Source organism: Arachis stenosperma, chromosome 1 (genome assembly GCF_014773155.1).
Source record: "Arachis stenosperma cultivar V10309 chromosome 1, arast.V10309.gnm1.PFL2, whole genome shotgun sequence".
NCBI classification, from domain to species: Eukaryota; Viridiplantae; Streptophyta; class Magnoliopsida; order Fabales; family Fabaceae; genus Arachis; species Arachis stenosperma.
The window spans coordinates 107,147,539-107,219,627 of NC_080377.1; the positions used below are offsets into that span (position 1 = coordinate 107,147,539).

Below are 72,089 nucleotides of genomic sequence, written 5' to 3' on the forward strand. Positions count from 1 at the left end.
AAAACCCTAGTTTTCAGCACTCTCTCTCCTCATTTGTTACACACACAAGCTGAAATGGTGGAGAGGAAGGGAAGAACATTCTCTCAACTTCTCTCTCTCACTCGATCTTCAAATCACCATAACTTTTGATCTAGAGCTCCGATTGCCGCCCCGTTTGCGGCCACGCGTTCACCGCGGAGAGCTCTACAAAACCCATATAATCAATTTTGAGGTAAGCCACACCTTGCTGTTCGAAATCTCAGCCCCTATTTTCGAGTTTCATGGGTTAAATGTTGAGATTTTGGGTTCTTTGATGTTATAGGACCCAACTCTCTTGAAGGAGAAGGTTAATCTTGTCTCCTTGGACCTTGGGTGAGGTAAGGTTCTCAACCCTAGTGTATTTTGTTGTTTTATGATGCTTGGGTTTTGAGATGTTGTGTATGGGTATGATGATTGTGGCTTAGGTTGTGTATATGTGAATATTGGAGTTTGATTGGTGACTTTGAAAAGCTTGGAAAAGGTTTGGTGGTGAAAAATCTGCTCTTGGAGGTGTTGAGGCCTTGTGAGCTTGAGGATAAGTGGTTTAGAAGTGCTCCGGTGGAGCTTGGGAAATTCGGCTAAGGTATGGTTTCGGTTTCCCGTATCTAATATGTAATGTGGTAGGAAATACTTAGGCTAGAGGCCCTAAGATAGGCATTGAATGGTTGATGTTGTTGAATGATTGAGATATATGATGTGGTCATATATGTGATGATGAGTATTGATGCCTTGATAGTATGATGTATGAGAAATATGCATGTTGAGATATATGCTTAATGATTGGTTATGGTTGAATTATGGGTGAACCATGTTGATGGTGAGTATGATGTTGATTGTGTACATTAATGGTTTATTGGAATTGGTGTTGTTGAAACTTGGCATGAGGAATAGTATATGATATGTCAATATGTTTGGGTTTGAGCCACTTGGGTGAAGTGGGCTAAAATGATGAGATAGTGATTGTGTATTTTGTGGTAATGTGTCAATGTGTGAGTTGAGGAGGCTTGATGTTGAATTTGATACATTTTGAATTGATTGATTTCAAAGAAAGGGGATGAAATTGGCATATTTTGATTGACTTTGAAAGGAGTTGAAAATGGTTTGTTTTGAAAATGGCATATTGTGGTTTTGTATGAAAATATGGTTTTTTTTGGGCATACTTTGACGGGACATAACTTGGACTACGGATCCTCGTTTTGTATCAAACCTGTTTAGAAATGAAATTGGATCCGGGATGTCCATACCGTTCGAAGAACGGGTGAAAAACGATTTAAAATGAGGAAGTTATGTCCGTTGGAAGATTGGGGTTCAAATCTGTAAATTCTGCAGCTTTTAACTTAGAAAATTTTTAGCAGAATGAACCCTTGCGCGTGGGCGCACCTGGCGCGTGCGCGCCGATCTTCCGAGAAGTGCCATCCACGCGTATGCGTGATGTGCGCGGGCGCGCCGATTGTGCTGCACCCAATGCCCGGTCATTTTCCCGAGAGTTATGCCAGAACCGTGCCTGTGTTGTGCCTGGGGCACGAGAACACCCGCGCGTACGCGAGGTTGACGCGTGCGCGTCGATGGGCAAGTTTGGAATCCACGCGTTAGCGTGCATGACGCTTGCGCGTCGATGAGTTTTTGAGGCCATCCACGCGTGCGCGTGGAGTGCGCGTACGCGTGGCCCTGTTTTCATCCCAAAGTTGATTTTTGAGTTTTAAAAAGCCAAATCTCATACTTCTAAGCCTCCGATCTCACCATTCATGTCTTAAATCATCCTACTATGCCTAGCTATTAGTAAGGGGCTAGTGAATGTGATAACTTGCAAGTGAAGCAAGGGAAAAATGTATGATCAATGAGGATCAAGATGATTATGTGAGATGCGGAGGATGGTGGTGGAAGTGTTTGTTATGCCATGGGCCGAAAGGCTATAATTGTTAATGAAATGGCTGGTTATGGATTTAACCATGAGCCGGAATAGCTGTGTATGCTATGAATATTGGCTGGTTCTGGATTGAACCGTGAGCCGGAATGGCTGGTATGGATGTTGATCCATGGATGAGAATTCATGCATGTTGATGCTGAATTATTGATAATTGTGAAATTGCACTTCCACTATCTGAGTACGAGTTTCCTTGGGTAGTAGCAGTGGCTAGCCACCACGTGCTCCAGGTTGAGACTCGAAGCTCTGTTAACCCTATGTTGTAAGTGTGGCCGGGCACTGTGAAAGGCCCGGATGAGCTCGAACCCCCATAAATATTCACCAGTGAGGGTGAAGGATATGGATCATGTTTATGATCACGTTTATAACGAGTATAACTCGAGTTTGGGGATGCACGACAGAGGGACAGTCCAATGGTTAGCGACCAGGACTTGTCGGGTTGGCTCTATAACCGACAAGATGATATCATCGGCCACTAGGGACAGGCATTCATCATATGCATACTATGTGAATTGTTTGAGATTGCCTATTTGACTGCATATTACTTGCTAATTGTCTAAATGTCTTAACTGCTACTATTTGTATATTCTTTGTTTGATATATCTGTGTTTGCTATATTATACTCCTGCTGGTGGTTGGGAGGTTTGAAGGAATTGGAAAGGGAAGTATTAGTTAGACTGAAGAATCTTTAGTCAGATGCCCTTATATGGTTTAGCTTGTTTATAAGCTTGATATTATTTGGAGGAAGTTCTAGGATTGCCTTTGGCTTTCCTCTATTATTATGTATTATATATGTGGAAGCTGTTACCATGCTGGGGACCTCTGGTTCTCACCCATGCGGATTTTGTGGTTTTCAGATGCAGGACGTGAGGTTTCCCGCTGAGGCATGCTGGAGACTTCTATACTTGCGAAGATCCTTTGTTCTCGGGGCTATTTTTGGTTTATATGTTTTGTTTAGATACTTTTATCTCCATTAAATAATACAAACTGTGATGACTCCTTTTATGGGAGAATTTTGGAGAATAGGTTTATGTATTTGTGTCCCTTTGGGTTTCCTTGGGGTTTTCCTTATTTTATCATATGTATATATTGCTATGCTCGGACCGGTTATCTTCGCAGCCGGATCTTGAGTCTTGATATTCCTGTTTTTGACACTCTCTTGTATATATATAATCTCGCGTTGGTTTATCCTTGTGCGTTACGTTATCGATCGGAGTGTTGCGCTTTTGAGTTGCGGTTTTTGTTTACCACTTTTTCTACAAAGGCTCCTAGTTATAATCAATCATTCATACTACTATACGTACTAAATTTTTATTTTAGAGGTCGTAATACCTTGCCATCTCTGAATTATGACTTAAGCATAAGGCTAAGTATGGTAGGGTGTTACATATTGAAAATTTGATGTATTAGGTAATGAGTATTAATTTGTGGTTTATGCATTTAAATTGTGAAATTGGGCCGGAGGCCGTAAATTTTGGGCCGGGGGCCGGAAAGAGGTAAGGGAGGTATGTTGATGTGTGCATTGTATGATGACACAAGTGATTGGATGAATTTCATATAATGAATATATGAATGATTGGGTTGGTTATTGAATAATGAGGTTTGAGAAGTTGAAGTGTGAAAATCGGTAATTTTGGGTGAAATTGTATAGATGAAGTATGTTTGATTTTGGTTGATATATATTATGTGGTCATATATGTGAGTATGATTATTGATGCCTTGATGGTAAGATAATGCATAAGAGATATGTATGTTGTGACATATGCTTGTGGAACGATTAAGGTTGATTTGGGGGTGAAACCACGTGATAGTGAGTATGATATTGGTTATGTATAATGATGGTTGATTGGAAATAGTATTGTTGGAAATTGGAATGAGGAAGGATGTATGACATGTTGATATGTTTGTAATTTAGCCATTTGTTTGAAATGGGTAAAGATGGTTATATGGCGGTTTTGTGAATTGTGGTAAGGTGTTAGTGTATGAGTTGAGGAGGCTTGATGTTTATTTTGGTATATTTTGATTGGTTTCAAAAAGGGTTGAAATTGGCATGTTTTGGTTGATTTTGAAAAGAGTTGAAAATGGCTTGTTTTGAAAATGGCACTTTGTGGTTTTATATGAAAACATAGTTTTTGGGCATACTTTGACGGGACATAACTTGGACTACGGATCTCTGTTTTGTGCCAAATCTATTTAGAAATGAAATTGGATCCGGGATGTCCATGCCGTTCGAAGAACGGGTGAAAAACGATTTAAAATGAGGAAGTTATGTCCGTCGGAAGATTGGGGGTTGAATTTGTGAATTCTGCAGCTTTTAACTTAGAAATTTTTTAGCAGAATGACCCTCCACGCGTAGGCGCACTTGGCGCGTATGCGTCGTTCTTCGAGAAGGCACCATCCACGCGAGCGCGTGGTGTGCGCGTGCGCGTCGATGCGCTGCACCCAATGCCCAGCCATTTTCCCGAGAATTGTGCCAGAGTTGTGCCAGTTTTGTGCCTGGGGCGCAAATGCACCCACGCGTACGCGTGGCTGACGCTTACGCGTCGTCTGGCTGTGTTTCAATCTGCGCGTTCGCGTGTATGACGCATACGCGTCGATGAGCTTTGTGGGCATCCACGCGTGCGCGTGGAGTACGCGTACGCGTGGCCCTGCCTTTATGCCAAAGTTGATTTTTGAGTTCTAAAAGCCAAATCTCATACTTCTAAGCCTCCGATCTCACCCCTTATGTATTAAATCATTATGATATGCTTAGTAATGAGAAAGGAACCAGGGGATGTGGTAACTTGCGAGTGAAGCAAGGGGAAAAGTTATGATCAATGGTGATCAACGATGATTATATGAGATATGGAGGATGACGGTAGGAGTACCGTGTATGCCATGAGCCGAAGGGCTATATCTATTGATAAATGGCTGGTTCTTGATTGAACCATGAGCCGGATGGCTGAGTTATTGCCGGGTCACGGCAAAGCCATTATTGATTATGGCTGAGTATAAATGCATATATGATTAATGAATGAATGTGTTGAATGGATAATAATGGAAAATGTTGAAATGTGATGTGTAACCCCGGGTAGTAGGCAGTGGCGTTGTCCACTTGCTCCGGGTATGAGACGGAAAAGGATGTTTATGATAAATGAGTTAATTATAGAGTTTTGAATGAATGTAATTCTGATACCTGGGTAGTAGTAAGGGTTGGGGTTCGTCCCACTTGCTCTAGGTTAATGTTTGAGATTTGAAAACAATGAGGATTGATAATTTGAATTGAGATTGAATGAATATATGCTTAAGATACCTGGGCAGTAGCAAGGGTTGTGGTTCGTCCCGCTTGCTCCGGGTCAATGCTTAAGATACCTGGGCAGTAGCAAGGGTTGTAGTTCGTCCCGCTTGCTCCGGGTTAATGCTTGAGATACCTGGGCAGTAGCAAGGGTTGTGGTTCGTCCCACTTGCTCCAGGTCAGAGATTGTGACGCCTGGGTAGTAGCGGTAGTAGTGGTGAATCCACTCGCTCCAGGTTGAGCTGTTAAACACCCGCCTGGGTAGTAGCCGCAGTAGTGGTTGTTCCACTGGCTCTGGGCTGAGCGGGTAGTAGCAAGGGGGTTGTAGCTCAAACCTACTTGCTCCGCAAGGGGTGTTTCTGTCCATGGTTAGCTACCAGGACGTGTCGGGTTGGCTATATAACCGACAGATGATATCATCAGCCATAGGGCAGGCATACATCATTTGCATATGTTTGAATTGTTTGGGTTTGCCTATTTGTTTTGGATTTCTATATCATATATGCTATGTTACCTGATTACATGCTACTTGTTCTACTTGTACCTTATTTGTGTATTACTTGTCTGTATTGCTTGTGTTTGTACAACTGAGAGATCCCTCATGATGGTGTTGGTGGATGTTGGGGGCTGTTCTTGATGAGATGAATTGATAATGCGATTGCATAATGATGATGATTTTTGAATGAGATCATTTGAGCCCCCTGGGTAGACGCAGTGATGTGATTTCACTAGCTCCAGGCGAGGGTATGATGTATTGATATAGAGTTGCTGAGGCAGAACAACTGGTAATGGTTTTGCTTATGATTCTGAGTCTGATTCGTGAAAGAATCAGCGAATTGGAAAACATGTGTAATATGAACTAGATTTAGTATCCCCTTACGTCAGATGCCTATTTATGGATTAGTGAGAATCTAGGCTGGATACTTGGTGAAAAGGAGTTTAGGATGCTTAGTGAGTTTTTATTGCAGTGCATTGTATTTATTTGGCACTTTTACCGTACTGGGAACCCATGGGCCCGGGGTTCTCATTTCGTATATACCTCTTGTTTTTCAGATACAGGTTCAGGTGCTCAGAAGTGAGCTGCGGTTCGTCTGAGAGACGGCGAAGATATTTATTTTCTCTACTTTGTGTTTTGCTTAGAATCTCTCCACCTTTGTTCTGAAAAGATTATATTATGTATTGAACTCTTTTGGAACTTGCCTATAGAGGCTCTTATGTTTCCTTTGGGAGAGATTAGGATATATTGTTGTCAACTACTTTCATACTGTACCCTAGCCGGCCTAAACTTCGCGGGTCGCGACTAGTGGCTATTTACTTATGTTATATATATCTATCTGTTATCTGTCTCTTAATCTCCTTTATGCCTTGTCCGTATATCGCTTTCGGCTTCACGTTTTAACTTTTCGTTGTCGAAACGTGAGTGATACGTCTTCGCGATTTTATTTCTACTCTTTTCAGGCTTCTCGATTAATACTCCTTTCGAAATTACCTATATTTATATATTAAAAATCCACCTGAGAGTCGTACCACCGTAATATCATTGACTTATGACTCGAGCATAAGGATTTGAATATTAGGGTGTTACACATATAAATTGCTAGTAAAATGGATTTTGGCGGCAATAGTAATGGCCACTAAAACTGAATAACATTGCAATTTTATAATTACTTTTGGTGGCCATATAAATTGCCAAGAAAATGACCGCTAAATTTATACTTTTTGCAGCTATTAAAAAAGTCTTTATCGGCAAATGTTATAATTGCCACTAAAATCTTTTAGCGACAAAGCATACGACGACTAATGTCTAATTGCAGGTAAATATATTAGCAGCTATTTTTATTGCCGCTAAAAGCCTAAAAGTAAAATAAATAGCAACTAAAAGTGATTTTTCTTGTCGTGATAGAGGACAAAAATAAAAATATAGAAATAAAATATGGGTAAAATTATCAAAATAATCAGTGTCTCAATATTAATTTTTGTATCTCAACTTATTAGAGGTACACTGAATACATGTAATTTGTGTCAATCTGTGTACCAGTGTATCATTCAAAATTGTATGTCTCAACAATCAAACAAAAGACGTGTCAGTGTGTCTCTGTCTTGTATAGACACACCCACTAACCAAACACTACCTTAAGGCCTGTCCATTTTATATTGTCCAATTAAACACATAACAAACATGTCAACGAGCTAACGTGTCAAGTCAGAAGCCTAACGCGGGAGTTTTTTTATTTTGAGAAGTCGCGTTGTCATTTTTAAAATTATTAAAAGATAAAACTATTTTCTATCACCCGGCAATTTTGTTTTCTTCTTTTTATTCGTGTGGCCTGCATTGAAGTAATGCCTTCTCTCATTCAAACACGCTAGTGCTCAATTAGGCCATAATTCAAACATGCTTATACTTCTTATTATTATCTTTAATCTATTCAATTAGGCCATAATTCTTGTTCAATAATCTAATAGAGCAAACTAGAGCAAGGCAAAAACTACAGTCATTGCTAGCTTGTTAACATTATAGGATTGATGAGAATTCACTCAAAACCAATGAGCCTTGAATTAGTCAAATTACTTTCTCATATTATCCTGTTCTGGTTGTACTTAATCTAATAATTATGATCTAATCTGTTAATTGTAATTTAAATAAACTGATATTGCTTTTGAACACTATATATAATTCAGAGATGACATAGCTTCAAGCCTTTTAATGGATTAGCTTAATGTGCACATAGTATACACTATACAGAATTACAACGTGACTTTCTCCCTATCCTCAGCTAGTTACAATTTGGTGGGTTGAAACATTTATATACAGCAGATGCAGGCTGCTTGTAAGTAGGAATGTCGTTTGTGTCGACGAATCGGACTTCGCCAGGTGCAAAAGACAAATCCCTGTGCCTGAAATTCAAGAGAGCAAGAAAAAGAACCAGAATGTTAAATACAAAACCAATTAACAATCTTAAAACTAAGATCATAGGAGTTTGGATAATTCTGTTTACCTTCTAAGATCAAGTCCTATCAATCCAGCCTGAAGGATTGTCAAGTTGTCCGAATCAGGCGAGACTATGACAACTGTGTCCCCAGAGTACTGAGTTTCAAGAATTGACATGAGTTGTGTTACACGAACAAAGACATCTGCAACACTCTCATTTGGTGTTCCATCATCAACTGGAGGAGGTTTGTTGTTTGGTGATACACTATCTGATGCATATATCTGCCGCATTCCCACACTTGAATTAACATCATTCCACTACTAAGTTATATAAAAAAAAAATGCTTACTCAAATGTGCTTCACATTCAAATTCAAGACAAAATAATCTATTTTGCTCTATGGGGAGGGGAAAAAATTCCTACTTCTGAAACGGATTCCAGGTTTTTTCCTTCATAGGCACCTAATCCACGAGCATCCAGAAAGCTGTACTCTGGGACTATGAAACTGAAATCAAACAAATTGACATGTATGCTCAGTTTTGAGGAATTGGTACGTATTTTTAGGAAAAAATGTTATGTGCATACTAAGATTTAACTACCAAATTAGTTATTAATAAATATATTGTTTAATTCATTTTTTGTATGTATGTTATATTTTTTTTATGAGATATATTTTGTATTCTAACATATATTCCATATATCATGAAACTATCTTATTCAAGAGCATAAGCTTATAAAAGGAACACATAAATAGTTATATTCATAATATACTCCCACGTAAGAGTCGTTTTTTTAGGTTTACACAATTTTTTTGTTTTAATTTTTTTTTTATTTGTCTTGTATTATTTTTTTGGTTTTTTGAAATATAAGAATGGTTGAATTCTAAACATTTAAGTCATAAAAACTTTAATATTATATAATTGGCTGATTTTCTGCACCATTGTTTCAGGAATCACGTAAAACACATACATGAATTTGATTTTACTGTGAACGTTGTGAACACAGAAGAAATAATAATACAATCATTGTGCTTGTACTAAGTTTTCTTGAGATTTAAGTAATATAATATTCTTAAAGTTGCCTATAAAAAATAATTCTAACATCTATAAAAAAGTGAGTGTGTAATGATATTATGACCTGCGAGTAACGGCATTGAGAGAAGCAATGATCTCAGCAGTCTGGTAAGCTCTCTGAGTTATAGCTGGCCATATCCAACAGCTCTTGTCACAAGCTCCCATTTCTTTCAAGTCCAAAGCTGCTCTTACTGCCTGCTTCTTCCCTCTCTCCGATAAGCCGCTGTCCACGGAGGTCTTCGCCACCGGATTCGTGTTGATCACTCCCATGCTCTCGAACTCAGACTCCCCTGCCCTCACCAGAAAATACCTTCCAATGCAAACACAACAACACAATTAAACTTTATTACCTTCAAAAGCTCTTAAATGATGATAAATGATGAATTTGAGGGGAACACCGTACCGGTTGGTGAGGCGAGGAGGGGGCATCTGGAAAAGGCCGCGCGCAGTGGCTGGCGGGTCTAGAACGGGCAGCAGCGGGGTTGTGAAAGTGAGGGAGATGGTGGTGAGAAGGTGGCGGCGATGGAGGTGGAAGTGGAGGTGGTTGGGAGGAAGAGATGAGGGTTGGTGTGGGGATGAGAGGCCGAGGGGTTGAGTGGTGTGGTGGTTTGTTGAGAGCATCTTATGATTTTGACGGCAGTTACATTTTAATGGCCAAGCTTAGTTTTACAGCCTTATCTATCTATGATTCTGTGCATCTCATCACACACCAGTTAGATACCACCATCCACCATCCCCAACCACACTCAAAACTTGAAAGCCGCAACGGCAGTGATTGTTGGATCGAGATTCTATAAATAAAAAATAAAAAAAATAGCAAGAAAAAAAAAAGAACTTTTTCTTTTTAATATTGTATTACTAGAGGGAAAATCCTTCATCATGAACCAAACTGTGAGTTTTTTAATTTTGATATGGGGAAGGTGTAGGTGATTTTCAATGTTATGGGGGTTTGGGGTGTTTGACGGAGATGTGACGGCGTTGTGCAAGAAATCGGTGGCACCGAGGGGGGGGGAAGAAATCGGTGGGACCGATTTCTAGGAAGGGGAGGTGCTCAAATCGGTGGCACCGATTGGTGACCCCTTGCCAGATGTCGCGCATGCAGCGTGGCCCGTGACCCCTTATCTGTATTTCACCCACCGGATACACCCCTATCTCTTTCACTCTCCAACACTCTCTCTTTCACTTTCAACTTTCCCTTTCTACTTGTTCTCAACCCCACACTTCACCATTGTTGGACCACCATATCTCAGCAGAAAAATTAAATAAAAATGCCAAAAAAAAGAAAAACCAAGGAAGTAAATCAACCGGAGCTTCATATTGTTAATTATCTTGGAGATCCAAATCATGTAAGTTTTTTTTTTAATAATTTTATTTAATGATAATAATAGTGATAATTTTAGATTTTATTAACAGTATATATCAACACTAAGTAGAAATTAGAAATTAAACATATATGTATGTATTTTATTATTAGGTGGTTAGAAATAGAAATAAAAATAGGAATAAACCTTGTATGTATGTATGTATGGAGATGAATATTTGTTTGTTTCTACTGGTGATGAAGATGAAGCCCTGGTAATGTATATTATTTAAAAAAAAGAAAAAAGAAATGTTTAAAAAAATAATACATGAAAGAAAAAAAAAGTAAGATCTGTACATATTAAATTGAAATAGAATGATATTGATATATTGTTGTTGTTATTATCAGTATTAGTAATCGAATTTAATTAATTATTACGATTAAGAATGAAAATTTTATTAATTATTTTATTGATCGTTAATTATTATGATTAATAATAAAATTAGTATATATACTGTTTGAATAATAATAATAATAAAAAATTAGTATGTTGTTTGGTTTATATAAATAATAATAATAATAATTATAATAATAATAGAAAAATTAGTATGTATGCTATTTGAATAATAATAATAATAATAATAATAATAATAATAATAATAATAATAATAATAATAATAATAATAATAATAAAAAATTAGTATGCTATTTTTTTATATAAATAATAATAATAATAACAATAATAATAATCATAATAGAGAAATTAGTATGTATGCTGTTTGAATAATAATAATAATAATAATAATAATAATAATAATAATAATAATAATCGGAAGTTAGTATGCTATTTTTTATATAAATAATAATAATAATAATAATAATAACAATGATAATAATCAGAAATTATTATGCTGTTTTTTTATTTGAATAATAATAATAATAACAATAATAATAATAATCATAATAATAGAAAAATTAGTATGCATGCTGTTTGAATAATAATAATAATAATAATAATAATAATAATAATAATAATAATAATAATAAATTAGTATGCTGTTTTTTTATATGAATAATAATAATAATAACAATAAGCGGTATTAATCATAATAATAGAGGACTTAGTAGTATGCTGTTTGAATAATAATAATAATAATAATAATAATAATACTAATAATAATAAAAGATTAGTATGTTGTTTTTTTATATGAATAATAATAATGGACATGTTTTGAATTGCAATTATGTTGGGAATTAGTTTTAATGGACATGTTAAGCATAACTGTGTTTTTGAATAATATAGTTATATTATATTTGTTCTTACACTGGAAAATGTGGTATTGTAGGCGTCAAGGATGTTGATGTGCGATCATTTACACCTGCCGGATCCATATAACCAAATTGTTGAGGCACAGTTACGCGAGACTGGGTTTTATTATGTATCCCAAATTGGAGTCATTAAAGGCTAGTCAGCAATGATTAATGCTCTGATTGAGAGATGGCGGCCCGAGACTCATACTTTTCATTTTCTGGTTGGTGAGTGTGCCGTGACCTTGGAAGATGTGGCGGTAATTCTCGGTCTGCCAACAAATGGTCTTCCGGTTACAGGTCCGACCATGAGTAGCTTTGAGGCGTTGGAAGCCGAGTGCTTGCACCAATTTGGAATTGCACCCAGCAAAAGTGACTGTAGAGGGAGCTTTATAAAATTAACGTGGTTTAGGGGTGTGAGAGATCGTATAGTGTTGAATGATGATGTGCACATACAGATGTATGTAAAGTGTCACATAATGTTGTTACTTGGGAAAGTTCTGTTTGCAGATAAGTCGGGTGCAGGGGTACACTGGAAATTTTTACCGTTGCTCCGCAACTTCGGTGGGATCATACAGTTTAGTTGGGGTTCGGCATGCCTGGCACACTTGTATAGATCATTGTGTAGGACAACTCGTGTCGACTGCAAGGAGATGGACGGTCCACTGACGCTGTTGGTCAGTTGGGCTTGGATTCGGCTACCATTTCTAGCGCCGATTCCTAGCAATCCCCGAGTGTTTCCAATTGCAAACAGGTAATTTTGATTAAAGTATGCATTGAAAGAATTGATAAAAATTGTATTCTGTTTATGGTAAGATAAGTTAACAAATGGATTGTCCGTCTGCAGGTGGCATAACTGGGACCGTCAAAACTATGCCTACCGATATAAAACGCTTGCCCACTACAGGAGGTTGTTGGATGATCTAGAAGAAGGACAGGTATTGTGTAAAATACAAGTACCTTATGTAACTTCTTAGGTGAAGTAATTGTTGTGTAATCATCTTACTGGGAGATTTGTCCAGTTTGTTTGGCAGGCTTATGGCATTGGATACATCGACCCAGACGTAATTCCCTTAGCCATCCGTCATAATTCGGTGGTGTGGAGTGCCACAGTGCCACTTATATCTTTTGAATGCATCGAGTGGCATGCAACTGATAGAGTAAGGAGGCAATTTAGATTGACACAGGGTGTTCCTAGTGAAGTGCAGGATCTAGGTGCATCACATGGGGAAGTTCTTACTGGGCCTAAGAATCAAGATTGGGCCAATACCCACTCGCGTTGGGTGATGCAGTGGACCAATCGATATAGTTGCATTCTATCTGAAGACTTGGAGCATTTACATTATCCGTTAGAAATTTACGTGCATTGGTACCGAGAGGCATATGGTGACCACTTGCAATTGTCGAACCTTGTTTTTGAAGAGAATCCAGAAGGTCCTCCACCACCACCACCACCACCGGCACCAGAACCGGAACCGGAACCGGTGGCCGTACCTCCACCACCACCACCACCGGTACCGCCACATCAGGGGGTTGAGTATTTTGCACCATATGTTCCTTACACGCAGCCGTCTGATTATTACTCAGCGTCAATCCCGTCACACCAACAGTTTTGGGGTGGTCCACATTTTGAGTATGGAGAGCAACCTTCATTCAGTCAGCTGCTTGGTTTGATGGCATCGGGGTCGCACCAGTCACATTCAGGTAGTTATATTGACATTCCCACCGACCATCAAGCACATTTGGGTGGTATTACTCCAGCTAGGAGGTCATTGGATTTGGGATGTCGGGGTCGCACTTCATCTGATAATTCTGGTGCCAGAATGTCTGTTGACTCGAGCAGAAGCAATGATCCGGCGGGAGGGATCATACAAAGTGGAAATCCTAGACGTATTCCGATGACTCTGATTCATGAGAGTCATAGAGCCGTTCATCAGGATGAGGTTGAGGACGAGTCTGAGGATGAGGGTGATGATGAGGATGAGTCTGATGATGAGGGTGATGACGCTGATGAGTCTGAGGATGAGGGTGGTGATGATGATGACGATCCTGCTGACGAGGATACAGCACCTAGTGCAGGTATATCAGGAATGTTAGTAATGATTTGTATTTATATTTGTATTTGTATTTGTATTTATTTTTGTATTTGTATTTGTATTTGTATTTGTATTTGTATTTGTATTTGTATTTATTTTTGTATTTGTATTTATATTTATATTTGTATTTGTATTCCACAATGAACTTGTATTTGTATTTTTTGTGTTTTCATAGGTACGGCCACAAGTGAAAAAGGTAAAGGTTACAACCTTAGAGCTAATCCTCCACGTTGGAGTGCAAATCGGTATACACCATCCGCCTTTAACAGGATTGCAAAGAAGTGCAGAAAGTTATGCAAAGATATGAAGTGGTCACCGAGGAAGTGAAGTTGTAACTAGTTAATTATTGAGAATGTTAACTAGGTTCTTACTACTATTTAAGAAATAATGTGTACTATTTACTTATTGAGTATGTTAACTAGGTTGTTATTGTTGACTATGTTAATTTGGTTATTAGTATCTTCTTATTGAGTATGTAAACTACATTGTTATTGTTGACACCGTTAATTTCGTTATTAGTATTTACTTATTGATTATGTTAACTAGGTTGTTATTGTTGACTATGTTAATTTCGTTATTAGTATTTGCTTATTAAGTATGTTAACTAGGTTGTTATTGTTGACTATGTTAACTAGTATTTACTTATTGAGTATTTACTTATTGAGTATGTTACGTAGATTGTTATTACTTCTTGCGTATCTTCTATCCTGGATGTTAATCAGGTTTGAAATGAATATAAGCACTGGTTGGTCAATTCAAATGTCAATGTCTTACATAAATGTAAATCCAAACGAAATGTAAAAAAAGGTAACTACTACTATTCGGTTGGACCTGCACTCGGTCCACCACTTTGACGACATCTACTGCGACTATGGCCTTCGGCACCGCATTGCTTGCACCACCTCGGGCGACGCAACATACGAGTGTCCATCTCATTCAAGAAGCGGGTCATCTTCGGCCGGCCCTTGGCTACCCGTCTGAGGAACGGGTTTCCAACAAATCTAGGTCCATGATAAGCAGGCCACGTTGCCGGATTTCCCAGTGGTCGAAACCTAGCCCTGTATACTCTTCGAATTTGGTCCATCTTGTAAACGTCATTAACGTACACTTTCCAATCCAACCTCTGATTTGCACAACACGCAAACACGTGCCTACACGGAATTCGGTCAACCTGAAATTCTCCACAGTCACACCGATAGTGGCGCAGGTCAACTGCATACTCAACCCCACTAGGCATCTCGCGTACTTCGAAGACTTCATTTTCTCTATCAAAACAGCTAACCTGTATGTTACCTGATGCTCGTTGATTTGCATTCAGCTTGGTTGTCACCATCTCAGAGAATACAAGTCCAGCACTGATTCGGGCTTCAGCCTCAGCTCTTTTCCTAGTGAACAACTCATTCAGTCTGTAAAATGTCGCCTTAACAAGTGCAGTGACTGGGAGATTGCGTGCACCCTTTAAGACGGAGTTGATACATTCCACAAGATTGGTGGTCATATGACCCCATCGGTAACCACCATCAAATGCCAAAGCATACTGCTCACGAGGGATCCGATCAAGCCAATTGGTGTAAGCCTCACCCCGTTCCTTTAATCGTTCATAGCGCATCTGGTACTCCCTGGTCGTCCTCGAGTATCCTATGAAAAACATTCAGTCAACTATGAACACCATTCTATTTGATCGTGCTTACAATAAATTAAAAGTTCATTGTATACAAACTTACCAATGTTGACGATAAGCTTCTGCAGGTAAGGTGCTTTGAACTTCCTCAAGAAGTTGGACTCAATATGCCGGATACAAAACATATGGAAAGCTCTTGGAGGAGACCACGCCCCATTACTTCGTTCAATAGCTAACCTAATCGAATCGTGTCGATCGGAGATTAGTCCGACACCATCACGGGTCACCACATGTTGACGCAGGTTGCTCAGAAAAAAGTGCCATGCATTAGAAGTCTCTCCCTCCACGATGGCAAATGCAATAGGCACGATGTTGTTATTACCATCTTGTGACACTGCAACCAATAAACAACCCTTGTATTTTCCATACAAATGAGTCCCGTCCACCTGCACCACTGGCTTGCAGTGTCTGAAGGCCCTTATACAGGGGTAATAACTCCAGAAGACTCTATGTAGAACACGTATATCAGGAACCAAATCATCCCCCTGGTAAGCTGGCATTGTTTCAAAGTGAACCACTGCTGATGGCTCTTTGTGGCACATGGCCTCAAACCATATCGGCAAAGCTTCATACAATGCTTCCTAACTTCCAAAAATTGATTCGACCGCCTGCTGCTTTGCTAACCAAGCCTTGCGATAACTGATGGTGTAGTTAAACTTTGACTGGATATCAGCAATTACTGATTTCACCTTTATAGACGGGTCAACCTCTACCAACGGCTTTATTGCTTCTGCAACTGTCTTGGAATCCAGCTTCGAATGGTCTTGAGAAATAGTAGACCTGGTACAAGTATGACTTCCATTGTACCTCCTTATCTCCCAACAGTACTTCTTCTGCATTTTGGTTACCCTGATCAACCAGTCACAACCATTCCCATATTCTATACATTTGGCATAGAATGTCGTCGGTTTCGACTCATATACCCGATAGTCCACACCTCTCCGGATGGTATAATCTTTCATTGCCTTGATTACTGCCTCCCTTGAGCTGAATTCCATCCCCACTGTGAATTCACCATCCGCCACAACTGGAGGGGCTACATACATCAAAAGTAATAAATGCTTCATTATGTACTCAGTAAGAAGTCCTTCATTACAACTCAATTAATAAACATACTTTACTAGGTAAGATCGTTAGAGTCTTATTTTTCGCTATTCTATCTACGTAAACAACAATTAAAGATCATTCACAACAAAGAACTATTAATTAATAAAAAAATCAAACGCTATGCTCACAAATGCCTAGTCACATATCACATACATTACTCATCTGACTTATCGATCTGCTACTTCAGAGATTCACGTAGCTACCTAGGTTTACGCACCTGGATTCATATATTGCGGAAACTCCGGTGCGTGCATAGCCCCCAAATCCAACGACCGCATGAAAGAAGGCTCTTGAAACGGATGCGGGTTTGCTAGTGCATTTGCAACTTCCGCCACATCTGCGTTCATGGCGCCAACAGCTGCTTCTTCGTCCTCACCTGGACCGACGATCTCATAGTTACTTTCAAATTCATCTTCGCTTTCACTATTATAATCTTCCAATTCAATGTTACGGTCCGCTTCAGATTGCTCAAACTCAATATATAACTCGATGCACGATATTCGATGGCGATTTTCCATGTACATTGAAAACATTTCCTGCATACTCGCTTCGTCCATCACATACTTGGTCTGAAATTGAACAAATCCGCCAAACACAGGTAAAGGATACCTGTACAAAATACACGATATTCTCCTACATCTTTGCGTGCCTATCTTCTCACAAATCACACCTTTCAACTCCTCAAATGACAATGTGAACGGAATAACAACATCTAATGGATTTTCACACACAAATTGAACTCCCTCATATGTTTGTAATAAGATCTGTCCGTAATAATAAATCTTCAATACAACTCTATCATCCATAACACTATCTATTCTCAGCCTCACAGAAATTTTTTTTACAAAAATGAAAGAGAAGAATCAGAGAGGAGAAGAGAAGAGAGGAGAAGAGGATGAACATTAGCGGACGAGGAAGAAATGAAGCTTCTGTTTTACCACCATCCGCTTTTTGTGTCGACTGAGGGCAAATCGGAGGGACCGACCGCTGCACACCCAAATCGGTGGCTCCGATTGGTGCACCCCGGATTAAAATAATATTAGAGCACCAAGAAATCGGTGGCACCGATTTCATACCCAACAGCCTCCCCCTTCCTCAAATCGGTCCCACCGATTTCACCTCTCACTCACACAAATCGGTGGTACCGATTTCTCCTACTTCAAATCGGTGCCACCGATTTCTTCCCCCAAAATTCCAAAAATGCAACGCCGTCATAACAGTGTAAATCACCCATAAGCATCATATTCCAGCATAACTCACACCCCAATATCATATCTAAAAAAGTTAGCCCCAAACTGTGTATTAAACACAACTATGGTTATTTACAAAACGTCAGTGACGTATTGATGTTTTGTGTTTTTTCAATTAAAATAATAATTTTTTAACAAAACGTCAGTGACGTTTTGTGTTTTAATAATTAAAATAATATTTTTTATTACAAAACGTCAGTAACGTTTTGTTTTTTTATGATTAAAAAATTTTTTTTATTACAAAATATCAGTGACATTTTGTGCTACTACCACAACTGTGTAGAACACTAAAATGATCAAATATTTTTATATTTCACATTAAAATTATTCGTATATAAAAATTTTAGCCGAAAAAAAGGTTGGAACTAATTACACACCTTTACTAATAAGTAATAAGTAATAACAGATCATTTACATTATCTTACCAAAATACCCTTGATGTTGTCTGATTTTGAAAAAGTGCGACACCGCTAATTGATTATAATAATAAAAATATGCATACTTTAATCATAGGTTGGGCAGATTAGTTTTTGCAGGAAATCGGATGAATTGATACCGGAGTTTTGATTGTTATCTAGTCTATAATGTGGAATTTGAAGAGAACACTTCATCTTTCAGTTTGCTTCATTGCATACGCACCAGAGGCATGAATGAAGCATGTGGAATGCCATTTTGATTGTAGAGACCTTAAAGGTTCTTTGTTCAACGAGAATTTATGGCTTACAATTTTTGTTCCTCAAAAATATTTCAACAAAAAAGATTCTCTTTTATGTAATGAAAATTACATTTGAGATAGCTCTGTTGATTCATGAAACTAGTATATAAGATTTGTCCGGAAAGAACAAAAATGCAGAAGAAATCATTCTAGACTTCTTGTTCTTAACCATGATTTTTTTTAAAAATTATCCACTATTGATAGAATTATTACTAGTAATATTGTTGTAATTGATATTCTTTTATTGAAAAGGACAGTAATGGTTTATAGTTTCAGCTTTCAAGGCCTAAGAGGAATTAAGGAGACATAGAAGAACACTAATATCATAGATTATAATGCTAAATTGTCAATACTTGGTTCGCTTCTAGTGCCCAAATCTAGTTAGAGAAGTGGCTGCCACTTTCATTTTCATGTCAAGATTTCAATTCTTTGATGGATAAAATACACCCACACTATCTTATAATTCAATTCTGCTAAGTTACCAACAAGAATTTTACTAATTTCTACGGACTCTTGTTTATAATTGTATTTGATAAAAATGTTTTTATGAATGTGTTTAATAAAAATATATATTTTTTTTAATTGTATCTAATAAAAATATCTTTATAGATATATATCTTAAATATATCTCTTTATATATGTGTTTAAAATATAATAATTAATCATTATTGACAATAGATGATATCCTATACTTTTCCTTTATAATTAAAGTAACACTGACTTCCTATTATTCTCTTTGAAATAATTGTCGCTTACTACTACACTTGCCCCTTATTATTAAAGTCAATAAGTAAGGGCTAGACTTTTTCAAAGACGAACAAAAATAAGGATATTTTAATAAGATAATATAAATGGTCTGTTATTAGTAATTTAAGGGTGTGTAATTAGTTTCATCAAAAAAATATATGTTAACTAAAATTAATTACTAAATTTAATTATCAGAATAAAATATACATTAAAATATAAAATATATATTAAAAATAAATTAAACTACACATATATTTATGATAACTAATTTTAGTGATTAATTTTAATATATAAATAATATTTTTTATTACGATAATGCTAAGAAAATAAAAAAATTTCGAAACGTACCTTAATTATTATAATAATTAATTAATACTAATTAAGACAAATTTTAATTATTTTTTTATTAATTCTTTTTAGTTATCAAACATTTCTATTTTGCTAAGCAAGAGATGTAAGAATATAAAATAAGGGCTTAATATTGAATCACATTTATTTTTTATAATCATTCAGATTGTTAATGCAAATGATAGTTATTTTTACTGATATTATATATCATATTGTCATGCTTCTAGCTGCGTCATTCTGATAACTAAAATATTACGATGACTTCTATATATTTATTAATAGAGTAGGAGCCTTTGGCTCAAACTATATTGCTGTTTTCTTTGAAAAATTGAAAATACTTTTTCATTTCAATCTAGCGTGCATATATAACCCAATTCAATTCACAATTCTCATATATATACATATACATACAAAACTTCTTATACAGGTAACTTACAAATATACATATATGCATATCATTATAACTCCTATCCCTCTTACAAAATAATAATAAAGGTGAGAAAAAACTATAATTGTATATACAATAATATAGAAAACAATCAGATGCTCGAAAAGAAACTCCTTAAACCCTTCGTCCATCCTGAAAAGCGAAACTTGTAGGGGGTGAGAACATCGTCCTCGCTGGTTCTTAATAAGAAGTATTTAGGAATTGTCATAAGAGGATACATATAAAAAAACTGATTTCAATTGCAGTGATTATTATCATTTGTCTTATGAATAAATCCAAACATCAACATATAAATAAATCCAAACATCTAACTGCATATTTTAAATTTTATAAAAAGTTACATTCTCGATGAATCACATAACATTCAATATATACCAAAGGATCAATCAATCCAAACTCACCAATCACGGCCTTTGGTCCAAACATGACCAATCACGGCCTCCGACCCAACATAAACACAACCTCGGCCTTCGGCCCAAAATATAAATAGTCACGACCTCTATCCCAAAGCTTAATCAAACCACTACTCCAACCACCATAGTTCGAACCAAACAGTCACAATCACAAGTAATAAATTTTAAACAGAAGAGCAATTACAGCAAGTACGGCAATTAGCAATTACAATAAAATATTCACATAGGCAAACCAAATACAATAAGCACACCCAAACAATGTCACATAGATGCATTTGATGCATGCCTGTCCTACGGGCCATAAGCTCACGTGTCAATTAAACTATCAGAATCCGACACATTCGGTAGTTAATTCGGACATGGTCTCTCAACACAAAAAGAATCCTCAACCTTCCAGGAGGGAATCCTCAACCTTCCAGTCAGAGAGAGACTGTGATGTAACGGTAAGAAATTCTCAACCCGACCAGTTCATACCACAGCCAGAAATTGAATCAAAGGGAATCCTCAACCTTTTCCATTCAATTTTTTAATGTAACAAGTGAGAAAATTCTCAATTCCGCTTGCCCACCGCAACAAGAGAGAAAATCATCAATCTCAGAATCCTTAATCTCAACTTACCTATACGCGAGAGGGACAAAATTGTTGTCCTCACCATATCAATCCAAAACTCAATTGAATCCAACATAGTCAAACATAACCAAAATTAAAATCAACAATACAAAATTAAACTAAAGGGAATCCTTGACCTTCTATCCAACTTTCCGGTGCGACAAGCGAGGGAATCCCCAACCTCAACCTTGTCCACCGCATAGGGAATCATCAACCTCAACTTGTCTATCGCAGCAAGAGAGAGAATCCTCAATCTCAACTTACCCAGTTACTTCAATAGCAATATACGTTCAGTTCACCGCACGCCAAGAATCACTTTTCTTCAAATTATTTTTTTTTTTAAACCAAAACCACTTTTATTAACTAAACTCCATGGCAGCATCTTGAGACTTTAGGGGGACGACAACTAATCTCAATCTTTAAAATCAGTAAAATCCTTAAATCATAACTTCTTAATTTGAATCAATCAAATAAACTCATTTTTGAGTCAATGAAATTTTCAAAATCGATTCCAAATTTCAGTCCCAAGTTTTAATTATTTCCAAAAGAAAACTCAGAAATTATTTGTTTCATCAATTAAATTCAATAGCTCTTAAAAACACTAAAAACTCCTAAAAATTAACTTTAAAACCATTTCTTTAATCAAACTTACGAAGTTTTTACAAGAGTCATTGAACATAATCATTTTCATTCTTAAACAAATACATTAAATCAACTAAAACATCCTAAAAACATAGTTCTTTCCTTAATTAATCCAAATCAAATAAAATAATTCTTCAATTAATCCTTTAATTAAAAGTAATCAAATAAAACTCGTTCTCAAATTTACTAACTTTCCAAAAAACTTAAAAATCATCTCTCTTTACTAATCAAAATTCAATTACTTTGAATTCACTAAAACTCTTCAAAATGTGGTTCTTTAATCAAACTCAAAACATAATTCTTTTCGTAATAAAACGAACTCAAAATATATTTTTTTCATAATAAATCAAACTCAAAATATAATTTTTTAATCAAAATCAAAACAAAATAAGTTTATTATTATTATTATTATTCACTTTCGTGCAAGCTTATAAAAATTTCGACAACACCTCCCCTATAACTCGGACTTTACCATCGTTCAAGGGTTCCATCCAAACATCTCTCAACCATTTCCAGTATCAAATCATTTCCAAATACCAAAGCATTTCCAAAATCAAACCAAATTTTAATATTAAATCTCTTTCAAAATTCAACCAATTACAATATTAAATCTTTTCAAAATCAACTCATTTCCAAAATCAAACCAAATTTTAATATTAAATCTCTTCTAGTAAATCAAGAAAAACCAATTCAACATCAGTCAACTAATCAAAATATTCAACTTTCTCAATCAATCAATTAATCAATCAAACAAACAATTTCATTCATCCAAAATAACTCAGTTTAATCCATAATACTTACATAATCACCAAAAGTATATTTTTGTATCAATATCGATTTATAACAATTCTTGAAAATAAAATAAATTTAAAAAAATGTCCCTACCTCGATTGCAACTTAACTACGCGACAAAATCCATAAAACTTTGATTTCGTAGCGGCAGTGTCAAATCCGACCATCCACGCAGTAGAAGTAGTCATCAAACGCACCATGCAAAAATTGAAACTCAACCCTATGACATCAACGTTGAGAAATCCTTAATAACTAATAATAGAATGATAACGGTAAGGGTTTTCGGAGTAGAGACACTTACTGTACTCAAAAGGAACCAAGAATAGAGCAGCCACAGCTCCAGCAGTTGACTCTGGTGACTTCAGCGCTGCTCCCGACAACCAGGCACGGTAGCACAGCAAGAACAAAACCAAAAAGGAGTGGCGGAAACCCCCAAGCAACTCTGGTGAGCTCCATCCACGGCAGTTTGGACCACAGCGACCTAGGCAACAGTAATGCCGGGCTCTGGCAGTTCCGCAAGCGGACAAGACGATGAGCACGGCGGCGATGGACCTTCAGTGGCAGCGAGACAGCAACAACTGTGGCGGATTCGTCGTGACTGGCCCGAAATAAGGGCTCTCTTCTCCTCGGCGGCGTCGTCTCCATCGATGGCGACGACAATGGCAACTTAGTGGCCTCTTCTCTATTGATAGGGTCGAGGTACGGTGGCGCAAGTAGTGCCTCTTTCTTCGTCGCGTGCTTCCTTCTCCCTCTATCTTCCTCTCTTTGTTCAATCTCTTTTTCTCACACTCTCTCTCTCTCTCTCTCTCTCTCTCTCTCTGGTGTGCAGCGGCATCCTGTTTCTCCCTTCTTTCTTCAGCAGCAACGGCAACGACGCTCCTAACCCCACCGGTGCCATCCTCTTCTTCTCTTTCACGGTGGGTTGTGTTGTGTGTGGTGTACGCCATGTGTGTGGGTTGGTGAGGGGGTGTTGATTGGGGGTGTGTGTGGTGGCTAGGGTTAGAGGAGAGTGGAGTGTGTGTATTAAAATTAGGGTTTGTGTATGAAATTGGAACTTAGGTTAACTAATAATTTTAATAAAATTTGAAGGGTAGGGCAATGATTTTAAAACTAAATTAAATACAAAATAATTATCTTTGAAATACCACTTTATTATTAACTTGAAAATTATTTTTAAATAAATACTCTAATTTAATAATCAGAAATAATCAAATTAATTTCTTTTAAAATCATAAAATAAAATTTAAAATCTAATTATTCAAATTAAAGCATATAAAATTCTTATTATTTTTCAATTACTAAAGCTTTAATTCAATAATAAGAAAATATCCAATTAATATAAAAATCTCTAAAAATATATGCTCGAAAATCCGAAGTCTTATATCCTACCCCACTTATAAAAGCTTTCGTCCTAAAAAATTAACGTAATACACAAAACATTACATAGTCTCAACACTTTACTTTTAAACATCTTATGGAAAAGCAAAAAGTCTCAGCATATAGATATATACATACAGTTTCAATTAACAGGATATCCATGTGGCATAAAACATATATAAGAGAAAAAAGTGTGGTGCGAAGCAGAAGCTACGAGGTAGACTTGATGCAAAAGGTTATATGGTTCACAAATGTGATGGTAGGATAGTGTGGCGAAGGATCACAAAACAGGCTGACGTTGAAACAATGTGATTAACATTCGCAAACTGATCTCATACCAATTTCAGAAATTCAACTTTCCAAACTTCAACCTGACGTATATTCACCATTCCAATCCTTTAACAAACAGATCATCCGTAAATTATCAACCTCATCAAACACTTTGCAATACATTACTGGTCACAAAGCCCACATCAACAACACTCTTTTACGTGAAACAAGGCTCCACAACTTTCTAACGTTGCACACTTACAAGCTTTACCTTCTGTGTCCACCAAACGTGTCATAAAGGACTAATGTATCGCTTGCTATGCCTAAAGGCTGCACGTGACACCAAACGAATCTCGAGTTTACTCCAAAGGATACTAGACCTTAGAAAAGAAAGAAAAGCGACAAGGACAGCGTTCACAAGAGTTTAAGGGAATAGTTGAAATCACAAGTAAACATGGATGCACAAGCAATGAAGAGTGCTGAAAAGAGAATTGACTGACAACATTAAGGGTAACTCTTGAATCAAAGGAATTCGATTGGACTAATGAGATGAAAAATAATGTGGTATTTTGAAACGAATTCAAGCTGAATCAAAGAAGTATGAGGTTTACGAAAAAAGAATATCTAACACCCAAGACAAAGCTCACAAATTCAAGAGTTTGATTAAGAATACTTTTGAATACATTTTTTATAAGGAAAAACTTAAGAAAAAATCATTTCATGGTCTAAAAGAAAAGATAAGCAACAAACATCCTTCAAAAGAATAACACAAGCATGAATGTGCCATTATTTCAAAATAAATTCAAGTTGAAATAAATTATGCAAAGTTTGAAAAAGAAAAGATTAATTTGGCTAAGGATAAAATATATTTTCTCAAATATTTTGAAAGATATTTAGATGCACGACTAAACAAAAGTATGCATGAAAATGGCGATCTAGTTGGAAGAAAATTTGAGATAATTAAAGTTTTTCTCATAAAAAGGAATAGAGGATGCATTACAAACAAATATATTTAAACCATATACAAAAAAAATTCAAAGTGTAAGGTAAAAGAGTGTAGGCTAAGTTAAAAGTGATTTTATTAAAAAACTTCAAGAGATGGTTATGTCGCACCAAAATAAATTCAAATCACAGCAAAGAGATGCACAGCTCAAGCAAAGGAATGCAAAATCAATGTGCAAGAATAAACCAAAACTTCTTTAAAAATATTTAAAACAAAAGTCAGATAGAACACTTAAAATCGCAACCCTATATAGATATTCAAGAGGATTGAGATATGCAAAAGGAAAATCAATTCACAAAGCATAACAATTCAAACAAGTTTTCAGCTAATTCAAAGGAATACAATACTCTCAAGGAAGGACAATTCAATCAGCAGCAAAATCTTAAAGATTTCAATGATCACTTTGATGTATCAAACAAGTTCAAAGCACATCAAAGGGTACACGTGTCAAGAAAAAGAGTTTAAACAACACAAGGCAGATATCCAAAGAATTTAAGCAGACGTATGCAGTCAGCATCAAACAAGTATGCATATGCACAAGGAACAGGGTTAGAGAATAATCAGTTTACTTCCAACAAAGAAATCTCAAACAGGAATTTCAAGGCAAACCATGAAATAACAAGATAAGTGAAGAACTGAAGATTGATGGTTTAGAAGTTATAGTAAACTCTCGTTGTAAGTATAGTTACTAAACCAAGCAATCAACTTTTCTTACAAACGTTTTGGTTGTCACAAGTAACAAACCCCTTTAAAATTGATAACTGAGTATTTAAACCTCGGGTCGTCTTCTCAAGGAATTGCAGGGAGGTATGTTCTTATTATTGGTTATGAGTTTTGTAAATTGGGGTTTTGAAAGTGAGGAACAAGTAAATTAAATGACAAATAAAATAAATAATTAACTATAAAATAAACTCTTGGCAAGATATGAAAATTCAGAAAGTCCTATCCCAATTACTCCTATGAGAATGGAAGTTAATCCCATTTAGTTAACCTTTGCGTAAGCAAGGGAAAGTCAAGTGAACCAATTGGTTAGATTTCCCAAGTCCTAGCCAACTCTTAAGGAAAGACTAGAGTTATGGAATTCCAGTTAATTAGCCGACATAACAATCAATCATGAATAGTTGATAACTCAAGAGCTTCCAGTTAATCAATTAAAGCCAATAACATAAAAAGCTAAATAAGAATCTTAGATCTGAAATACCTCAAAATCATGAATTAATAAAGATATTAAATGTAACATGGACAGTTGTAGCCAAATAAAGAAGTTGAGTTGAACATAGAAATCCATAAACTAAATTGAGGAAATAAATAAAAGGAACATTGAACCTGATATGAAGATGAAATAATCCTGAAGTGAAAAGAAATCCTAATCCTAAGATAAATTCTAATCCTAATCCTAATCCTAAGAGAGAGAAGAGAGCCTCTCTCACTAAAAACTACATCTAAAACTAAAATTATGAATTATGAAAGCATGATCATGAATGGATGCATTCCCCCACTTTATAGCTTCTAATCTTGTATTTTCTGGGCCGAGAACTGGGTCAGAAACAGCCCAGAAATTGCTGTTTATGAATTTAGCCACGTTGATTTTCGCAGATGTGATGCGTCCGCGTGGATCACGCGTTCGCATCACTAGCGGTATGGTCACTATGACAAATTATATATCAAATCGAAGCCCCGGACATTAGCTTTCCAACGCAAGTAGAACCGCATCATTTGGATCTTTGTAGCTCAAGTTATGGTCGTTTTAGTGCGAGAGGGTCAGGCTGACAGCTTTGCAGTTCCTTCAACTTCTTGTATTCCTTCCACTTTTGCATACTTCCTTTCCATCCTCTAAGCCATTCCTGCCCTGTAATTCCTGAAATCACTTAACACACATATCAAGGCATCTAATGATAATAAGAGAGGATTAAATAAAAGGAAATAAAAGCCAAAGAAGCATGTTTTCAATCATAGCACAGAATCAGGAAGGAAAATATAAAACATGCAAATCATATGAATAAGTGGGTAAAGAGTTGATAAAAACCACTCAATTGAGGACAAGATAAACCATAAAATAGTGGTTTATCAATAAGTAACTGCGTAAACTCAAGAAGAAACCTCTATCATTTTGCAAACCCGGTGATATTCATTACTTATTACTCCTATCTTGTCTATGATAACCCATTAGTATTCTCATATACAAAAGTCATTAGTGTTAAGTTGGCCAAACTTAATACCATAAAGTATGCAATGATAGACTAACAACATTAATCAGAAGACAATCATGTGCATAAAGTTCTAACTCTCATTATCAAGACAAGATCTATAACATGACAGACACTTAGAGTATGCAATTGAAGCATAGTCAGTCCATTTCTCGGGCTCTACAGGAAAGACTGCCCTGATACCATATTGTAATACCCTTATTATATGATTGTTACGCTTCTGGCTGTGATACTCTGATAGCTAGAATATTACGACGACTTCTATATATTTAATAATAAAATAAGAGCCTTTGACTCGAAATCGCATCATTTTTTTCTTTGAAAAACTGAAAATACTTTTTCATTTTAATCAAGCATGCATATATAACCCAATTCAATTCACAATCCTCATATATTTACATATACATACAAAACTTCTTATACAAGTAACTTACAAATATATATACATACATATCATTACAAATCCCATCCCTTATACAAATATAATAATAAAGGAAAAGAAAAACTATAACTGTATATACAATAATATAGAAAACAATTAGATACTCGAAAGAAACTCCATAAACCCTTCGTCTATCCTGAAAAACGAAATTTGTAGGGGGTGAGAACATCGTCCTCGTTGGTTCTCAGTGAAGGGATTTTAAGAATTGTCATAACAGGATACGTATAAAGAAAACTGATTTCAATTAAGTGATTATTGTTCATCTTATGAATCTATCTAAACATCAACATATAAATAAATTCGAAAATCCAACTGCATATCTTAAATTTTATAAAAAGTTACATTCTCAATGAATCACATAACATTCAATATATACCAAAAGATCGATCAATCCAAAGTCACCAATCATGGCCTCTGGCCCAAACATGACCAATCACGGCCTCTGGCCCAACATAAACAGAACATTGGCCTCCGGCCCAAAATATAAACAGTCACGGCCTCTGACCCAAAGCATAATCAAAACATCACTCCAACTACCATAGTCCAAAACAAATAGTCACAATCACAAGTAATAAAGTTCAAACACAATCAAGAGCAATTACAGCAAGTATGGCAATTAGCTAATACACAGAAATATTCATATAGGCAAAGCAAATACAATATGTACACCCAAATAATATCACATAGATGTATATGATACATGCTATTCCTACTAGCCATGAGCTCATGTGTCGGTTAAATTGCCAGAATCTGACACATGTGGTAGCTAATGATGAGTGGATATTTTATACGTTTTTTGACATCATTTTCATGTAGTCTTTAGCATGTTCTTTTTAGTTTTTATTAAGTTTTTATAGGTTTTAGTGTTAAATTCACATTTTTGGATTCTACTATGAGTTTTTGTATTTTTGTACAATTTTATATATTTTCTGGCTAAAATTGAGGAGCTGGAGCAGAAGTCTGATTCAAAGACAGAGAAAGCACTGCAGATGTTGTCTGGATCTGACCTACCTGCACTCGGAAGAGCTTTTCTAGATTTACAGAAGTCCAAATAAAGCGCTCTTAATGGCTATGGAAAGCTTACTTCTAAAACTTTCCAGAAATATATAACAGTTCATACTTTGCTTCAGATTAGAAGGACTAAAACTGGCGTCCAACGCTAAAACTGGCGTCCAACGCCAGTTTCCTACCCTCTTCCAGCCGTATAGTGCCCAAAAGTAGAGACCATCATCCAAACTCCTAAAGAGGATCCCCTAACCAGCATTTAATGCCCAATGAGTCCCCTAGCACGTGGATCTCATAAAAGCTCAGCCAAAACACTCACCAAGTGGGCCCGAGAAGTGGATTTTAGCACTAAATAGAGTATTTTACCTTTACTAGTCATCTGTTTAGTATTTAAAGTGTATTTTACATAATCTACAGACAACACGCATACTTTACAACCATAATTTTGAATTCATCATTGCATCTTTACTTCAGTATGAGTTTCTAAACCTTCTAGGTTGACGGGAGGAGCCCTGCTGAGTCCTATGAATTAATAAAAGTATTATTGTTTCTTTTTCAATCCGGGTTTGATCTATTTCTAAGATGTATATCCGTTCTTCAACGTGGTGAATAGGATGATCGAGTAATCAGCTCTGTTCATCACACTAAGACGAACATGCCTGACAAACACCCGCGTCTACTTGGGTTTGTGTGAATACGTGACTGGAAAGCACAAGCCAACAGCTATGTTTATACATCTCTCAGACGGTTCCATGACTTTGTTGGGAAATTTTTGAGACACTAGTTCAGCCAATTTCTGGGGAGATTAGGGTCTCCATGGTATAGGCTAGAATCCAAAGAAGCAGCGTTCTCTGATCTGGAAGATTCGACCTTGTCTGTGGCGCTTTGAGTATGATCGCCAGGAGAATGAACTGCTAAAGCTTCACCCTTTGTCAGATTAGATGACCACGGCCAATGGCGTTCAATCTATAGCAGAGGAGATTAATGACCACGGCCCATGGCATTGGTCACATACAATCTGCCATAGAAGAGATTACTCATAAGCAAAGAAGGCAGTAATACCAAAATTAATTCAGAAAGACACGGCAACTCCAACCCTCAACTCTATCCTTAATTATAACCATTTTACTGATTTCTATTCCAATACTCCTTTAATGAAAATTTGACAACTCTTCCAACAACCTTTTGATCTGCCTGACTAAGACTTGCAAAATAACCATAGCTTGCTTCAAACCACAATCCTCGTGGGATCGATCCTGACTAACTCAGGTATTACTTGGACGACCCAGTGCACTTGCTGGTACAGCTGTATGAGAGTGTGGGGATTTGTGCACCATGTTTTTGGCGCCATTGCCGGAGATTATTGAGTTTGGACAAACTGATGGATTGTCTTGCTCCTTAGATCAGGTAATTTATTTTATTTTATTTTATTTATTTGAGTCTTTTAATTTTTGTCTTCTTCATCTTCAATTTTCGAAAAAAATTTAAAAGCCTTTTCAAAAATATTTTTCTTTTCTTTGTTTAATCTTTGTTCTTGATTTGGGTCTTTTTGTTTTTGTTCTTGGTAATTATTGTTCCTTTGAGTCTTTCTTTCTAAAAATTTTTCAAAAATATTTTCTTTGGTTAAATCTTGTGTCAAATATTTAAGTTTGGTGTTTTCTTTTAATTTTTGAAAATTGTGTTTTGGTTTTCTAAAAATTTTAAGTTTGGTGTTCATTTTATGTTCTTGTGTTCTTTGAGTCTTTGAATCTTGTTCTTTGTGTTCTTGTTAGTTTTCAAGGTGTTCTCGTGTTTTATTTGTGTTTTGATCTTAAATTTTTTTAAGTTTGGTGTTCCTTCTAAATTTTTTAAAATAAGGAGCATTAGATCTAAAAATTTTAAGTCTTGTGTCTTTTACTTGTTTTTCTCTTTCATCATTAAATTCAAAAAAATATCTTTTCTATTCTTATTTCTCATTAATTTTCGAAAATTTCAAAATAGAAATTCAGATTTTAATTTCAAAATTTTTATCTTATCTTATCTTAGTTGTCAAATTTCAAAAATCAAATCTTTTCAAAATAAAAATCATATCTTTTTCAAAAATCTTATCTTATCTTTTTAAAATTTCAAACTTTAAAATTAAATCTTTTTCAAAATCAGAATTCAAATCTTATTTTTTTAAAAATCTTTTTTCAAATCTTTTCAATTTCATATCTTATCTTTTCTAACTTCAAATTTTAAAATCAAATCTTTTTCAAAACTTTTTAATTTCTTATCTTATCTTTTTTTATTTCAAATTTTAATTTCAAATCTTTTCTTATCTTATCTCTTATTTTATTTTAAAATTCAAATCTTTTCTTAATTAATATCTTATCTTCTCTCTTCTCTTTTTCTAAACTTCCTAACTAACTTCTTCTCTCTAATTTTCAAAAATTCTCTTCCTATTTTCTCTCTTCTATTTTCGAAATTTAACAATTAAAATTTTAAATTCTTTTTAATTAATTAATCTTAAATTAGTATTAAATAAATAAATAAAATACAAACAATAAAAATATTTTAATTCTTATTCATCTCTCCTATCCCTATTTGTTTTTCCTCTTCTTCTACCTTTCTTCATTATGAACCCAAGAGGGAATGAAGAGTTCAGAAGAACTTTGGGATCCTATACAAATTCCAATGCTGACTTCTATGAAAAAAGTATTAGCATACCCCAAATCAGAGCAAGTAGCTTTGAATTAAATCCTCAACTCATTACCATAGTGCAGCAAACCTACAGTTTTCTGGACTTTCACAAGAAAAACCTATAAAATTCTTAGCGATCTCTTAAAAATTGCTAACACTGTACACCATGAGGGAGTAGACCAAGATGTCTACAGATTATTGCTCTTTTCTTTTGTTGTAAAGGATCAAGCAAAGAGGTGGCTGGTTGGATAACCAGCCCAGATCTAGTTTGAAAACTTAGACACAGTTAGTAGACAAGTTTTTAAATCATTACTTTCCCCCAAGGAAGATGACCCAGTTGAGACTGGACATCCAATGTTTCAAACAAGGAGATAATGAATCTCTTTATGATGCCTGGGGAAGGTATAAGAGGATGCTAAAGAAATGTCCCACTGAAATATTTTCAGAATAGATACAATTGGATATCTTCTATTATGGACTTTCAGACATGGCTAAAATGTCTTTGGACCACTCTGCTGGTGGTTCCATACACATGAGAAAGACCATTGGAGAGGCTCAAGAGCTTATTGAGACAGTTGCCACTAATCAACATCTGTACTTAGCCACTGAGACCTCTATAAAAGGAGAGGTGGTGCACGAAATTGTGATCATCAATGGCGCCATCAACATGGTACACTCAATTGCAATCTCAACTCTTTATCACAACTTCGCACAACTAACCAGCAAGTGCACTGGGTCGTCCAAGTAATAAACCTTACGCGAGTAAGGGTCGATCCCACGGAGATTGTTGCTATGAAGCAAGCTATGGTCACCTTGTAAATCTTAGTCAGGCAGATTCAAATGGTTATAGATGATATATGAATAAAGCATAAGATAAAGATAGGGATACTTATGTAATTCATTGGTGAGAATTTTAGATAAGCGTATGGAGATGCTTTGTCCCTTCCGTCTCTCTGCTTTCCTACTGTCTTCATCCAATCCTTCTTACTCCTTTCCATGGCAAGCTGTATGTTGGGCATCACCATTGTCAGTGGCTACAGTCCCGTCCTCTCAGTGAAAATGTTCAACGCACCCTGTCACGGCACGGCTAATCATCTGTCGGTTCTCAATCAGGTTGGAATAGAATCCAGTGATTCTTTTGCGTCTGTCACTAACGCCCAGCATTCAGGAGTTTGAAGCTCGTCACAGTCATTCAATCATTGAATCCTACTCAGAATACCACATACAAGGTTTAGACCTTCCAGATTCTCTTGAATGCCACCATCAATTCTAGCTTATACCACGAAGATTCCGATTAAGGGATCCAAGAGATATCCACTCAATCTAAGGTAGAACGGAGGTGGTTGTCAGGCACACGTTCATAGGTGAGAATGATGATGAGTGTCACGGATCATCAAATTCATCAAGTTGAAGAACAAGTGATATCTTAGAACAAGAACAAGCTGAATTGAATAGAAGAACAATAGTAATTGCATTAATACTCGAGGTACAGCAGAGCTCCACACCTTAATCTATGGTGTGTAGAAACTCCACCGTTGAAAATACATAAGAACAAGGTCTAGGCATGGCCGAATGGCCAACCCCCATGATCTAAGAACTAGACGTCCAAAGATGATCCTAAGATTGAAAATGATCAAAAGATGAAAATACAATAGTAAAAGGTCCTATTTGTAGAGAACTAGTAGCCTATGGTTTACAGAAATGAGTAAATGACATAAAAATCCACTTCCGGGCCCACTTGGTGTGTGCTTGGGCTGAGCATTGAAGCTTTCATGTGTAGAGACTTTTCTTGGAGTTAAACGCCAGCTTCTATGCCAGTTTGGGCGTTTAACTCCCATTCTTGTGCTAGTTTCGGCGTTTAACGCCAGACATTCTTGAGCTGATTTGGAACGCCAGTTTGGACCATCAAATCTCGGGCAAAGTATGGACTATTATACATTGCTGGAAAGCCCAGGATGTCTACTTTCCAACGCTGTTGAGAGCGCGCCAATTGGGCTTCTGTAGCTCCAGAAAATCCACTTCGAGTGCAGGGAGGTCAGAATCCAACAGCATCTGCAGTCCTTTTCAGCCTCTGAATCAGATTTTTGCTCAGGTCCCTCAATTTCAACCAGAAAATACCTGAAATCACAGAAAAACACACAAACTCATAGTAAAGTCTAGAAAATTGAATTTTAACTAAAAACTAATAAAAATATACTAAAAACTAACTAAAACATACTAAAAACATACTAAAAATAATGCCAAAAAGCGTATAAATTATCCGCTCATCACAACACCAAACTTAAATTGTTGCTTGTTCCCAAGCAACTAAAAACCAAATAAGATAAAAAGAAGAGAATATGCAATGAATTCCAAAAACATCTATGAAGATCAGTATTAATTAGATGAGCGGGGCTTTTAGCTTTTTGCCTCTGAACAATTTTGGCATCTCACTCTATCCTTTGAAATTCAGAATGATTGGCTTCTATAGGAACTCAGAATCCAGATAGTGTTATTGATTCTCCTAGTTAAGTATGATGATTCTTGAACACAGCTACTTTATGAGTCTTGGCCGTGGCCCAAAGCACTCTGTCTTCCAGTATTACCACCAGATACATACATGCCACAGACACATAATTGGGTGAACCTTTTCAGATTGTGACTCAGCTTTGCTAGAGTCCCCAATTAGAGGTGTCCAGGGTTCTTAAGCACACTCTTTTTGCCTTGGATCACAACTTTATTTCTTTCTTTTTCTTTTTCTCTTTTTTTTGTTTTTCTCTCTCTTTTTTTTTTTGAATATTCACTGCTTTTTCTTGCTTCAAGAATCATTTTTATGATTTTTCAGATCCTCAGTAACATGTCTCCGTTTTCATCATTCTTTCAAGAGCCAACCATTCATGAACAACAAATTCAAAAGACATATGCACTGTTTAACCATACATTCAGAAAACAAAAGTATTGCCACCACATCAAAATAATTAATCTGTTATAAAATTCAAAATTCATGCAATTCTTCTCTTTTTCAATTAAGAACATTTTTCATTCAAGAAAGGTGATGGATTCATAGGACATTCATAACTTTAAGGCATAGACACTAAGACACTAATGATCACAAGACACAAACATATGTAAACATAAGCATAATTTTCGAAAAACAGGAAAATAAGGAACAAGGAGATTAAAGAACGTGTCCACCTTAGTGACGGCGGCTTGTTCTTCCTCTTGAAGATCTTATAAAGTGCTTGAGCTCCTCAATGTCTCTTCCTTGCCTTTGTTGCTCCTCTCTCATGATTCTTTGATCTTCTCTAATTTCATGGAGGAGGATGGAATGTTCTTGGTGCTCCACCCTTAGTTGTCCCATGTTGGAACTCAATTCTCCTAGGGAGGTGTTGATTTGCTCCCAATAGTTTTGAGAAGGAAAGTGCATCCCTTGAGGCATCTCAGGGATTTCATGATGAGGAATTTCCTCATGCTTATGTCTATAAGTGGGATCTCCTGTTTGCATTGAGCTCCTTCCACACAGATATCCATGAGGACTTGGTCCAACCTTTGATTAAAGTTGACCTTTTTTGAGTTTGAAAAGGGACCTTGGGGATCACCTTCTTCTTGGCCACAACTTCATAGAAGTGGTCTTGATGCACCCTTGAGATGAATCTCTCCATCTCCCATGGCTCGGAGGTGGAAGCTTTTGCCTTCCCTTTCCTCTTTCTAGAGGTTTCTCCGGCCTTGGATGCCATAAATGGTTATGAAAAAAAAAAGCAATGCTTTTACCACACCAAACTTAGAAGGTTTGCTCGTCCTCGAGCAAAAGAAGAAAGAAGAGAGTAGAAGAAGAAGAAATGAAGGAGATGGAGATGGCTTTGTTATTCGACCAAAGGGCGAAGTAATGTTTAGTTTATGGGAAAATGAGGGGGTGAAGATGGGTTTATATAGGGGTGGAGAGAGGGGTAGGGTTCGGCTATGGGAGGGTGGGTGTGATTTTATGAAGGATGGATGTGAGTGGTGAAGAGAATAGTGGGATTTGATAGGTAAATGGTTTTTGGGGAAGAGGTGTTGAGGTGATTGGTGAATGGGTGAAGAAGAGAGAGAGTGGTGGGGTAGGTGGGGATTCTGTGGGGTCCACAGATCCTGAGGTGTCAAGAAAAAGTCATCCATGCACCAAGTGGTGAGCAAAAAATGCTCTCTGTGCCAATTCTAGCGTTAAACGCCGGGCTAGTGCCCATTTCTGGCGTTTAACGCCAGCTTCTTGCCCTTTCCTGGTGTTTAACGCCAGTCTGGTGCCCCTTTCTGGCGTTAAACGCCCAGAATGGTGCCAGACTGGGCGTTAAACGCCCATTTGCTGCCCTTACTGGCGTTTAAATGCCAGCAAGGTCTTCCTCCAGGGTGTGTTGTTTTTCTTTCTGTTTTTCATTTTGTTTTTGCTTTTTCAATTGATTTTGTGACTTCTCATGATCATCAACCTACAGAAAACATAAAATAACAAAGGAAAATAGATAATTATAACATTGGGTTGCCTCCCAACAAGCGCTTCTTTAATGTCAGTAGCTTGACAGAGGGCTCTCATGGAGCCTCACAGATATTCAGAGCAATGTTGGAACCTCCCAACACCAAACTTAGAGTTTGAATGTGGGGGTTCAACACCAAACTTAGAATTTGGTTGTGGCTTCCCAACACCAAACTTAGAGTTTGACTGTGGGGGCTCTGTTTGACTCTGTTTTGAGAGAAGCTCTTCATGCTTCCTCTCCATGGTGACAGAGGGATATCGTTGAGCCTTAAACACAAAGGATTCTTCATTCACTTGAATGATCAATTCTCCTCTGTCCACATCAATCACAGCCTTTGCTGTGGCTAGGAAGGGTCTGCCAAGGATGATGGATTCATCCATGCACTTCTCAGTCTCTAGGACTATGAAATCAGCAGGGATGTAATGGTCTTCAATCTTTACCAGAACATCCTCTACAAGCCCATAAGCTTGTTTTCTTGAATTGTCTGCCATCTCTAGTGAGATTCTTGCAGCTTGTACCTCAAAGATCCCTAGCTTCTCCATTACAGAGAGAGGCATGAGGTTTATGCTTGACCCTAGGTCACACATAGCCTTCTTAAAGGTCATGGTGCCTATGGTACAAGGTATTGAAAACTTCTCAGGATCCTGTCTCTTTTGAGGTAATCTCTGCCTAGACAGGTCATCCAGTTCTTTGGTGAGCAAAGGGGGTTCATCCTCCCAAGTCTCATTACCAAATAACTTGTCATTTAGCTTCATGATTGCTCCAAGGTATTTAGCAACTTTCTCTTCAGTGACATATTCATCCTCTTCAGAGGAAGAATACTCATCAGAGCTCATGAATGGCAGAAGTAAATCCAATAGGATCTCTATGGTCTCAGTGTGAGCCTCAGATTCCCATGGTTCCTCATTAGGGAACTCATTGGAGGCCAGTGGGCGTCCATTGAGGTCTTCCTCAGTGGCGTTCACTGCCTCTTCCTCCTCTCCTAGTTCGGCCATGTAGGTCATGTTAATGGCCTTGCATTCTCCTTTTGGATTCTCTTCTGTATTGCTTGGAAGAGTACTAGGAGGGTGTTCAGTAAATTTCTTGCTCAGCTGACCCACTTGTGCCTCCAAATTCCTAATGGAGGACCTTGTTTCAGTCATGAAACTTTGAGTGGTTTTGATTAGATCAGAGACCATGGTTGCTAAGTCAGAGTGGCTCTGCTTAGAATTCTCTGTCTGTTGCTGAGAAGATGATGGAAAAGGCTTGCCATTGCTAAACCTGTTTCTTCCACCATTATTGTTGTTGAAACCTTGTTGAGGTCTCTATTGATCCTTCCATGAGAGATTTGGATGATTTCTCCATGAAGAATTATAGGTGTTTCCATTGAAGGGTTCTCAGGATCATAAGCTTCTTCTTCAGATGAAGCATCCTTAGTACTGCCTGGTGCAGCTTGCATCCCAGACAGACTTTGAGAAATCATATTGACTTGTTGAGTCAATATTTTGTTCTGAGCCAATATGGCATTTAGAGTATCAATCTCAAGAACTCTCTTTTTCTGATTTGTCCCATTGTTCACAGGATTCATTTCAGAAGTGTACATGAATTGGTTATTTACAACCATTTCAATGAGTTCTTGAGCTTCTGCAGGCGTCTTCTTCAGATGAAGAAATCCTCCAGCAGAACTATCCAATGACATCTTGGACAGTTCAGACAGACCATCATAGAAGATACCTATGATGCTCCATTCAGAAAGCATATCAGAAGGACACTTTCTGATCAATTATTTGTATCTTTCCCAAGCTTTATAGAGGGATTCACCTTCCTTCTGTCTGAAGGTTTGGACTTCCACTCTAAGCTTACTCAATTTTTGAGGTGGAAATAACTTTGCCAAGAAGGCATTGACTAGCTTTCCCCAAGAGTTCAGGCTTTTTTTAGGTTGTGAGTCCAACCATATTCTAGCTCTGTCTCTTACAGCATAAGGGAATAGCATAAGTCTGTAGACCTCAGGGTCAACCCCATTAGTCTTGACAGTGTCACAGATTTGCAAGAACTCAGCTAAAAACTGATGAGGATCTTCCAATGGAAGTCCATGGAACTTGCAATTCTGTTACATTAGAGAAACTAATTGAGGCTTAAGCTCAAAGTTGTTTGCTCCAATGGCAGGGATAGAGATGCTTCTCCCATAGAAGTCAGGAGTAGGTGCAGCAAAGTCACCCAGCACCTTCCTTGCATTGTTGGCATTGTTGTTGTTTTCGGCTGCCATGGGTTCTTCTTCTTTGAAGATTTCTGTTAGATCCTCTATAGAGAGTTGTGCTTTAGCTTCTCTTAGCTTTCGCTTCAAGGTCCTTTCAGGTTCAGGGTCAGCCTCAATAAGAATGCTTTTGTCTTTGCTCCTGCTCATATGAAAGAGAAGAGAACAAGAAAATAGGGAATCCTCTATGTCACAGTATAGAGATTCCTTGAGGTGTCAGAGGAAAAGAAAAATAGAAGGAAGAGGTAGAAGAATTCGAACTTATCAAGAAAGATGGAGTTTGAATTGTGCATTGAGGAGGAGTGTTAGTCCATAAATAGAAGGATGTTAGAAGAGGGGAAGAAATTTTCGAAAATTAAGTAAAAAGATTTAAAAATATTTTGAAAAAAAAACTTAATTGATTTTCGAAAACTAGCAGTGAAAAAGAAATCAAGTGATTTTTGAAAGAGATTTTGAAATTAGAAATCAAAAAGATATGATTGAAAACTATTTTTGAAAAAGATGTGATTAAGAAGATATGATTGAAAAGTTATGGTTTTAAAAAGATGTGATTGAGAAGATATGATTTGAAAAACAATTTAAAAAGATTTGATTTTTAAAACTTAATGACTTGGCTAACTGACGAATGGATTTTTTATGGTTTAGAATTCACAAATGAATTCTCGTTGCAAGTATAGTTTCTAAACCAATCACTAATCCTTTCATACAAAAAGTTGTTTGTCAGTAAAACAAACCCCTAAATTTATAAACCGAAGTATTCAAACCTCGGGTCGTTCTCCCTAGGAATTACAATAAAGTGTCTTGTTATTGGTTGTGAGTTATTTTGGGGTTTTGATATGAAGCATGAAAGATAAATGGCAAGAAGGTAAACTAACAACTATAAAAGCTCTTGGCAAGATATGAGAATTAGAAGTCCTATCCTAGTTATCCTTCTCAATTGTGATGAGAATTGTTCATTGCTACCACTTAGTTAACCCTTACTAAAGAAAGGAAAGTCAAGTGGATGAATTGACTTGAGCCATAAGTCCTAGCCAACTCCCAAGGAAAGACTAGCTTTAGTGCACTCCAAACCAATTAGCAATCTCTCCAATTATCAATCAACAAAGGAATTAGATAACTCAAGTGTCACTAATTACTCTACCTAGGCCAAGAGGAACAAAATCTACACTAAAACTAAAAGAGACATTTCAACAAACACATAAAGTGCAATAGAAGTAATCATTATTAAATGCAAGAATTAAAGGAATCTACAACTACAAAAACAAGAGATCAACAATAGAAAAGCAAAGAAGACACATTTAGTATGAATTACCTCTTATTGAATTGGAAGAATGTAGAAGGAACAAAAGTAGATCTACAACAAAACATAAGAACAACATAAAGGAAATTACAAGAAAAGAATGGAAGAAGAATGAATGTAACTACAAAGAATTGAGAGATAGAAGTGGAAGAAATCAAAGATCAAAACCTAGATCTAAGAACTAAACCTAATCCTAATTCTAATTCTAGAGAGAAGAGAGAGCTTCTCTCTCTAGAAACTAACTCTAAACTAATCCTAATGAGTGTGTAATGAATTAATGAGTTGGAATCCCTTTTCTCTTCAATCCTTGGCTTTAAATAGCATCTTTGGTGCCAAAGTTGGTTGGGATTGGGCCCCACAACCCTTCAGAATTCGTTGGCCACGTTTTCATTAAAAAATCCTAAACCAACACAGACGCGTACGCGCACATCACGCGTACGCGTCCATGGGGTAATTCGCAGGTGCGCGCAAGCGTCAGGTGCGCGCGCGCGTCCATGGGCGAGTTCAACTTCTTTGTCTTTTCATGATTTCTCCACTTTGCATGCTTTCCCTCTTCACTCCTTTGATCCATTCCTAGCCCTTTTCAATCTGAAATTACTAACAAACACATCAAGGCATCTAGTGGAATCAAAGGGAGATTAAAACCATCAAATTAAGGGTCTAAAAGCATGTTTTCACATCTAAGCACAAATAAGGAGACAATCATAAAACCATGCTATTTCAATGGATAAATGTGGATAAAAGGTTATAAAATCTCTTAAAATCAATACAAGATAAACTGTCAAAACGGGGTTTGTCAACCTCCCCACACTTAAACTAAGCATGTCCTCATGCTTAAACCAAGAATGAAGTCAGGGTATGGCATTTATTCAATGGAAACTAACTAAATGCAATCTACCTATATGCAACTATCTAGATGAATGCAATTGCTTGGTCAAAATAAATCAATTCCCAAGAAGCATATATGCACAAGGGCAAAAGGTATTAACAACCATGCCAAACCACAATTGAATTGAGTTATTAAATATTTTTACAAACTTGCATGAAAGGAGATGATCATTGGTGGAAACATGTAATTGAGCATCAAACCCTTACCGGATGTGTTTGCACTCTATTCGCTCAAGTGTTTAGGGTTGATTCACTCGATTCTCCTCTATTTCATGCTTTCTAAGATTTGTTCTTCTTCTAACAATCAACAAATATTTCATGCATGCATACATATATCATGAGGTCTTTTCTTTGGTTGTAATGGGGCTAGGGTCAAGGTAGGATGCATATATGGTTAAGTGAGCTTGAAGTTTGAATCTTTGATAAGCTTAGACTTCCCACCTAACCTATGACATCCTATACAAATTCAAAGCTAACCTAACTACCCATTCTTCACTTTTTCACATACTCATGCATTTTCTTTTCATTTCACAACACTTATGCATTGATCTTTATTGAGCTTCACTTTGCTTTGGGGCATTTTGTCCCCTTTTATTTCTTTCTTTTTCTATATTTTTTTTCTTCTTTTTTTTTTCTTTTCTATATTTTTTTTCTTTTTCTTTTGTTTTTCTCATTTTTTTTATATACAAGAATCTCAATGCATAAGGTTTTACATTTGATCAATACATGAGTATGTACCCAATTCCCAATATTTTCAATAACAATACAAAATTACCCTTTTATTCACCCAATGTCCCAAGGTTCCCACACTTGAATGATACTCACACACACTAGCCTAAGCTAATCAAAGATCCAAATAAGGACATTTATTGTTTTTCGCTTTAAGGCTTGTAATGTGCTAAAATTAAGAACAAGTGGGTTAATCGTAGGCTCAAATTGGCTAACAAAGGAATATAAAAGGTAAGGCTATTTGGGTAAGTAAGCTCAATGAAATGGTGGCCTCAATCATATAAATGCATGAATACACAAAATAATGGACATAAAGAATCAAACAAATCAAAGATTACAATCATAGAAAGAGAATAATGCACACAAGAAGGAAAATAAGTGGTTATAAGATGTAACCACACCATTAGGCTCAAATCTCACTTGCTTGTGTTCTTAGCTCAAAAACATGATCCACAATATATATATATGTGATTCAAGCAAGTTTAATGAAAAATTTTCACTCAAATCAATTAAGGTGCCCTATAGATAGAAATCTTAAAAATTTTCATTATTTTGACTAAGCTTATTGTGTATACATATACAAAAATTAAGAGAATGCAAGTAAAAATCCTAAAACCCTAGAATGAAATGCAAAAGTGTTGGGATTAGAAACTTGTCACCCAAAATCGTCGAACGGTCGGATGACCTCCCCACACTTAAAAGTTTGCACCGTCCTCGGTGCACTCAAAGATGAGCAAGGGGGTACGACGACTCTCCGGATTGCTACGTGTTCTTAGTCTTGCTTCCGTTATTGCTTGTGGTGCATTCATCATGAAAAACAAAAATATAACACCATAAGGTAGGGTAATACAAAAGCAAGGAAGCATAATTGTTGGAATGACGTAAATCACTAGAATTGAGTGAGTGAATTAGTGTGACATTAATGACAAATAAGTGTGTGAATTCTAAATTGCGCGGTTTAGAACACACATTAGCATAAAAGTTATGTCACAAAAGAAGCATGCACTTTACTCATTCTACTATGCTTGAGATGCTTTAAGTGAACTTGTAAGGTAAAACAAGCATTAAAGAAGCATGAAAGCATTCAAGCCAAACACATATGGATGCATATAATCATAAAATACAATGCATTAAGGTAAATGCACAACATCATCCATCAAGAGGTTGCCTAATCACAAAATAAGGCTCAAATCACATGGTGGCCAAATCATGTAATTCAAGAAGAGTTACAAGCTCGAAGGCAATTCTCATCACTTGGTATTTTTTTCAAAAGATAAGCATGAAAAACTCAAGACCAAGTAGCAAAATATAACCTCAATCATAAGATCCAACAAAGATTATCTAAAAACATTAATGCTAAATTAGCATTTAGGCAATAAGGGGGGAGCAATGCATAGTAAACAAAGTCAATAATCCAACACTTGTAATGAAAAGAGAGAAAATAAAATGAAAACTAAACTAAAGCTAACTAATCAACTAACTAACTAACTAATTAACTAACTAACTAAAATAAATGGTTATCAATGGTGTTTGGAAGTTTTGGAAGAGGGGTAGAAGAAGGAAAGAAGAGATGAGAAGGAAAGAAATGGAAAGAGGAGAAGAGAAGAAATGGATGGTGGTGTAATGGACGCGACGCGTACGCGCACATGGTGCGTCCGCGTCGATGGTTTATTCCGAGAGTTGCGCGTACGCGTCCTGTACGCGGGCGCGCGGGTGGGGTTGTGCCAAAGGCACAACGTTGGCGTAGCATGGGCGTAACTCTCTGGAAAATGTACCAGGAGAGCAGAAGGCATTATCGGCACGCGCGTGCATAGTGCGCTTGCGCGTCAAACCGCAAGTTGCCAAAAGGGCGCGTACGCGTCAGGTGTGCGTACGCGCGAATTGAGTTATGCCTTAGGCCCAGTTTTCGCACCGTGCAGGCCTAACTCTCGGGTTAATGCATGGAAGGTGGAACTTCTCAACCGACGCGCACGCGCGCACGGCGCGCTCGCGTGGGTGGTCAAAAATGCTCAATGTACGCGTACGCACGCAGTGCGCGTACGCGTGGATGGTGCTCTGTTTTTCAAAAATTTTGCTATGTTTTTGCACCAATCCAAGCACTCCAAACCTCCAAGCATCTACCAAAATACCATAAAACCTTATTTGACATGATAAAATACTAATTAAACTCAACCAACTAATCTAAACATGAAATTAAACTAGTTCTACCAATATGTACAAAAAAAAGAAAATGAAAGGATTTTACCATGGTGGGTTGTCTCCCACCTAGCACTTTTGTTTATTGTCCTTAAGTTGGACTTATGGGGAGCTTCTCTCAAGGTGGCTTGTGCTTGTACTCATCTTGGAACTTCCACCAATGCTTGGACTTCCAATAAGCTCCATCATTCAAGATTAATATCTCCAAGCTTTGATGGAGTTCTTCACAAACCATGGGCTCCCAATGTTGATCCTCATGTGTTCCCGGATCCCATATTTTGTCTTCACACCCATCTCCAAGTTGATTATCATTAATCCATGTGGGTGGTGAGCAAGGTGAATTCTCAACAAAGTGACCAAACATCCTTCTAGACCCAAGCAATCTAGTTCTACACCAACTCTTACAATTAAGCTTTGAGTATGCAACCATGATGAACCTAGAATGATATTTCAAACCACTAACCATCTCCTTTTTACTTTTAAAGCCACAAATATGTCTTAGTTGACCATCCGTCTTAAGCAAACCATATTCAAGGGGAATAATAAAGCTTAAGTATAAAGAATTTACCCACTTGAATGAAAGAATGGATGGTGGTGGCTTGGGGAGAGGTATTTCCAATGCGCTAGTAAACTCCACTCCCTTGTTTGCTTTTTTGTCAATCTCCACCTCTTCATAAACTTCTTCATTCCCAATCCTTTGTTCATCAACTTCCTCTAACTCTTCTCCATCACTCAAGTCATAAATGGGAGGTTGAGAGAAATCTACCTCCATATCACTTTCAAATTCATTGGGAGAAGGTTCTTCAAATTCAAAGGATTCTTCACCAAGGGAACTCAATTCTTGCTTCATTCCTTCCAAGTCTTCATTCAAAAATTGTTTTGGAGATTGTGCACTTTCCTCCTCAACATCAAATTCAATCTTCTTGGAGGGGTTTTCTTCAATTCTAAGTTCCCAAGGGGGTTCCGCATCTCCTAAGTCTTCAACCAGTTCTTCCTCTTCTTCAATGGCCATAGGTTCCTCCAATTGTTCTAACACAAAGTAGCATTCCTCATTCTCCACCGGAGTTTCCAATCTCTCCTTCATGCTATGCTTTTCAATTAATTCTCCACATGTAACCATGGGAGTGCCTTGAGTACTCAAATATTGGGAGACTAAATTGCTTACTACCTTGGTCAAAGTAGCCATAAATTCTAGTGTCTCCCTTTGCATTTCTCCTTGCCCTTGAAGTATAAGGCTAAGGATTTCATCCATTGAAGATTGGAGTGGATAAGAGGGTTCATTGTCTTGGAGGAAGGGTTCATTATAGGAAGGAGGTTCTTCTTGGTAAGGTGGTGGTGTGTATTGAGGTGGTTCTTGGGAGTAGTAATCTTGGAATTGTGGTTCCATGTATGGCTCATATGGTTGAAAAGGTGGTTGGTGTAGTGGATATGAATCATGGTCATATGGAGGTGTTTGGTGAAAATAGGCTTGAGAGTGTGGTTGAGGTTCATGTTGAGGATATGACTCATAGGCATATGGTGGTGGTTCTTGAAAGTCACAAGGAGATTCACCATAGCCATTGGATTGGTATGCATCATAGAATGGCTCTTCTTCATAGTGCATTGGTGGAGGTTGTTGCCATGAGAATTGATCATAAGCATATGGCTCCTCCCACCTTCGATTATCCCATCCTTGATACATTTCTTCATTGTAATCTCCACTTCCTACAACATAGTTGTAACTACACTCATAGCCAATATGAGAATTCATAGTGAAAAGAGAAAACAAAAATCAAAAGATAATAGAAACAAGAGAAATAAAATTCTACAACTAGCAAATAAAGCAAAAAGCAAGATATTTACACTATTCACATATGTACAATAACCAATAACATCACACCATTGCAACTCCCCGGTAACGGCGCCATTTTGACGAATGGATTTTTGATGGTTTAGAATTCACAAATGAATTCTCGTTGCAAGTATAGTTTCTAAACCAATCACTATTCCTTTCATACAAAAAGTTGTTTGTCACTAAAACAAACCCCTAAATTTATAAACCGAAGTATTCAAACCTCGGGTCGTTCTCCCTAGGAATTACAATAAAGTGTCTTGTTATTGGTTATGAGTTATTTTGGGGTTTTGATATGAAGCATGAAAGATAAATGGCAAGAAGGTAAACTAACAACTATAAAAGCTCTTGGCAAGATATGAGAATTAGAAGTCCTATCCTAGTTATCCTTCTCAATTGTGATGAGAATTGTTCATTGCTACCACTTAGTTAACCCTTACTAAAGAAAGGAAAGTCAAGTGGATGAATTGACTTGAGCCACAAGTCCTAGCCAACTCCCAAGGAAAGACTAGCTTTAGTGCACTCCAAACCAATTAGCAATCTCTCCAATTATCAATCAACAAAGGAATTAGATAACTCAAGTGTCACTAATTACTCTACCTAGGCCAAGAGGAACAAAATCTACACTAAAACTAAAAGAGACATTTCAACAAACACATAAAGTGCAATAGAAGTAATCATTATTAAATGCAAGAATTAAAGGAATCTACAACTACAAAAACAAGAGATCAACAATAGAAAAGCAAAGAAGACACATTTAGTATGAATTACCTCTTATTGAATTGGAAGAATGTAGAAGGAACAAAAGTAGATCTACAACAAAACATAAGAACAACATAAAGGAAATTACAAGAAAAGAATGGAAGAAGAATGAATGTAACTACAAAGAATTGAGAGATAGAAGTGGAAGAAATCAAAGATCAAAACCTAGATCTAAGAACTAAACCTAATCCTAATTCTAATTCTAGAGAGAAGAGAGAGCTTCTCTCTCTAGAAACTAACTCTAAACTAATCCTAATGAGTGTGTAATGAATTAATGAGTTGGAATCCCTTTTCTCTTCAATCCTTGGCTTTAAATAGCATCTTTGGCGCCAAAGTTGGTTGGGATTGGGCCCCACAACCCTTCAGAATTTGTTGGCCACGTTTTCATTAAAAAATCCTAAACCAACACCGACGCGTACGCGCACATCACGCGTACGCGTCCATGGGGTAATTCGCAGGTGCGCGCAAGCGTCAGGTGCGCGCGCGCGTCCATGGGCGAGTTCAACTTCTTTGTCTTTTCATGATTTCTCCACTTTGCATGCTTTCCCTCTTCACTCCTTTGATCCATTCCTAGCCCTTTTCAATCTGAAATTACTAACAAACACATCAAGGCATCTAGTGGAATCAAAGGGAGATTAAAACCATCAAATTAAGGGTCTAAAAGCATGTTTTCACATCTAAGCACAAATAAGGAGACAATCATAAAACCATGCTATTTCAATGGATAAATGTGGATAAAAGGTTATAAAATCTCTTAAAATCAATACAAGATAAACCGTCAAAACGGGGTTTGTCACTAACAAGAAAAGATATGATTCAGACATTAAACCTTTCTCAACAGAAAAGGCAACATACTTGAAATGTTGAATCAAATCATTAATTGTTAGCAAGTATTTTTGAAAAAGGAAAGAAATTGATTTTGAAAACATATGATTGAAAAGATATGATTTGAAAAAAATTTGATTTTGAAAATTTTGAAAACCTGAAAAAAATTTGAGTTAAAAACAAAATCTTCCCTCTTATGCCATCCTGGCGTTAAACGCCCAGAATGGTGCACATTCTGGCGTTTAACGCCCAAAGCACTACCCTTTTGGGCGTTAAACGCCCAGCCAGGCACCCTGGCTGGTGTTTAAATGCCAGTTTGCCTTCCTCACTGGGCGTTTTGAACGCCCAGCTTTTTCTATGTAATTCCTCTACTGTATGTTCTGAATCTTCAATTCTCTGTATTATTGACTTGAAAAAACACAAATTAAAAATATTTTTTTTGGATTTTTAATAATGAGGAATAATCAAAATGCAACTAAAATCAAATAACAATGCATGCAAGACACCAAACTTAGCAGTTTGTATACTACTGACACTAACAAAATGAGAATGCATATAACAAAACACTCAAGTCAAGAGAATTCAAAGATCAAAGCAAGGAAATCATCAAGAACATCTTAAAGATCTTTTACGACACATGAATGAATGCAAGAAGAACAGAAACATGCAATTGACACCAAACTTAAAATGAGACACTAGACTCAACAAGAAACATAAAATATTTTTGGTTTTTATGATTTTGTAATTTTTTTGGATTTTTCGAAAATTAAGTGGAAAAGAAAATAAAGATATCAAAATTCTTAATGAGAATTCCAGGAATCATGCAATGTTAGTCTAAAGCTTTAGTCTAAAGGAATTAGACATGGCTAGCCAAGCTTCAGCAGGACATTGCATTCAAGAGCTAAATTGATGAGAATCAATCAGCTTTGGTGATGATAAGAACATCACCTTGAAACACTAGAATTCATTCTTAAGAACTCTGAATATAAATACCTAATCTAAGCAACAAGATGAACCGTCAGTTGTCCATACTCGAAACAATCCCCGGCAACGGCGCCAAAAACTTGGTGCACGAAATTGTGATCATCAATGGCGCCATCAACATGGTACGCTCAATTACAATCTCAACTCTTTATCACAACTTTGCACAACTAACCAGCAAGTGCACTGGGTCGTCCAAGTAATAAACCTTATGCGAGTAAGGGTCGATCCCACGGAGATTGTTGGTATGAAGCAAGCTATGGTCACCTTGTAAATCTTAGTCAGGCATATTCAAATGGTTATAGATGATATATGAATAAAGCATAAGATAAAGATAGGGATACTTATGTAATTCATTGGTGAGAATTTCAGATAAGCGTATGGAGATGCTTTGTCCCTTCCGTCTCTCTGCTTTCCTACTGTCTTCATCCAATCCTTCTTACTCCTTTCCATAGCAAGCTGTATGTTGGGCATCACCATTATCAGTGGCTACAGTCCCGTCCTCTCAGTGAAAATGTTCAACGCACCCTGTCACGGCACGGCTAATCATCTGTCGGTTCTCAATCAGGTTGGAATAGAATCCAGTGATTCTTTTGCGTCTATCACTAACGCCCAGCCTTCAGGAGTTTGAAGCTCGTCACAGTCATTCAATCATTGAATCCTACTCAGAATACCACATACAAGGTTTAGACCTTCCAGATTCTCTTGAATGCCGCCATCAATCCTAGCTTATACCACGAAGATTCCGATTAAGGGATCCAAGAGATATCCACTCAATCTAAGGTAGAACGGAGGTGGTTGTCAGGCACACGTTCATAGGTGAGAATGATGATGAGTGTCACAGATCATCACATTCATCAAGTTGAATAACAAGTGATATCTTAGAACAAGAACAAGCTGAATTGAATAGAAGAACAATAGTAATTGCATTAATACTCGAGGTACAGCAGAGCTCCACACCTTAATCTATGGTGTGTAGAAACTCCACCGTTGAAAATACATAAGAACAAGGTCTAGGCATGGCCGAATGGCCAACCCCCATGATCTAAGAACTAGACGTCCAAAGATGATCCTAAGATCGAAATGATCAAAAGATGAAAATACAATAGTAAAAGGTCCTATTTGTAGAGAACTAGTAGCCTAGGGTTTACAGAAATGAGTAACTGACATAAAAATCTACTTCCGGGCCCACTTGGTGTGTGCTTGGGCTGAGCATTAAAGCTTTCATGTGTAGAGACTTTTCTTGGAGTTAAACGCCAGCTTCTGTGCCAGTTTGGGCGTTTAACTCCCATTCTTGTGCCAGTTCCGACGTTTAACGCCGGGCATTATTGAGCTGAGTTGGAACGCCGGTTTGGGCCATCAAATCTCGAGCAAAGTATGGACTATTATCCATTGCTGGAAAGCCCAGGATGTCTACTTTCCAACGCCGTTGAGAGCGCGCCAATTGGGCTTCTGTAGCTCCAGAAAATCCACTTCGAGTGCAGGGAGGTCAGAATCCAACAGCATCTGCAGTCCTTTTCAGCCTCTGAATCAGATTTTTGCTCAGGTCCCTCAATTTCAGCCAGAAAATACCTGAAATCACAGAAAAACACACAAACTCATAGTAAAGTCCAGAAAAGTGAATTTTAACTAAAAACTAATAAAAATATACTAAAAACTAACAAAAATATACTAAAAACATACTAAAAATAATGCCAAAAAGCGTATAAATTATCCGCTCATCAAGAGGTTAAGGTAGTATCTGCTGAACCTAACCTTCCTGAGCAAGATAGCCCATTGATTCAACAATTACACACCCTTGCCCAGAAAATACTAGAATTACAAGAGGCTTTATGAGAAACTCAGGCCTCTAACAGAAATGTAGAAGCCCAGTTAAGTCAAACAAGGCAGCAGTTATCTAAGCAGATAACAGATGAATGTCAGGCTATTCAACTGAGGAGTGGGAAAATCTTAAGCACCCAACCTCGGTATAATAAGAACGAAAAGCCTATAGAGGATAACCAAGTCTTTGCACAAGATGACTCTGGGCGTTTAAACGCCCAGAGAGGCATCCCTCTTGGCGTTGAACGCTAGGAAAGGGCAGAGAAAGGATGTTCAAATGCCCAGGAAGGTACCCCTCTTGGCATTGAACGCCAGGAAAGGGCAGAGAAGAAGGTATCCCTCTTAGCATTGAATGCCAGGAAAGGGCAGAGACTGGGCGTTCAAACGCCCAAGGGGGCAGCAGCATGGGCGTTGAACGCTCAAGCAAAGGAGGTTAGTCACAGACTGACAACAACCCTCCTAAACAAGCTAGTAACCTCCCATCCAACACACACGGCACTCAGCCTTCATCAACCAAGATTGATGCGTATAAGGCCAAGATGCCATTTCCTTAGAGACTATGTCAAGAGGAAAAAAATAAACAATTTACCCACTTTGTGGATTATCTCAGAACATTAGAGATCAAGATCCCTTTTGCAGAGGATCTTGAACAAATTCCTTCATATGCTAAGTTCATGAAGAAAATACTAAACAACAAGAGGGATTGGAGGGAAGTAGAGACAGTAGCTCTTACTAAGTAGTGCAATGCAGTCATTCAGAGGAACCTTCCTTAGAAACTGCAGAGACATCCTAACACTCTTCTCAGAGACACAGAAGTGAATCCAAGAGAAGAGTGTTTGGCCCTCATTAGTACCAAGGAGGTCAAACCCCATGAGCATGCTACTGAGGAACTTAAGGCAATCACAGACAAGAAGGATCCTGAGAATGCTATCGAGCACATGATGCACCACTATTTCGTGGTACATCTTGTGCTTAATTTAGGAGATTTCATCACCTTTTACCTACTTTTATTCAATGAAATATCATGGTTTCATGATTGTCTCCTATATTGTGCTTAAGTGTGAAAACATGCTTTTTAGGCCCTTAATTGCTAATTTTGATTCACCTTTGGTTCCCCTAGATGCCTTGATATGTTTGTTAGTAAATTCAAATTGGAAAGGCTAGGAATGGATCAAAGGGATGGAGAGGAAAAGCATGCAAGTGGAGAACTCATGAAGAAACAAGGATTTGAGATGCTGAGATCGACGCGCACGCGCAGCAAACGCACACGCGTGGAAGCAAAATGCCAAGCAACATGTACGCGTGACTCACGCGTACGTGTCGATGCTTGCACGTGACTCACTTAAAGGCAAAACACCGGAGGCAAATTCTGGGTTTCCCAGGCCCATATCCAACTTATTTTTTAGGCTATTTAAGGCAGATTTCAAGGGGGAGTCAACCTATTCCAACACATTAGTTTTAGTTTAGTTTAGTTTTGGAGGGAAAGTTAGTTTCTAGAGAGAGAAGCTCTCTCTTCTCTCCAGAATTAGGTTAGATATAGATTAGGATTTCTTATATCTAGGTTAATTTCATGCTTTGATTTATTTACTTTTCCTTTTGTAATTCTTGTTCTTCTACATCTCCTCTCTCTAGCTTAGCATTTAATGCTTGTAATTCTCTACTTTTATGTTGATGCACTTTTGTTCTTCCATTTTCCTTTTATGCAATTTCATGTTTCATGTTCCTTTATTGCTTAATTGAATTGTTGTTGCTAATTTCCTTGCAATTGAGTAGTGTAGATTTACTTTTCTTGCAATTCTATCTTGCTTTGCTTCCATGCCTTCCAAGTTCTTGACAAAATGCTTAGTTGGATTTTAGAATAGATTTTTCTCCTCTTGGCTTGGGAAGGTAACTTAGGAATTCTTGAGTCACTAATGTCCAAGTGATTGATAATTGGTAGCCATTAACTCTAGCTTTCATTAATTCAATTAGTGAGTGGCTAGGACTTATGGACTTGGATTGATATAGCTCATTTGACTTTCCTTTACTTGTTAGAGGATGATTTAATGGGATTGATCATTGCAATTATCATGTTGTGGTTAGTGATAAGGATAGAGATCCTTGACCACCAAACTTTGCCAAGACCTCTTTTTACCATTTAATTTTCATTGCCATTTACTTTTTTTGTTTCTTATCCAAAACCCCAAAGTATACAACTCATAACCAATAACAATAACACTTTATTGCAATTCCTAGGGAGAAAGACCCGAGGTTTGAATACTTTGGTTCATAATTTTTAGGGGTTTGTTACTTGTGACAACCAAATTTTTGTATGAAAGGATTTTAGTTGGTTTAGAAACTATACTTGCAACGAGAATTCATTTGCGAAATTCTAAACCATCAAAAAATTCATTCATCAAAACGGCACCATTGCCGGGGAGTTACAATGGTATTGTGTTATTGGTTATTGTATATATGTGAATATTGTGAAAAGCTTGATTTTTGGATTGCTTGTTAGTTTTTGCTAGCTTTAGGACTTTGTTTCATTCTTTCTTATTAGCTTTTGTCTCTATTTTCTCTTTTCATTATGAATTCTCACTTTGGCTATGAGTTTGGTTCTAACTATGTTGTAGGTAATGGGAGCTACAATGAGGATGTACATCAAGGATGGGATAATCAAAGGTGGAAGGAGCCATATGCATATGATCAATCCTCTTGGCAACAATCTCCACCAATGAACTATGAACAAGAGCCATTCTATGATGCATACCAATCAAATGGCTATGGTGAATCCCCTTATGACTATCAAGAACCACCACCATATGCCTATGAACCATACCCTCAACATAGCCATCAACAATACTCACAAGCTCTTTTTTACCAAATACCTTCATATGACCCTAATCCATATCCACCATACCAACCACCTTTTGAACCATATGAGCCACATATTGAACCACCACCATCTCAACCTCAATACTTCCAAGAACTACCTCCTCCATACTATTACCAAGATGAACTACCACATCCTTATTATGATGAACCACCTTCCTACTATGAGTCCTTCTTCTAAAATAATGAACCCTTCCATCCACCCCAACCTCCAATGGATGACATCCTTGAGGTTCTTGTTCAAGGACAAGAGGAGATGAAAAGGGAGGTACTAGAATTCACAGCCGTCTTGGCCAAGGTAGTAACCCGATTAGCCTCCCAATGCTTGGGAACTCAAGGAACTCCCATGGCAACATGTGGAGAATCAAATGAAGAGCATATCATGAAGGAGAGATTGGAAAATCTAGTGGAAGATGAGGGAAGTTGCTTTGTGTTGGAACAATTGGAGGAAGCTACCATTGTTGAAAAGAAGGAAGAAGTGGTTGAAGACTTAGGATATGCGGAACCCCCATGAGAACATAGAGTTGAAGAAAACCCCTCCAAGAAGATTGAACTTGATGCTAAGGAGGAATGTGCACAACCTCCAAGGCATATTCCATATGAAGAATTGGACGGGATAGAACAAGAATCGAGTTCCCTTGGCAATGAAGATCATGCATCCAATCTTAGTGGTGAAGAATCCTTTGAGCTTGAAGAACCTTTTCCTGCTGAATTTGAAAGTGTTGTGGAGGTAAACTTCTCTCATCCTCCCAATTATGATTTGAGTAAGGGAAAAGGCTTAGATAAAACTGTTGAACAAAGGATTTCACTTGAGGAATCTTGTGAAGAGGTGGAAGTCCTTAAAAATAGAAGGACGGGAATTGGATACGCTTTGTCAAGATCCTTGGAAGCTTCTTTACCTAGGTTGTCATCTACTCCTTCATTCGAGTGGGTAAAATTTATCTCTATTGGCTTTATTGTCCCACTTGAGTATGGCTTGCTTGAAACGGATGGTCAACTTAGGATGCTTTGCGAGTTGAAGCGTTAGAGAAAGATGTTTCGTGGTTGGAGTTGTAAATCAAGGCTCATTATGGTTGATACATCAAAGATGGAATATAAAGGTTGGAATCGTGATCGATTAGCTGAGTCTAGGAGGATTGTTGGGCACTTCATTGAGAATTCATCTTGCATACCACCCGGATGGACTAATAATGGTCAACTTCATCAAGACAGGTGTGAAAATAAAGTGTGGGATCCCGGATCGCACAAGGAGAATCAAATTTGGGAGCTCATAGTTTGTGAAGAACTCCATCAAAGCTTGGAGGCATAAAATTTTGAAGAATGGAGCTTATGGAAAGTTCAAGCATTGGTGGATGTTCCAAGATGAATTCAAGCACAAGCCACCTTGAGAAGGAGCTCCCCATAAGTCCAACTTAAGGACAATAAACAAAAGTGCTAGGTGGGAGACACCCCACCATGGTAACATCTTTTCATTTTCTTTTTTGTAAATATTAGTAAAATTAGCTTAATTTCATGTTTTGTTTAGTTTGTTGAGTTTAATTGGTAGTTTAATATGTTAAATAAGGTTTTGTGATGCCTTGGTAGCTGTTTGGAGTTTTGGAATGCTTGGATTGGTGCAAAAACATAAAAAATTTTGAAAAACAGAGCACCAACCCACGCTTTTTCGCCCATCCACGTGCACACATGCTCGACGCATACGCATGGATTCAGAAGTTTCACCTCCCAGCCAAAAACCAGAGAGTTGTGCCTACTTTGTGTGAACATTGTGCGAAATGCATGATTCCTACCCACGCGTAAGCGTGAGGCACGCGCACGCATCATCTCTCTGGTTTGCCATGCATGCGTACGCGTGAGATGCGCATACGCGTCAATGCCATTTCACCACCCACCCATGCACACGCGTCAACGACTCGTATGCATGGATCGCATTGTTTCTTCCATCTCCTTTTCTCATCTTCTTTCCATTTCCTTCCTGCTCCTTTCTTCTTCCCACCCTTACCCATCATCAAACACTTCCAAACATCATCTATAACCATTTCTCTTAGTTTGTTAGTTAGTTGTTTAGTTAGTTTAATTCTCATTTCATTTTCTCTTTTTCTTTGGTGAGTGTTGGACTATTAATCTTGTTTACTGATAATTGCTGCTGATCATGGATGTGATGTTAGTTTAACATCATTATTGTTAATATTCATTGTTGGATCTCATTGTTGAGGTTACAATTCACTACTTGGTTTTGAATTTTTTATGGTTAACTTTTGTGAATACCAAGTACATGTTACATTGTCGTCAAGCTTCTTAATTCTTTTTTAATTGCATGATTTAGCCACCATGTGATTTGAATTATTTTCTTTGTTAAGACAATCTCTTGATGGATGTTGTGCATTTATCGTAATGTGTTGTGTTCCTTATCATATGCATCCATGTGTTTTTGGCTTGAATACTTTCATGCTTCTTTATTGCTTGTTTGGGTGTCTACACCTACGAGTTAAAAGTATCTCAAGCACACTAGAATGATTGGAATACATCATTCTTTTGTGTAATTGTGATATATCTTTGTATGCTAAGTGTGTGTTCTAGACCACATGCATCTTAGAACCCACACACTTAATTTATTAATGTCACACTAATTCACTCACTCAATTCTAGTGGTTTTTACCTCATTCCAACAATGTATGCTTCCTTGCTTTTGCATTTACTTTTCTCACTATCATGCCTTCTACTTTCAAGGTGAGTCATTATAAGCAAAAAAAAGAAGCGGGAGAAAGAATACACAGCACCGGTTGACCTACCAGCTGAACGTAGCAACCCGAAGAGTAGCTGTACCCCCTTGCTCATCTTAGAATGCACCGAGGACAGTGTAAACTTTTAAGTGTGGGGAGGTTGTCCGACCAGTCGGCGTTTTTGGGTGACAAGTTTCTAATCCCAACACTCTTACATTTCATTTTAGGATTTTTAGTGCATTTTCCTATTTTTGCATATATATATATACACATAAAAAGCTTAGTCAAAATGATGAAAATTTTCAAGATTTCTATCTATAGGGCATTAATATCCCAATTGATTTGAGTAAAAAATTTTCATAGAACTTGCTTGAATTATATATATATATATATATATATATATATTGTGGAACATGATTTTTGAGCTAAGAACACACAACCTTGTAAGACTTGAGCCTAATTGCGTGGTTACATCTTATAACCACTTATTTTCCTTCTTGTGTGCATTATTCTCTTTATATGATTGTGATATTTGATTTGTTTGAATCTATATGTCTATTATTCCTTGTATACATGCATTTATATAATTGAGGCCATTGTTTCATTAGCTCACTTACCCAAATAGCCTACCTTTTATCTTCCATTATTAGCCAACTTTGAGCCTATGATTAACCCACTTGTTCACAATTTTAGCACACTACAAGCCTTAAAGTGAAAAATAATAAATGTCCTTAATTTGAATCTTTTATTAGTTTAGGCTAGTGTGTGTGCGTACCATTCAAGTGTGGGAAAACTTGGGACATTGGTTGGAAAAAGGTGTGTGTTGTATTTTTGTTGAAAATATTGGGAATTGGGTACATGCTCATGTGTTAATCAAATGTAAAGTCATATGCATTGATACTTCTGTATATCCTTTATAACAAAAAGAAAGAAAAAAATTAGAAAAGAAAAAGAAAAAAAATATACATATACAAAAGAAAAAAAATAGAAAAAAAGGGAAAAGGAAAAGAAAAGAAATAAAAGGGGACAAAATTCCCCAAAGTGCAGCTCAATAATAATCAATGCATATGAGTTGTGAAGTGAAATGAGAATGCATGAGTATGTGAAAAAGTGAAGAATGGGTAGTTAGGTTAGCTTTGAAATTATATAGGATATCATAGGTTAGGTGGAAAGTTTAAGTTGATCAAAGATTCAAATCTCAAGCTCACTTGACCATATGCATCCTTACCTTGACCCTAGCCCCATTACAACCCAAGAAAAGACCTCATGATATTTGTATGCATGTATTGAATAATTGTTGATTGTTAGATGAAAAACAAATCTTGGAAAGCATAATTAGGGGAGAATTGAGAGAATCAACCCTAAACACTTGAGTGACTAGAGCGGATACACATCCGGTGAGGGTTCGATTGCTCAATTACATGTTTCCACTTAGAATCATCTTTTCTTGCAAGTTTGTAAAAATCTTTAATAACTCAATTCAATTGTGGATTTGATTTGATTGCTAGTACCTTAGCCCCTATGCTTGTATATGTTCTCTGGGGAATGGATTTATTTTGACCAAGTAGTTGCATTCATTTAGATAGTTGCATTTAGGTAGATTGCATTTAGTTAGTTTACATTGAATAAATGATAATACCCTTGGTTCCTTCCTTGGTTAAGCATGAGGACATGCTTGGTTTAAGTGTGGGGAGATTTGATGCACCACTATTTCGTGGTACATCTTGTGCTTAATTTAGGAAATTTTATCACCTTTTATCCACATTTATTCAATGAAATAGCATGGTTTCATGATTGTCTCCTACATTGTGCTTAAGTGTGAAAACATGCTTTTTAAGCTCTTAATTGCTAATTTTGATTCACCTTTGGTTCCACTAGATGCCTTGATATGTTTGTTAGTGAATTCAGATTGGAAAGGCTAGGAATGGATCAAAGGGATGGAGAGGAAAAGCATGCAAGTGGAGAACTCATGAAGAAACAAGGATTTAGGATGCTGAGATCAACGTGCACGCGCAGCAGACGCGCACGCGTGGATTGTGGAGTCGCATGATGATGCATACGCATGCATGATGCATACTCGTGGAAGCGAAATGCCAAGCGACACGTACGAGTGACCCACGCGTACGTGTTGATGCTCGCACGTGACTCACTTAAAGGCAAAATGCTGGGGGTAAATTCTGGGCTTCCCAGGCCCAGGACCAACTTATTTCTGAGGCTATTTAAGGCAGAATTCAAGGGGGAGTCAACCTATTCCAACACATTAGTTTTAGTTTAGTTTAGTTTTGGAGGGAAAGTTAGTTTATAGAGAGAGAAGCTCTCTCTTCTCTCTAGAATTAGGTTAGATCTAGATTAGAATTTCTTAGATCTAGGTTAATTTCATGCTTTGATTTACTTTTCCTTTTGTAATTCTTGTTCTTTTACATCTCCTCTCTCTAGCTTAGCATTTAATTCTTGTAATTCTCTACTTTTATGTTGATGCACTTTTGTTCTTCCATTTTCCTTTTATGCAATTTCATGTTTCATGTTCCTTTATTACTTAATTGAATTGTTGTTGTTAATTTCCTGGCAATTGAGTAGTGTAGATTTACTTTTCTTACAATTTTATCTTGCTTTGCTTCCATGCCTTCCAAGTGCTTGACAAAATGCTTGGTTGGATTTTAGAATAGATTTTTCTCCTCTTGGCTTGGGAAGGTAACTTAGGAATTCTTGAGTCACTAATGTCCAAGTGATTGATAATTGGTAGCCATGGACTCTGACTTTCATTAATTCAATTATTGAGTGGCTAGGACTTATGGACTTGGATTGATATAGCTCATTTGACTTTCCTTTACTTGTTAGAGGATGATTTAATGGGATTGATTATTGCAATTATCATGTTGTGGTTAGTGATAAGGATAGAGATCCTTGACCACCAAACTTTGCCAAGACCTCTTATAACCAATAACAAGAACACTTTATTGCAATTCCTAGGGAGAACGACCTGAGGTTTGAATACTTCGGTTTATAATTTTTAGGGGTTTGTTGCTTGTGACAACCAAATTTTTGTATGAAAGGATTTTAGTTGGTTTAGAAACTATACTTGCAACGAGAATTTATTTGCGAAATTCTAAACTGTCAAAATATTCATTCATCAGCACGCCCCTACAGAGGAGAAGGAACCTTAAGTTGAATCTTCTCTGGGTGTGCAAGACGAGCCTGTGACTCCTACAGAGCATGCCCTTGCAGAGGTGAAAGAGCCTCAAGAGCTACCTTTCCTTGGTGTGCAGAAAGAATTGGTAGATGAGCAGTTTGCTCATTTTCCAGCAACCCTTAAGGAGCCGCAAGTCAACAGCTATTTTACAGAGGTATTGGAAAAGAAGACTCTCTATACGGCCTGTCTAAAAGACATTCTTTTTGAAAAGAAAGACCTAAGGGAAGATGAAATAGAGAAACTTACTGAGAAGTATAGTATCCTAATTCAGCATGAGCTGCCAACGAAGATGCCAGATCCAGGGAGCTTTCAGATCCTATGGACTACTGGAAAGATCATTTTTGACAAAGCCCTGTATGATCTTGGCTTAAGTTTAATTCTGATACCTTCCACTGTGGCAGAGGCTGAATCTAGAGAAGTTGAAAAGGCATTGATTGCCAGCGAGGAAGCCTCACAGGGCGTTCAACACCTAAGATGGCAGAGAGCCTGGCGCTGAACGCCAGTGAAGAACCCCTCACTGGGTGTTCAACGCCCATCCTGGCAGTAGAGCTAGCATTGAACGCTAGTCAGGGAGCACTGGCTGGGCATTCAACGCCCAAACATCCAAGAACTCTGGCACTAAACACCAGTGAGGAACCCCTCACTGGGTGTTAACGCCCGAACAAGCAGGCAGCCTGGCGCTGAATGCCAGTGAGGAACCCCTCATTGGGTGTTCAACGCCCATACACCCAGCGAAGCTGGCATTGAATGCCAGCAAGGATACCCCTGCTGGGCGTTCAACGCCCAAAATGCTAAAGGGACTGGAGTTTAACGCCAGTAAGGGTGCACAACATGGGTGTTCAACGCCCAATAAGCTAACAGAGCTGGCATTGAACGCCAGTGAAAGCACACCCTTTGAGTGGTCAAATCTCACTCAAGAAACCCCTATCCAAGAACTAAAGGAAGCCAAGGCTCATATAGAGACTATAGAGGTTCCTTTGCATGCATTTCTGCAATGCATGAGTTCTGATGAACACTCATCCTCAGATGAGGATAAAGACACTACGGAAGAGCAAAGTTCTCGGTACCTAGGAGCTCTTATAAAGTTGAATGCCAAGCTGATTGGTACAAAGCCTTTGGAGGAAGAACCTCCATTACTTTCCAAAGAACTCAGTACTTTGGTTCAGCAGAAGCTATCTCAGAAGCTTCCAGATCCTAGATGCTTCCTGATTCCTTGCACCATAGGCACCAAGACCTTTGGGAAGGCTCTGTGTGACCTAGGGTCAAGCATAAACCTTAGGCCACTCTCCGTAATGGAGAAGCTGGGAATCCAAGAGGCACAAGAAACAAGGATTACCTTGCATAAAGACAGGATGGTGTTCAAGGTTCTTGACCCTCCATTACCCCTTAACATGGGAGGCAGTTGCATAAAGGATTCATCATCTAAGCCTCCTCCCTTGGATGGAACTAATTCAATCCCTCCTAAGACCAAATGTAAGTTTGTTGTTGGATGTACACTATCCACAAAGGAGGAAGGCTCCAAAAGAAAGATACCTAGGGGCTGAAAAAACAAAATATCCCTACTAAAGGATTTTCACCATGGAAAATGGTATTGTTCACTTATCTCATCATGGTATTTACCATGGGAGAGGGTAGTGACAACAAGGGACACTAGCATATTGCTGCAAGCCCAACCCTGTCTCAGGTAGTGAACAAAATCCTATCTCTTGAGCGTATTATGCTATTGCATGAAAGCACACAAAGGAAGCTCCCAGTAAAGAGTGAGGATTCATTTCTATATGACTACCTTCCTCCTTGAAAGGAGTTGTCTGTCAAGCTAATGACATTAGAAAAGTGCTTATTGGGAGGAAACCCAACCTTAATTATTTATTTCATTTTATTTTTTTTCTTTTAGGGTCATGATCATATGCAACAGTCAGAACAGAGACAAAATTTACAGCAGTGAAAACAGAACACTCTGGATGGAGTGTTAAAGTTGAATGCCAGCCAGGGTATCCCTACTGGGCATTCAATGCCCGTCATGGGCAGCATTGCTGGCATTGAATGCCAGTGCAGAGAAGCAAGAAATCTGGAATTCCCTAACCTCTCAGGACCAGTGGGTCCCAAAGAAGCTTCACCTACCCCACCTTCTTCTATCATATTCTTCCCCATTGTTCATATTTGCTCGAGGACAAGCAAAAATCTTAAGTTTGGTGTTGTAAAAGCTTTGCTTTTTTACTTTTACCACTGCTAAGTATGGCACCAAAGACTGGTGAAACCTCAAGGAAGAAGAAGGGAAAGGCATTTGCCCATACAAGAAGAGGATTGAGCAAACTAGAAAGCATGCACATGAGCCCGTGAAGCAGCCTCAACAGAGACAAAGGAGTGACATTGAAGAGATCAAGCACCACATTGGATCCTCAAGAAGGAGTACTAGCTGCCACCATTAAAGGTGGACTTGTTCTTTTTTACTTCTTTTCCTGTTTTATTTTTCTGTTTTCTTTTATGTCTTGTCTGTTCTCTTGTTCTGGTTGCATGATCATTTGCATTGATGTCTTAAAGTTGTAAAATATTCCAATATATCTCTCACCTTCCTTAAAAGAAAATTTTTATTGAAAAGAATTGAGAGATGCATGAATTTCAAGTTTAAAATAAGAATAGTTTAATTATGTTGATGTGGTGTCTTTGCTTTCATTTTCTGAATGTATGAATAAATAATGCATATTTGAAGTTGTAATTTTAGAATGTTGGCTCTTGAAAGAATAAAGGAAAAGGAAAAGTATTATTGATAATCTGAAAAATCCAAAAATTGATTCTTGAAGAAAAAAATAGCAAAAAGAAAAAGAAAAAGCATGTTGCAAAAGAAAAAAAACTATATATGCATGCGAAAAAAAAGAAAAAAAAATATGGAGAAAAAAGAAAAAAATATGGAGAAAAAGAAAAATCCATTACTGTCCAAAAATACAAGAAAATGAGGGCAGATTGAAAAAGCCAATAACCCTTTAAACCAAAAGGTAAGGGTAAAAGGATCCAATACTTTGAGCATCAGTGGATAGGAGGGCCTAAAGGAATAAAATCCTGGCCTAAGCGGCTAAACCAAGTTGTCCCTAACCATGTTCTTGTGGCATGAAAGTGTCAAGTGAAAAGCTTGAGACTGAGCGGTTAAAGTCATGATCCAAAGCAAAACGAGTGTGCTTAAGAACTCTGAACACCTCTATCTGGGGATTCTAGTAAAGCTGAATCACAATCTAAAAAGGTTCACCCAGTTAAAGTGTCTGTGGCATTATTATATCCGGTGGTAATACTGGAAAACAAGGTGCTTAGGGTCATGGCCAAGACTCTGAAAGCTGTATTCAAGAATAAAAAAGAACTTAACTAGGAGAATCAATAATATCATCTGGATTCTAAGTTCCTAAAGATGCCAACCATTTTAAGTTTCAATGGATAGTGAGATGCCAAAACTATTCAGAAGCAAAAAGCTACTAAGTCCCGCTCATCTGATTGTAACTAAGCTTCATTGGAAACTTAAAAATTCATTGTATCTTAATTTTCTTTTTTAGCCTAATATGTTTTTAGTTGCTTGGGGACAAGCAACGGTTTAAGTTTGGTGTTATGATGAGCAGATATTTTATACGCTTTTTGACATCATTTTTATGTAGTTTTTAGCATGTTTTGTTTAGTTTTTATTAAGTTTTTATAGGTTTTAATGTTAAATTTACATTTTTGGATTCTACTATGAGTTTTTGTGTTTTTGTACATTTTCAAGTATTTTCTGGCTGAAATTGAAGAACTAGAGCAGAAGTCTGATTCAGAGACAGAGAAAGTACTGCAGATGTTGTCCGAATCTGACCTACCTGCACTCGGAAGAGATTTTCTGGAGTTACAGAAGTCCAAATGGAGCACTTTTAATAGCTATGAAAAGCTGACTTCCAGATCTCTCCAGTAATATATAATAGTTCATACTTGGCTTAGGATTAGAAGGCCCAAAACTGGCATCCAACGCCATCTTCTTGCCCCCTTCCAGGTGTCCAGCACCCAAAAGCAGAGACCGGCATCTAAACGCCCAAAGAGGACCCCCTAGCCAGCATTCAACGCCCAAGAAGTCCCCTAGCATGTGGATCTCATCAAATCTCAGCCCAAACACTCACCAAGTGTGCCCTAGAAGTGGATTTTAGCACTAAATAGACTATTTTACCCTCACTAGTCATCTATTTAGTATTTAAAGTGTATTTTACATAATCTATAGAAAGCACGCATACTTTACAACCATAATTTCGAATTCATCGTTGCATCTTTACTTCAGTATGAGTTTCTAAACCTACTAGGTTGAGGGGAGGAGCCCTGCTGAGTCCTATGAATTAATAAAAGTATTACTATTTCTTCTTCGATCCGTGTTTGATCTGTTTCTAAGGTGTATATCTGCTCTTCAACGTGGTGAATAGGATGATCGAACAATCAGCTCTTTTTATCACACTAAGACGAACGTGCCTGACAAACACCCGCATCTAATTAGGCTCGTATAAATACGTGACTGGAAAGCACGAGCCAACAACTATGTTTATACATCTCTCAGACGGTTAATCCACTACTTCGTTGGGGACTTCTCGAGACACCAGTTCAGCCGATTTTCGGGGAGATTAGGGTCTCCGTGGTAGAGGCTAGAATCCATAAAAGCAGTGTTCTTTGATCTGAAAGATTCAAACTTGTCTGTGGCACTTTGAGTAGGATCGCCAGGAGAATAAACTACTAGAGCTTCACCCTTCGTCAGATTGGATGACCACGGCTAATGACATTCAATTTGTAGCAGAGGAGATCAATGACCACGGCTTATGGCGTTGATCACATAAAGCCTGCCATAGAAGAGATCACTCATAAGTGAAGAAGAGAGTAATACCATAATTGATTCAGAAAGACAAAGCAACTCCAATCCTCAACTCTATCCTTAATTATAACCATTTTAATGATTTATATTCCAATACCCTTTCAATGCAAATTTGACAACTCTTCCAACAACCTTCTGATCTGCCTGACTAAGACCTGTAAGATAACCATAGCTTGCTTCAAACCACAATCCTCGTGGGATCGACCCTGACTCGCTCAGGTATTACTTGGACGACCCAGTGCACTTGCTGGTACAGCTGTACAAAAGTGTGAGGATTTATGCACCAGCTAACCCGGACATGGTTTCTCAACACGAAGGGAATCCTCAACCGTCCAGGTGGGAATCTTCAACCTCCCAATCAGAGAGGGATTGTGATGTAACAGTAAGGAATCCTCAACCTGACCCGTTCATACCACAGTCTGAAATTAAATCGAAAGGAATCCTCAACCTTCTCCATTCAATTTCCCGATGTAACAAGTGAGAGAATCCTCAATCCCGCTTGTTCACCACAACAAGAGAGAGAATTCTCAACCTCAGCTTGTCTATCACTGTAAGAGAGAGAATCTTCAATCTCAATTTGCCTATACGTGAGCAAGACAAAACCGCGGTCCTCACCATATCAATCCAAAACTTAATTCAATCCAACATAGTCAAACATAACCAAAATTAGAATTAACAATAAAAAATTAAACCAAATAGAATCCTCGACCTTCTATCCAACTTTTCGGTATGACAAGCGAGGGAATCCCCAACCTCAAGCTTGTCCACCATAATAAGAGAGAAAATCCTTAACCTCAATTTGTCTATCACAGAAAGAGAGAAAATTCTCAATCTCAACTTGCCCAGTTACTTCAATAGCAATATACATTCAGTTCACCACACGCCAAGAATCACTTTTTCTCAAATCATTTTTCTTTAAAACCAAAACCAATTTTTATTAATTAAACTTCACGACAGCGTCTCGAGATTTTAAGGGGGACGACAACCAATCTCGTTCTTTAAAATCAATAAAATCCATAAATCATAACTCCTTAATTTGAATCAATCAAATAAAGTCATTTTTGAGTCAATCAATTTCCCAAAACCGATTCCAAATTTCAGCCCCAAGTTTTAACTATTTTCAAAAACAAAACTAAAAAATTATTTCGTTTAATCAATCAACTTCAATAGCTCATAACACCACTAAAAACTCCTAAAAATTAACTTCAAAACCATTTCTTTAATCAAACTTATGAAGTTTCTACGAAAATCGCTTAATTGAATAAAATCTTTTTCATTCTTAAACAAATACTTTAAATCCGCTAAAACATCCTAAAAACATAGTCTTTTCCTTAATTAATCTAAATCAAATAAAATAATTCTTCAATTAACCTTTTAATTAAAAGTAATCAAATAAAACTCATTCCCAAGTTTACTAACTTCCTAAAAGACTAAAAAATATTTCTCTTTACCAATCAAAATTCAAATACTTTGAATTCACTAAAACTCTTTAAAATATGGTTCTTTACTCAAACTCAAAACATAATTCTTTTCGTAATAAAACGAACTCAAAATATAATTCTTTTCATAATAAATCAAACCCAAAACATAATTCTTTAATCAAAATCAAAACAAAATAATTCCATTCTAATTATTCATTTTTGTGCAAGCTTATAAAAATTTCAGCAGCACCTTCCATAAAACTTAGACTTTACCACTTTGAGGGTTCCATCCAAACATCTCTCAAACCCTTCTCAACCATTTCCAGTATCAAATAATTTTCAAATACCAAATTATTTCCAAAATCAAACCAAATTCCAATATTAAATCTCTTCCAAAACCCAACTAATTCCAATATTAAATCTTTTCCAAAACTAACTCATTTCCAAAATCAAACCAAATTCCAATATTAAATCTCTTCAGTAAATCAAGAAAAACCAATTCAACAACAACAGTCAACTAATTAGAATATTCAACTTTCTCAATCGATCAATAAATTAATCAAACAAATAATTTCATTCATCGAAAACAACTTAGTTCAATCCATAAGACTCACATAATTATCAAAAGTATATTTTTGCATTAATATCGATTTATAACAATTCTTGAAAATAAAATGAGTTTAAGTAAAATGCCCCTACCTCAATTACAACTTAACTACATAACAAAACCCATAAAACTTTGATTTCGTAGCGGCAGTGTCAAATCCGACCATCCATGCAGTAGCAACAGTCATCAAACACACCATGCAAGAACTGAAACTCAACCCTATAATATACATCAACGTTGCAAAATCTATAATAACATATAACAGAACGACAACGATAAGGATTTTTCAAAGCAGAGACACTTACTGTGCCAAAAAGAAACCAAGAATAGAGTAGCCACAGCTCCAGCGGCTGACTCCAACGATGTCAACACTGCTCCTGACAACTAGGCATGGTGGCACATCTAGAACAGAACCAAAAAGGAGTGGCGGCAACCTGCTGAGCAACTTCGGTGAGCTCCATCCGTGGCGGTTCATGTGACCGCAACTTAGGTAGCGGCGACTGATGACTAGTCATCTTAGGCTAGTTTCACAAGTCTTTTTCATCTATTTTACTTGGTTTTTATGCATTTCTTAGGCAATAAGTAAGTGTTTGGATGAGAAATTCATGGTTGTTTTCATTCAATCAAATATTGTTAATTTTATGCATTTTCATGAGATTTTTGAAAGAATTGTTTGATGAAATGAATGATGCAAGATTTTATGATTATGCCAAGGCTTTGATGAATTTTTGTTCGCTTGATGATAGGTAAGAAGAAGCAAGGAAGAAGCAGGGCAAAGGAACGCTACGTTCATTTGGAGAACGCTACGTTCCCCTGTAACATAAACATTGGCGCCATGCTCTATTTCAAGGAACGCTACGCTCTCTAGTGACGCGCACGCGTACAAGACGCTTACGCGTAGAGCAAGCATTTTCAAAGATCCATGCGTACGCGTGTATGACGCGTACACGTAGGTGTGATCAGCGTTCTCAAGCTAAGAGCGCTACGCTCTTCATCAACAAGCGCCTGCGATAATTTTCAAATTTGGAATTCAAAGTAAATCGACGCGTACGCATCAGTGACGCGTACGCGTGGGTTTGATTTTTGTGAAGAAGTATGCAAACGCGTGGATGGAGCAGCAGCGTGGAATTAGCATTGTGCAATCCACGCGTACGCCTGTGACGTGTATGCGTGGGAGAGCGCTCTTATTACGAGCGCTACGCTCGAATGGTGAACATTGCAAGGGACACATACACGTGTGTGACGCATACGCATCGATGAGCCAAAATGCAAAGGACGCGTAAGTGCAGGAGACGCGTACACGTTGGTGAACGAGCGCTACGCTGCTTTCAAGAGCACTACGTTCTCCTGAAGTTGACTTCCACCATACCAACTAAAGACCCATTCTGACCCACTTCAACCAAAGCCAAAAGCCCACATCCAAGTACACTGAAGACCCATTTTTGGGGATGAGAAAAGAGTATAAATAGAAGAAGGTTTAAAGAAAATAACGGAGGCTTGGCTCTGAAGAAACTGGTAGTAGGAAGAGGAGTAGGAGTAGGGTAGAAGGCTCTCGTAAAGAACTCTCTTGGAGGATTAGAGACTCCAGAGAGTTCAGCTTAGAATTTTAGTTTGATACACTTTATCTTTTCTGCACTTCTTACATTTTAATGGTATTGAATTCAGTTTGGTTTATGAAATTTCAATTTCCTGCAATTCTTCTCCTCTACAATGTTACATTTGAGTTTGCTTTGAGCTGAGTTTACTTTTCATGCAATTTACATTTTCTGCAAGTGTTTTTAGAGCGATGATCCATTAACCCCACTTCATTAGGGGAGGAGCTCTATTATAATTCACATGATTGAGTGAACAACTTCTTCTTCTCAATTCATTTGAGTAGCTATTGGATATCCTCTGTTTTGATTAATGATTCATTCACTCCGGAAGGGGGTTTGAATATGTGAATGCTTGTGTGAACCTCGGAAGGAGAATCATGAGCATTAGAACTGAGGCTTTATCCTTCACTACTCTCTTGATCAACACTATTCGGGAGAAATTGAGATCTTAAGAGTTAGTGTGGCTTATGGATGAGAGACATGTATTTAACCTCTTCTCATGACAATTAGATCAAGGAATTGGCAAGATTGATTATGATTAGAGAGATTGGATTGCCAAGGAATTGGGATCCAATCAATTTCAATATGCCATAGATCTACTTATATGATTGAGAAAGAAGTTGAGACCTATTTGATTCATGACGAATTATGATATCTCCAATCCCTAAAGAATCTTTTCCTCTGTTATTTCTGCTTCTTACATTTCCCTGCACCCCAAAGCCCCTTTAAATTTAATGCAATTTACATTCTGTTGTCATTTACATTCAGCTCTTTTACTTTCTTGCTCTCTACGATTCAAGCAAATACATTCAGCACTTTAAATTTCCTGTAATTTACATTTTGTTAATCCAATTTCATTCAATTCATTAATATCCACTTGACTAGATTAATCACCTCACTAAAGTTGCTTGATCCATCAATCTTCGTGGGATTGACCTCACTCACATGAGTTTTAATACTTGATACGACCTGGTACACTTACCGGTTAGTTTATGCGGAGTTCAATTTTTCTCCATCAAGTTTTTGGTACCGTTGCCGGGGATTGATTAAGATCAACAATGATTAAGTGGGTGATAAGTCTAGATTAAGCATTTTTCTTTGTTTTTGTTCTTTTAAGTTCTTTTAATTTTCTATTTTCTCTTGACACTAAGGTGTTTGTGTTATTGCCTCAATAAGAAATTTTCCTCTGTGACATGAGAAAATTCAATTTTCTTTAGTGATTGTGTTTTTCAAAATTCAACTGGAGTTCACCTCATCTTTTGATCAAAAAAATTTCATTGGATATTGCCCACCATCACAAAATGACAATTCTAATGGTGGCTGGGAATATCACCAAGAAATGACAGATTATGAGCAATCTACCCAGTGGGAATATGCTCCAGGGCCACAAAATGATCAAGACAGTTTCAATGGATATTACCCAACACCATAAAATGATTCATGTCATTATTTTAATGGTGGATGGGAGTATCAACAAGAAATGATAGAGTATGAACACTTCCCAGAGACATAATATAACCCAGATTTTGATGAATCTAACAACTATTCATGTTGTGGCTGGGAAGGTCAAAATCAAAGAGATTTTAATGCTCCATATTCTATTCATCAAGAGACATCATCACTTGAGTATGCTTTCAATAAAGTCATGCAAGATTGCACCCCAGTGCCACAAGATGATCCATACTTTGATGAATCCCACAATTACTCACATTGTGGGTGGGAGGATCAAAATTAGAGAGCACTCAATGTTTCATACTCCATTGATCAAGAGCCATCATTACTTGAGCAAACTTTCAACTCATTTATACAAAATTACCCAACCTCACCTCCCAGTTTCTCATTTGAAAATTCTTCATCATTTGAATATGCCTCAACACAAAATTCTTTCCAAAATCCACTTGACTCATTTCACCAACCACATAATTCATTCCACTACACAGAAAACTCATCTCAACATTCACAAAATTCATTTTATAACTCACAAGACTCATTCTATACCCCTCAAAACAACTTCACCACAACACATTGAGGATCTCCTTCAAAAGTCCAGAGAATTATTGAAAAGACAAGAACAATCCTAGAGAGAACAAGAAATCCTCTTCCAAAAGATGGATGGGCACTTGGAGACAATAAGGTAACACTTGAGATTGCCAAGCATTGAGGATGAAAACCAATCTGTGAGTGAAGAAGTGGAAGAAGAGGCCCCTGTATCAAGTGAAATTTCAATAAAGAATGAGGTGGTGGAGGTATATGAGCCAAGGATTTTATATCCATAGAGGCCACTTGAGATGACAAAGGAACATGAAAAATCACAACCCCCCACAAACTTCCCTGAACCAAAGACTCTCAACACTTGAGTCCGTGATTGAAAGATATGAAGAGGAGATGAAGAAATCTTGGGACGAACAACAAACCTCCTCCATAGAAGTGCTGTTAAATCAAATGATGAGTGCAATGGAGGAAGTGGAAGAACAAAAAAAAGAGGCTCCAATACCAAGTGAAACCCCAATGAAGAAGGAGGTTGTGGAAATATTTGAGCCTATGATTCCATGTCCACAGAGGTTGATTAAGGTGACAGAGGAACATAAAAACCTCCTCCTAAAGGACTTAATGGAAGATCATACAGAAGAAAGGGGGAAGCCAATCAAGGAAGTTCACACTCAATTAAAGCAGAGAGCTACATAGATAAAGGGTTCATTGAACTACCAATTAAAGAGGCTCTTGATGAAGAGAACATTCTAACAATCATACAACATTCAAGTCTTGATATCCAAAAAGTGAAGGCAATTAACAAGAGCACCAAAGAGAGGATTGTGACCAAGTTACAATTGACCATATCCATGGAAAAGAAAAGGTCAACTTCAATCAATCCAACCCCTGATCTAGGAAGCAAGTTCAATCAAGCAAATGACAAAGGGAAGCTTTCTGGGAAGAGGCCAAGACAGGGGATGCTGACTGGCTCTTCTCTCCCCCTGAGGTCATTCCTCTTGACAAACTGGAAAAAGAGGAAGAAATTCATCAGCAATATGTCAAGCTAATGACATTAAAAGAGTGTTTGTTGGGAGGCAACCCAACTAGAGGTAGTTTCTTTTCTTAGTTATTTCAATAAAAGAGTTAAGTAGATTTCTCTATGTTGTAAGGAGCTAGGTTTGGTGTTGAACACCAGGAAAATTTGAGGGAGAATGTGTAATTCTAAGTTTGGTGTTCCACCACAGTTTTTAGTAAGAACACATTGAACCCTCAGCATGATTAATCACTCACTCTAAACAATCAGAGAAGCTACCCAAGAATTGTTTAGTTTCTAATTCATAGTTTGTTTTATTAAATTGTTTAGTCTCTAACTCATAGTTATTTTCTTAATAAAAGCACATGAGGTTTCTTGCATGTATTTAATCTGCTGCATATAGAAATAGGCAAAAGAACTAAGTTTGGTATTCCCACACCAATTTAAGTTCAGAAAATCACAGGTATACATGCATGTTAACCATCTCTCAAGTGCTTGGGGAAAAAGCAACTTTCAAATTCTTTGCAGAAGAGCTATTCAATCTCTTGGAGGGCAAGATGCATCATCATGTGAAAACACCAAGGAAAGATATGAAGGCCAACACTGACGATGACAAGGAGGAAGCAAGAAGACACAAAGAGGTTGTACTGTCACTTAACTGCCTGTAGCTTAAATGTGTTAATTGAAAGTGCACTTGTGCCCCTATTGAATAGTGTCCTGTTAGTTAGGAATTATTTACTGTCTGTTTGTTTGTCTTTAGGCTTGATAGTTTAAGTGTTTGTATCATCTCATCTTACTTGAATTGTTTGCATTGTTTCCCCTGTTTGAAAAAAAGAAAAATTGTTGTGAAACAGAGAAAGAGTAGAGGTCTGTTTTGATAAGAAGATAGAATAAGGCTATGTGGTGGTATGTGCTGGTTCATCATTTGATTTATGAATAAAACTGAAGGTTGGCATGACTTTGAGATATGAATTTGAGTTACATTTCAGGATGACTTGACAAATGAAAAAGGTACATAATAAAAGAAAAAAATTGCAAGAGAAAGAAACAAAAAAAGAAATAAACAAGGCTAGGCACCAATCGCTTGAGATTTGGATATATGTATGTGATGCTCTTGTACAAAGATCAGCTTGGATAACTGATGACTTGCATCATTTACCCTTTTTACCTATGCAAAAGGACCATAAAAAGAGCACATATTCATTGTTTCAATGTAATTTCATGAACTAAATAATAAGTATTATGGTACATTGCTTTGAAATGGGTTTGTGTTGAATTTCAGGTGAAAGAGCAATAAAAAGGGAAGAAAACAACAAGTAAAAGTTGGGCGTGTCACTTAGAACAAACACCACAAAAAGAGAATGGGCGTGGCACGCCAGCATCAAATCCCAGAGAGCAATGATGAAGGCCACAAAAAGGGCGTGGCACGCCAAGCTGGGCGTGACATGCCAACTCATCAACCAGAAAGGGAATTCACTTGGGTGTGCCACTTAGTGTCGAAGGCGTGGCACGCCAAGCTCTCATCTTCACTTAGCCATGCCACTTGAAGACCCAGGCGTGGTACGCCAATACTAGAAAAGGGCAAGCAAAGCTAGGTGTGCCACTTGAGATCGAAGGCGTGGCACGCCAAATCTCATGAACTACCAGGGCGTGCCACTTGAATGCTAGGCGTGGTACGCCAGCTACTGGAACAAAGAGGAACTATGGGCATGGCACGCCAGTTATATTTTCCAGAAAGGTGAAGAAGCTTGCACTATGGGCATGGCACGCCAGCACAACTTTCCAGAGAAGGAGGTAGAAGGCCAAACACATGGGCGTGCCACTTGGTGTCGAAGGCGTGGTACGCCAGCTATCATTTCCCACTTGGGCGTGCCACTTGAGCTTCAGGCGTCGCATGCCAGCATCATCAACCACAACAAAAAGAAGACTTGGGTGTGCCACTTGAGTTCTGGGCATGGCACGCCAACAAAGAAACCAAGCACACAATTGGGCGTGGCACGCCAGACCCTGGGCGTGCCATGCTAGTTCAATTTTCCAGAGACAAGAGGAAGAGGGAAAAGACCTGGGCATGCCACTTGGACTTGAAGGCGTGGCACGCCAGGGACACCAACACATGGGGCATGCCACTTGC

The 72,089-nt window shown here is 37.4% G+C and overlaps 3 protein-coding genes and 1 non-coding gene across 5 annotated transcripts; 1 reads left to right on the forward strand and 3 right to left on the reverse strand.

Moving 5' to 3' along the window:
- Positions 1–7,865: 7,865 nt before the first annotated feature.
- Positions 7,866–9,939, reverse strand: LOC130941138 (uncharacterized). Of its 2 annotated transcripts, none has more exons than XM_057869539.1 (5): positions 9,622–9,939; positions 9,283–9,528; positions 8,569–8,650; positions 8,213–8,463; positions 7,866–8,111 (listed from the first exon to the last, which is right to left on the reverse strand). In XM_057869539.1, exons 1-5 carry the CDS (start codon positions 9,837–9,839, stop codon positions 7,991–7,993), a joined length of 918 nt encoding a protein of 305 aa, XP_057725522.1. In that variant the 5' UTR covers positions 9,840–9,939; the 3' UTR covers positions 7,866–7,990. The 2 variants fall into 2 exon arrangements, with proteins under 2 accessions (XP_057725522.1, XP_057725528.1); XM_057869545.1 differs by having other exon boundaries at positions 8,213–8,427; positions 9,622–9,929.
- Positions 9,940–14,739: 4,800 nt separating this feature from the next.
- Positions 14,740–16,145, reverse strand: LOC130983233 (uncharacterized). The gene is made up of 2 exons (XM_057907438.1): positions 15,647–16,145; positions 14,740–15,560 (listed from the first exon to the last, which is right to left on the reverse strand). The coding sequence occupies exons 1-2, from the start codon at positions 16,143–16,145 to the stop codon at positions 14,740–14,742; spliced, it is 1,320 nt and encodes a 439-aa protein (XP_057763421.1).
- Positions 16,146–16,184: 39 nt separating this feature from the next.
- On the reverse strand, positions 16,185–17,516 carry LOC130983241 (uncharacterized). Its single transcript, XM_057907451.1, has 2 exons — positions 16,928–17,516; positions 16,185–16,639 (listed from the first exon to the last, which is right to left on the reverse strand). Exons 1-2 carry the CDS (start codon positions 17,514–17,516, stop codon positions 16,185–16,187), a joined length of 1,044 nt encoding a protein of 347 aa, XP_057763434.1.
- Positions 17,517–37,855: 20,339 nt separating this feature from the next.
- LOC130949480 (small nucleolar RNA R71) lies at positions 37,856–37,963 on the forward strand. The gene has a single exon (XR_009073394.1). It is a non-coding gene; the product is annotated as a small nucleolar RNA R71 (small nucleolar RNA).
- Positions 37,964–72,089: the final 34,126 nt, after the last annotated feature.

Coding starts and splice junctions, on each gene's coding strand:
- LOC130941138 (XM_057869539.1), bottom strand. CDS start 9,839: ATGCTCTCAACAAACCACCACACCACTCAACCCCTCGGCCTCTCATCC. Junction 8,651..9,282: donor CTCAATGCCGTTACTCGCAG/GTCATAATATCA, acceptor GTTTGATTTCAG/TTTCATAGTCCCAGAGTACA. Junction 8,464..8,568: donor ACCTGGAATCCGTTTCAGAA/GTAGGAATTTTT, acceptor ATAACTTAGTAG/TGGAATGATGTTAATTCAAG.
- LOC130983233 (XM_057907438.1), bottom strand. CDS start 16,145: ATGTGCCACAAAGAGCCATCAGCAGTGGTTCACTTTGAAACAATGCCA. Junction 15,561..15,646: donor GAAGCTTATCGTCAACATTG/GTAAGTTTGTAT, acceptor TGTTTTTCATAG/GATACTCGAGGACGACCAGG.
- LOC130983241 (XM_057907451.1), bottom strand. CDS start 17,516: ATGGATGATAGAGTTGTATTGAAGATTTATTATTACGGACAGATCTTA. Junction 16,640..16,927: donor TCCGCAATATATGAATCCAG/GTGCGTAAACCT, acceptor TGATGTATGTAG/CCCCTCCAGTTGTGGCGGAT.